The sequence below is a fragment of the Amblyomma americanum genome, chromosome 8, assembly GCF_052857255.1.
Source record: "Amblyomma americanum isolate KBUSLIRL-KWMA chromosome 8, ASM5285725v1, whole genome shotgun sequence".
NCBI lineage: Eukaryota > Metazoa > Arthropoda > Arachnida > Ixodida > Ixodidae > Amblyomma > Amblyomma americanum.
The window spans coordinates 88,286,173-88,358,261 of record NC_135504.1 but is presented as its reverse complement, the minus strand read 5'-3'; the positions used below and the strand labels follow the sequence as shown (position 1 = coordinate 88,358,261).

The following is a 72,089-nucleotide window of genomic DNA, read 5'->3' as shown; positions in this document are numbered from 1 at the left end:
TGAAGTTGTTTCTGAATGTACTCGGCGCGCAAGCATACATGAAGACCTAAAAAGATAACTGTGCCTCATTTGCCATCTCAGGAGACCTTCGAAGAAATTAAACAGCTTCTGGATGCTCATTTCAGCCCAGCTCACTCAGTTATCGCAGAGCGTTGTAAATTTAATCGCCGAATGCAGCAAGAAAATTAATGTGTCAAAGATTTCAACACTGAACTGAAGCATCTTGCGAGAGATTGCGATTTCGGTACGTTTTTAAATGATGCCTTAAGGAAGGTGACTGGTTTGCGTGACGAGGAAACGCAACGGGCTCTTTGCACAGGCTGACGTGACATTCGAGCTGGCATGCAAAACTGTGCTAGAAAAAGAGCTAGCTGCACAACAGGCGAAGCAAATGCTTGAGTTTGACACAAAACCGTGCAACGTCAACGTCATTCAGGGCGAACGTCACCGTTATAAGGAAAAGACATCGAGGATGGTTGCATGGTCAAAACACAAGCGAGAGGAAGAGCAGCGAAGCGCTTGCAGGCATTGCGGAAAGCGTCATGCGGGGAAAAAATGTTGGTATCGGAACCACACCTGCAGAAACTGTAAGGAAAAATGGAATTTGCAAGCCATCTGCGAAGGAGGAGCCAAAGAAAAGGCTGTCAGATATGTCGACGCCACGGAAGACGAATCCGAAGACGAGTTGTCAAACTGTGTTCTACTCGTGCAAAAGTTCAAGGGGCTACAGCGTCGACCTGAAAATTGAAGGAAAGACTTTCGCTGATAAGTGACACCGGTGCAGCGGTCACGATCATACCAGAGCAGTTGTATAAGCACTATTTCTCGCATGTCAGATGTGTAGAATCAAAGGTGTCCTTGCTCACTTACACGGGAGAAAAGCTGAGCCTACTTGGAAAAGCAGGAAAAGCAAACGTCTTAGTCAAACAGGCAGGAAGCGAGATCTCTTTGCCCGTAGTGGTAGTGCAAGGAAACGGAACGCCGATGCCCCCTCTTAAGGGAAGAGACTGGCTGGAAAAACTGCAGATAAACTGGAAAGCAGTATACAGTCCATCCACGAATAGGCCTCTGAAGCAGAGGGTAGAAGCTTCACGGAAGAAGTATCCCAAGGTTTTCAAAACCACCCCAGGTGTCGTCAAAAACTTCCAAGCTCGCATGTTCCTAAAGGAAGGGGATCAACCAGTGTTCTCAAAAGCACGGCCAATACCGTTTGCCATCAAAGAGGAAGTAACAAAGGAGTTGGAAAAGCTCGAACAAGCCGGGATACTGAAGAGGTTCACGAAAAGTAACGGGTAACGCCTCTGGTGGTGGTCGCGGAGAAAGGCGCCGCAGGATTAAGGTTATGCGGCGACTACGAGGTCACGGTTAATCCTGTTCTAAAAACGGACCATTACCCTTTGCCATTGCCGGAAGATTTGTATTCCATGCTCGCGGGAGGTAGTCTTTTGCGTCCTGGATCTATCACAGGCTAATCAGCAAGTGCCGCTTGCTGAGGAAAGCAAAGCGTTGTTAACGGTGAACACTCATCTCGGAATATTTCAGTTTCAGCGCCTTCCGTTCGGCATCTCTAGCGCACCCGCTATCTTTGCCGTTAATGGACGGAGTCTTGAAAGGGATTCCAAAAGTGGGTTGCTATATCGACGACATCATCGTCGTAGGTGATAACATAGACGACTGTCAAGAAACCGTGGAAAAGGTGCTTCAACGAGTGTTAAAGCACCATATCACCGTAAAAGAACAGACATGCGAATTTTTCAAGCAGTCCGTCGTTTATCTTGGACACAAAGTAAGAATAGAGGGCTTTTTTCAACCGCAACAAAGATAAAAGCAATCACGGAAGCAACTCAGCCAAGCAACGTAACTGAAATTCGAGCCTTCTTGGCCCTGCTGAATTTCTGCGCAAAATTCATCAGACTTAGCTACAGTACCTGCACCAATGTACGACCTGCTCAAAAAGGACACGAGTTAGGTGTGGACGGACGCATGTTCAAGATCATTCGTGGAAGCCAAGCAGCGTCTCATCGACAGTCAAGTTCTGACTTTTTACGACGTGAAAAAGCCAATCGGGTTAAGCTGCGACGCGTCGGCTTACGGTCTTGGGGCCGTAATTTTTCACGTCATGCCCGATGGTTCAGAAAGGCCCATCGCATTTGCCTCCAGAACATTAAATGCGGTGGAGCGCAACTATACGCAAGGCTTGAAGGAAGCCCTGGCCCTAATTTTCGGTCTAAGCAAGTTTCATAGATACCTATAGGGAACCTGCGCTGCCAAGGTGGCATTGCAATTGTTCCATTCGGTTACTCCAAAATGTTTTTGTCAGCCGCTTGGGCCGCTGCAAACGCGACAACACATTCTGCGCGATTAGATACCCGCGTTTGGCTGACAGCATTCATTGCCTAGCTTCTCTCGGCGTCGCCCAGATAGCTGACGCACGGCACGTGCGCCTTGAACAGTGCGCGGAGGCTCACGCCAATGAGCGCCTGAAGGTGGCGCGGAAAAGTACTAAGAGTACTACCCAAAACTGCTTGCTCTTCTCGCTAGGCAGTGTGTTGTGGCGCTGCAATCGGCACCGCGAACTTTAGCGCAAGTTTCCCATACGGGCACAAATGCACGCTGTATACAGACCACCAACCGCTGTTGGGGATCTTGTCACCGAAAAAACCAATTCCTTCTTTGGCTGAAGCCACGATTCAGCGTTGGGCTATCACCTTAGCAGCTTATCAGTGCACACTGCGCTACAGAAACGGCAAAAACATGGAAGTTGCCGACGCACTTTCAAGGCTACCACTTCTGGTCAGGCATAAAAGAATGTCTTGCAGTATTTCAGTCAACGCCTGTCACTGCGAGCCAGCTTGCTGCTGCGACTAAAAGGGACCGCTTTCTTTCCAAAGTCGTACAGTTCACCTTATCTGGCTTTCCCATGCACCACGATGATAAATTGCTGCCCTTTTACGTTCATCCAAACGAACTATCGCACGAGCAAGGCTGCGTCACTTGGGGGCAAGCGAGCGATCATTCCGGACGAACTTAGAGAATCAGTATTAACATTGCTGCATGAAGAGCACCCTGGAAAGCAAAAAATGAAAATGCTTGCTAGGTCGTTTGTTTGGTGGCCGTTGATTGACATGAACATTGAAGACACTGTCTGCCAATGTACAGTGCGCCAAACGACCATGCCTGCGAAGGCACCAGAACCATTGCATCCATGGACTTATCCAACTCGTGTTTGGCAGAGAGTCCATGTCCATTTCGCCATGAAGGATGGCTCCAACTTGTTGCTTCTAGTAGACTTACTCAAAGTGGATAGAAGCAAAATGCCTCCGCACTACAACGACGTCAAAAACAATCGACTGCCTCAAGGAGAGCGATATTTGCAGCATATGGCTACCCGTAGGAACTGATCAGCCATAACGAACCTCAGTTTACTGCGCAGTTCTCCGCTTTAAATTCTTCTCTCGGGATTCGACACACGCGTACGCCACCGTACCATGCTTCATCGAATGGGGCATCAGAAAGGCTAGTTCAAACGAAAAAAGCCACTCTACTCAAGCAAGTGCTTCACGATAACCTAACAGGCCAAAACAGAACTCTGCATCAACAACTTAACGACTTGTTGCTTGCTGGCAAGAACGCCCCGAATTCCGTAGTAGGAAGAACGCCGGCTGAGCTGTTCCTGAAATGACAACCTCGAGTGAAGCTTTCACTCTTGAAGCCAAGTTTTGTGCAGGATATGCGAAGCAGTTAAGACAGAGACGCCACCCATCGCAACGAGGGCCGAGGAAGGGACCGGCAGATGGAAGCCGGTGATACAGTTCTCGTCAAGACTACGAGAGGGAAAACCCTGTCACGGGAGGAAGCTGTCGTAGTGCAACGCGTAAGCGACCCCTTGAGCCCCAGCTGGATTTCGGACCCAAAGACATGATTCCATCCGGACGCCGCAAAAGAAGCGCATCCTGAGACCACCCTAAGTGCCCGTATTCAGCGAGACTTTCCATCAACACCCTCGGGAAAAGATTCCCCTGTTGACTCCATGATTAGTGGTCCTACTGCGGACAAGCTTGACGATGCTCGCTCAGATGACGTCACTTCAGCTGAGGAACCGACATCGCAGCCTGAGGCAAGACACTCAGCAGCTCAGCCTTCAAATATCACCGCAGCTTCAGCCATAGCATCACCCAAAGAGGCCGATTTGCGAAGTAATCGCACAAGGCGCCCTCCTGATCGCTATCAAACCTTCAATTATGAGCGCGGAGAGAAACTCGTGTAGCTTTAATTAAGGAGGAACGAATGTACTGTATCGGTCAGGCGGTCTGATAAGATTGGACCAGCAATGACGTGTGCCTGACCGGCATGCAGCGTTAACTATAAAAGCACGCTGCTGCCTCGAATAAGGGGCTTTTTGTGTTGCTGCCAATGGAGCGTCTGTCTGCTGCCTAGAACAGAAAAGGCAAGGGCCTGTGACCTCCGCCACAATTTTTCAAATACTTGGACCGCACTTCTTGACCAAGGAATTGCCGCACGTGTGTGTTCGACGTTGAAGTTCTTTAACTAAGCACACATTGAGATGATGAAAACTTTTTGAAACTAGAGGACGTTTGCCCGGCCTGAGTAGCGGATTGAGTTAGAGCATTGCTCGGCAATTTGGAAAGTGCCCATTACCTGGCCTCTTTTCTTGTCTCAATGCATACTGCCTCATTGTCGTCTGGGCTCACTTTCAAACACACATGAGACCAGTGTAAGTTCATCCCGTTTCAATTGAACAGCATGCGTAAGAGACGTTTGAATCGTGGAAGGTAGACCACGGCCACTAGATTATAACGTGCTCGCACAGTAAAGGCGTCACGGTGGCGCTGTCGCTTTCACGGGTTCACTGGAAGAATTTTTTCGGATACAGTGTACCCAGGCGTCTTTCAGTTCTAAAAGGGGCTTCACATGTCGATTTAAAATAAAAGAATAACACATAACGTCCTTTCAACCAATGTTGGCTTGTTTTCAACCTTGGCTAGTTTCTAGTCAAACACGAGGGCAAGCTGCAATTATTTGGGGCAACCACAGACCAAACCACACTTAATGCTTTGGAGGCATGCTACCCCCTCCCGCGTGATTTCGTCGAGAGATGGATGCGACACTGTGAAGCTTATTCTTTCTTTATTAATTTGGGACGTGAGACATTAATGATGACAAATATGAGCTGATATTGTGGCACATTATTTGTTATTGAATTCAGCTGCACAATTTACCTACAATCCTTGCAATGTGCTCGTGTTCGAGCATTCACAGGACTGTTCATTGTGTTGTCTCTATAATTTATTCCGAAAAAAAAATTGCTGACCATTACGATACTCGGAATTGCGAAATTTGAGCGCACCGCGTTTGACAGCGGCCGCCAGGGACCAACTTCCGCCCGCTTATACAGCATACGCTGCAAACGGCATGACTGATGGTCGGGTGCTATAGCATACGCCGCAGACACATGGCTGCGATAGACGTCGACTCGAGTACCTGTTTCGAAGGCAAGCGAAAAAACATCGAGCAAGAGAGTAGAGGACGAGTCGCTTTCTTCCTTCTCACTATCCGCGCTTTCCCTCGAAAACTCGACTGGAGTCGACGTCTGTCGCATCCATGTAAACAGGGCCATAGTCTTATCCCATCCCTCTCCTCCCCGTTCCTGTTGGCACTTTTCACCCTCTTCTCGTTGTATTTGTTATCATTGTCTTTAGTGTGCCGTGTTCGCTCTCTTTCACTCGCTGCCACGGCTCGTTTTGTCGATTGGTTAAACCGACGGTGATGTCAACGGCGAAGGCACCGCTCAACCCGCAAATGGGCAACATAGAGCTGCGCTGTAATATTTTGCTCATCTCATTCAAGCGGCGCACTAGTAGTTGCATGCAGTGCGCGGTTGCAGTTCATCGTCTGGAAATACAATCACCGTACGCACACGCGCAGCTCCGTATAAAAAACATCAAAAACTTGACAATGTCTTTTTCCCTGTCAAATCGCTTTCTCCTTGTGCGCCTGAGTGTGCGATGATCTCTTTTCTGCCAGTTAGAGAGGAGCCGTTCACACATCTGTTCGCTGCAGTCAAGGCAGAGATGGTGCGAATTGACCACGAGAAAAGGCTCAAAATAATCGGTCTAGCTATTGGAGGGATGAGTCGACAGGATATCGCCAGGTCTGTGGGCTGCAGCAGATGTTCAGTAGAACGCATTGTCTGTGCTGATCGAGATGAGGGCCGCATTGAAGACGCGGCACGAGCAGGGAGGCCTCCTGCCACTACAGCTGCAGAGGATCTGCTGCGAATTGTGGCAGCAGTGAATTGCGGCCCCACGATCACCCTTCAGGAGCTTCGACGAGAGCTAGCTAGCATTGGCAGCGTCTGTCCCAACCATTCGCCGCAGGCTGCACGCAGCAGGGCTTCGTAGTCGTATTGCATGTCAAAGGCCCCGACTCCTTGAGAGGGAAAGAGCAGCCCGCCTTCAGTTTGCGCGACAGCATCAAGCGTAGGGTGTACACCAGTGGAAATCCGTTGTTTTCAGCGACGAGTCGACGTTCGTCACCCGCTGGGATCACTAACAACGGGTGTGGAGAATTGCAAGGAGAAGGTAAAAACACCTTCCTTTAAGAAATAGCAAAACGGCTGTTGAAATGCATCGGCGGAGCTGAATTTATATTCAGCGTGTAATAATATGCAATGACTCCGGATGTCGAATAAGTTCAGTTTTGGGATTCTTGTGTGTATAAGGTGTTGAGAATGCATCTTAAGTGATGTAAGCGTTAGAGAAAATATTCAGATTGAAAGAAATGGTGACTTAAGAGATACAGAAAGAGTGAGCCTGTGCTACCATAGGGAACGTGCCAGATTAGTGAATCTCGACAGGAAGAATACTTGTGATCATTCATGAGTTTGTCTGTTGTTTGCGCTTGAGTCCTGCTCTTCCAAACTCTTTTAACGATTGATTTGTTCTAGATATGAGCCAAGATATACCCAGCAAGTTGCTGTCAGTGGACGATGTGGAATCAGCGTGTGGAGAGATATTGCCCATGGACTTGGACCGCTCCATAGCATTGACGGCACCCCTGACTTCAAATGAATATTTAGACATAATTCAGCTGGTGTTACTGCCACTTGTTCTAGAGGGAACGTTCCCCCTACGGCCTGCATCTTTTTTTTTCATCATGACACGAGCCATGCTCGCACGTAAATGTAAGTAAACCAATTTCTGGATAATTTGTGCTATGGTGTTCCCAGCTGTGATGTATGGATGCGAGAGCTCGACAGTGAAGAAGGCTGACCGCCGAAGAATTGACGCTTTTGAATTGTGGTACTGGCGGAGACTCTTGAGAGTTCCTTGGACTGCCAGGCGATCAGATCAGTCAATATTGGTGACCGTAAACCCTGCTTGCTCATTGGGAGGCCAAACTCCAAAGATAAAGCTCAGCTGCTTTGGTCATCTGATGCGAAGAGAGGAGTCGCTGGAGAAAGCTTTGATGCTGGGAAAGTTTGGGAGATACAGGAGAAGGTGTAGGCAGCGAACGCGATGGCTGGATGGCGTCCTCTAGGCGCTGCAGATGAATCTGTGTGATATTCTAAAAACAGTGGTAGATCGGAAAGCTTGGCGTGAAATACTTTATAGGGTCACGAAGAGTCGGACCCGACTAACTGAAATCCACTGCTGCGCTCTTTGACATCGCCACCGAAGAGAAAAAAACACACAAAAGGATGTGTATACAAGGTGTTTTTTTAGTCTACAGATTTATGCTTTAAATACAGTGAGAGACAGGTTGTTACAATTTCTGCAGCAACACTATGCAACAAGATGGACATTTTGTACGCAATAGAATTCAAATAAACGATATTTATTATAACTAATGAAATGGCAATTTTTTTAGGAGAGAAACTGAAATTGGAAATTTGAAGGTTGTTAGCATGAAACGGGAGCCCCGTCTTCAGGTTTTTATAATCGGCATTGTAGTTTAAGTCAAAACTACGCGTTTTTGAGCCACTAAAGTTGGCTTTCCCGTATTATAATTAATATGTAAATATGTTTCATTAGGGAAATCTTTGTTCCTGCACTTTCATTGGATGCTCTCACCCCCCCCCCCCTCTTTTTTATGCTCGTCCGCTATACTCTGGATGATCTTGGAATCCAGACATTGGAATGGCCACCCAAGGGAGCAGATAATATCGTAGAGAATGTCTGGAGCATGATGAAGCGCCGCATCACGCGGCATACTATTGAGGCCCAAACAAAGGAGGCCCTTCGGGCTGCCATCCATGAAGAGTGGGGGGAACTGAAGAGCGACAGGACCCTCATGTCACGTTTGTACGCCTCGCTGCCAGGACGCATTCAGGACACAGTCGAAGCGCAAGGCGCCTTCACACGTCATAAGTGTCGCCTTTCCTACTGTAGCCTACAGTCAAATGGTTCTATTTTTTCTCTAGTATTTCCTTTATGCTGCAGCACTAACGAAGAGTGATGTTTGTTCCTTTTTGTACTGTCTTTTTCGATTTAGAGAAAGCCTATGACACCACATGGAGGTTTGGCATACTAGTATGCGGGACCTTGGGGATCTAGGAATCCGTGGTAGAATGCTAAAATGCTTGCGGGACTTTTTGACCAACCGTTCATTTCAAGTACGCCTGGGTGCCACTCTTTCTAAGAATTTCATTCAAGAGAACGGCGTGCCTCAGGGGTGCATTTTAAGCACCACGCTTTTTATAGTAAAACTGAATTCCCTAGAAAACATAATCCTAAACTCTATCATGTATTCTGTCTACGTCGACGATCTCCAGATTGCTTGCACATCCTCTAGCGTTACATCGTGTGAGAGGCAAATACAGATTACAGTAAATAAAATAACATGGGCAGACAAAAACGGTTTCAAGTTTTCTACGCAAAAGTCAGTAGCTGTTCTTTTTTCGCTTAGAATAGGACTGCACACTGATCTCTTCCTGTATTTAAATGAAGTCGCACTACCAATTAAAAATCAAGCAAGAGACTATAGCGCAGAGTAGACAGGACACAGAAGAAACGAACAACACGAGCGCTAACTTCCAACAAATTTTATTTCACACATGCAACATATATATACATCAAAGACACGTCATCACCAGTGCTAACAGTACCGTTGCCTCAGAAACAAGAGTTCTTTATCACATAGAAAGATAGAGAGAGTGCTTACACAAGTCTCACCCGAAGCATTTATCCTTTCAGCTTCAATTATTAATCGTGTGGTCACGCCGCTACTTTTTGCTAGCACAGCAGTTTTTTCAAAAATTGGTTTGCACGTTTTAGATGCGCATGAACGAATGTGGTCATCAAGTGATTTCTCTTTCCCGTTCTTGACGCCGCGTGTGTGTTCCATCAATCGCTGATTGAGGCACCTCCCCGTCTGGCCGATGTAATGGCCCCCGCGCGATAACGGTATTTTGTATACGACACCTTCAAAGCATGTCACATACGGCTTCTGATGACGAGTCGTGCATCCACGTGTTCTGCTGTTGTTTGTTTTTCCAATCTTGCACAATGAGGCAAGTTTCTTTGGTGCCGAAAATACGACAGTTGCGTTTGGGCGCTGTCCAATTCTTTTCAGATTGTGAGAAATCTGATGCAAATATGGCAATACATCAAAGCGCTTCCTTTCACCGAGCATCGAGGCCGGTTGGCATCGATCTTCATTCAGTTTTCTTAGAAGCTTCTCGGCAATAGACACCTGAACATCATCGGGGTACCCAGCATCAGTCAGCCTTTTGGTCTGCTCCTTAAAACTTTCATACATCCTGTGCACACATGATTTTCTCAGGGAGTTCTGTAAACACATGTTGACGATGGCTCTTTTTACTAGTTTGGAATGTGCAGAATGATAGGGTAATATATGCTTGTTACTACTAGGCTGGTAGGCCCAGCAAATATGACTAGGATGAAATATGAATTTGAGGTCTAAAAACCTGATAGTCATTTACTGGAAATTCAGTAATTAAAACAAGTGGTTCAAAACAATCCTTCATAATGGATAAAACGCCTACGGTCTTTGACTTAAGTGAGCCGGTCAGTGTTAACAAGGATTAGGAAATCATCAACAAATCTAAAGATTTTCATGACGTCCTTTCCACTAAAGCGACTAATAGCATTCTTGTCATTACCATATCATTCTGTATTACCCTATCATTCTGCACATTCCAAACTAGTAAAAAGAGCCATCGTCAACAGGTGTTTGGAATGGGATGGGATTTGAATTAAACCACCTTACCACCTCCCCTCTCCTCTGTAGATAGCAAAGCGCCATATAACTATGCACGCATGCCGTAATAATGTCTACCATTACATCTACACAAAACTATTCGCGCTTGAAATGTGCCCACTAGCCATGTGTGCTCAGCGATGCTAACAGGTTAACACACAGTGCATGGCATATTCATAAGCACTTATGGTCCGGGAGAAAGATGTTATCTGCTAGGATACGACAGCAGTAAAGCATGCAGAACACTTACAGTCCAAAGAAGGAATTTAAAAAGCCGCTGCGCTAGCTTGTTTGACCTTGTCCGCAGAACCATCCGTGAAAATTTGAGGATGGCGGGCGTACTCTGTTTCGAAATGTTCAAGTACGAGCGAACGCGTTGCTGCCAAAGTAGAGCTGCGCTTTGCACTCACATGGGGAATTGTGACCTTACAGTCGAGGGTCGGAAAACGCCAGGGGGGGGGGGGGGTGTTCAACCGTATCCTTTGCCTTCGTACATTAAGGCCTAAAGAACTAAGAGTATTAAGTGCCAAGTAGGCCTTCGACTCATATCTCTTATATCTCATATAGTTTGAATTCTGCCATTAGAAGGCATTAGACGGTGCTGTGCTACGCATAGAAGATCCCGGGCCGCCGCGGTGGCTGAGTGGTTATGGCGCTCGGCTACTGCCCCGAAAGACGCGGGCTCGATCCCGGACGCGGCGGTAGAATTTCAATGGAGGCGAAATTCTAGATGCCCGTGTACTGTGCGGTATCAGTGCACGTTAAAGAACCCCAGGTGGTCGAAATTCCCGGAGCCTTGTCGGGTTGACTTGGGGAGATAAGTACGTTCTCCCTACTCAATCGCGGCTGACACGGTTCAAAGCCGCCCGGACCCCACCCGATGATCGCGTACGCTACCGAGCGCTCGCCGACCACGGCGGGTCTTGCTCTGAGGGAACAAAGGAACTACACATTGGCTGACCCAAACAGGAATTTATTGCTACAGCAACAATAATGCCAGCTAGCAACAAGATGTTCTAGTGAATGGAGGTCGTCCGACTCACCAGCAAGGTTCCGAGTGAATGTTCGCCCGCGCTAGGGCAAGAGATACTGCGCACCCCTGGACGGGACGAGTATGAGAGCCAGTCTTCCCGCCGCTTGCTCGCCCCGCCATGAAGAGCGGAGCCGCGAGCGACATGTCCGCTCGCGCCGACAATCCAGCCGAAGAGCCCCATGCTCCCTCTCCCTGATGGATAAATGGAAGGTAGGAGCATCCCCTTTGAAACGGGCCAGTGGTTGTTGCCACTATGCTCAGTTTTTTTCCGTTATTTTTGTTTACTCTGCATTAAGTTGTTAATACAATTCGCCATTTCCTTTAAAAAAACGTCTTCCTACACTTTAAAAACTTATGTCACCTCTCTGCTTTTGTACCACCAATCCTCCAATCGCTTTTTGCTAATTTCCACCGCAGATTTATTTACATGACTTGTTATCTCTAAACCCTAAGGCCTCAGGACGAGTGACTGTGCCTGCATCGACATCGGGATGGATACCATCGCATTTTAGGATGAGGTATTCTATTTTTCTACAAATATACCACACACAGTACATGTGTCATCTTCGTTAAAAGTTTTTCTGTAGCTGCGTGTTCTAAGACACCCTGACCAAGCTTCAAAGAGGAGGGCGCTGCCTCTTGAGTTATCATAAAACGTTTCCTTTCTTATCGGTCTTTTCCAGCATCGATATAGTTCTACACTATGCTTCTTTTCCATTGAATCTATCCAATTTTTATCTTCGACGTTTTTAACATGTTGTTTAATGATCTTTATCCTTCCTCGTCTCTGGCAAACTTACTGGCCAGCTTTCTAATCCGTTTCCGCCACTTTGTGTCAACGCTCTTTCTGTACAGGTATTTAAATACCTTAGCTGCCCACCGGTTATCATCCAATTTCCTCAGGTGTTCTTCGTATAGTACTTTACTCTGAGCTTCGAACGTTGCCCAGCCCATGTCCTCCTGTACTGCCTCGTTTGTGGTTTTCCCGTGGGCACCCATTGCTAATCTTCCGACAGTTCTCTGATTTACTTCTAATCGCGACTAAACTTCAGCCCTTAAGCACAGCACCGCATTCCCGAAAGTAAGCCCCGTCACCATTATTCCTCTCCAAATACCTCTGAGGACTTCATACCTGTTGTAACCCGACAATGCCCTATGTTTCATTATCCCGGCATCTCTTCGCCCTTTTGCTATGAGAGACTGTTCGTGCTTTTCCGTGTACATATGCCCGTTGTTTACCCATACCCCGAGATATTTGTATTCGGCCATTCGGGGGTATTTCATGGCCTTGTATTGTAAGCTCTTGATCAGTTGTGCCGTTGAAAACCATCGCACCTGACTTAGTTGCGCTAAAACTGAAACCTAGACTGTCTCCTTCGTCTCCACAGCAATTCACCAAAGTTTGCAAATCTTTCTGGCTATCTGCTAACAGTAAAATATCATCCGCATACATTAAACCCGGTAGTCGTTGCTCAACAACCTTTCCGCCTAATGTGTATGACAGATCATAATCTAGATTGCTTCCTTGTAGCCTTCTTTCCATACTTATTATATAAAGCATGAACAGCAGCGGTGATAGAGGACAGCCAACTTTGCCTCAATCCTTTGTGTATCTGGACAGTTGTGCTCTTAATTCCTTCCCATGTTATTTCAACTTCATTTTCTCGATATATTTCCCGTAGAAAATTAATTACCTCATGACTGACACCTTCACCTTTTAATATGTTCCACAGGAGTTCCCTGTTCACGTTGTCGCATGCACCGCTTATGTCCAAGAAGGCTAAATACAGAGGTCTGTTTTCCGTCTTAGCTATTTCTATGCACTGGGTAAGCACGAACAGACAATCATCTAAGCGCCTACCACTTCTGAACCCGTTCTGAAGTTCTCCGAGTATTCTATTACTTTCTACCCATGACTGCATTTTTATTTTCACCGCCTGCATCGCCAGCCTGTATGTAACTGATGTTATCGTAATCGATCGGAAGGATTTTATGTTCGTCTTATTGCCTTTTTCTTTATAAATCAAATTCATTTTACTCTGTTTCAAGCTGTAAGGAATTTGCTGATTCGTTATGACTGCCTCTAATACTTTTATCAGCGTTTCCTTGCCTCTTGGGCCAAGCTCATTAATTATCTTGATTGGAATTTCGCCGATCCCTGCTGACGTACATCTTGGAATATTTGCTTCCGCCTTTTTTCAGTTAAGATTCGTCAGTTCCACGCTATTTTCTATTGTGCGTTCCTGTGTTGCTCTTTCATTTGGGGTGATTACTCTATCGTCTTTCTTAAATCACTCAGCTATAACTGATGAAATGTAGTTCACAGCGTCATCTCCCTCTAAACATTTTCCTTCGGCATCGTGAATCTGTGCTTGCTTTCTGTGATTCGCTTTTCCCAGCCAGCTTATATGGTTCCATAATTTTCATGGCCCCCCTTTAGTTGCATCGCGAACTTTTAGCCAGCCAGCGATCAGAGGACTTCTTTATTTTAGCCTGGACGAGGACCTGCACTTGCTGTTTCTTTTGTCGATAAGATTCCCATTTTCGGCCTATTTCCTCTTCAAATAACTGCGCCCTCTTTGCTTCTCTGTGTTCCCGTGATGCCAACCGACGTTGTTCGATGGCCTCCCTAATTTCCTTATTCCACCAACTTCGTTGCTTCCTCTTTCCTCTCCAGCGGTTTACTCCTTTTACTTGTTTCATTTTTGTACTAATGAGGAGTTTTAACTTATTATAATCCCTCTTTTCCATGGGATGTGTCTCTGTTGCTTCCTCTATGCACGCCGCTATTTACGCTATATGTTCGTCATTTAATTTTCCGCACTCTGACTCCTCATCATTTCTCTTTTAGGCAGGCCTCCAAACTGTAGACTAATACGCTTATGATCACTACCGAGGCTGCACTCCCCCTCTTCGTCTATTTCCATCATTGCGAGCTTGCTATACATCCCCTGCGAGGTTAAGCAGTAGTCAATGGTCGTTTGCCTGTTACGGGATTCCCACGTGATTTGTCCCTCACACTTAGTTTCTCTATTTACAATAACTAGGTTGTGTCGCTCACAAAATTCTAGCATCAACTTTCCGTTATAATCTGTGTATCCATCCAGATCCTCGATGTGGCCTTTCATGTCCCGCAACAGAATAATACTGGCGCCTTCTCCAAACTGCTTTATATCGTCATTGAGACGCTTAACTAGATCCGTGTTCTTTTGCCTGCATTGTCCCCGCGCCTGCATTTGTCCCCGCGCAGCGACGCTGGCGCCCTCTCTTGCCAGTTAGTGTAACTGACAAGGGAATGCGTTCCTCCTCGAGGTGAGACTCCTGCTGCATGGTGCCTCGCGGGAAAGTAAACACAGGGGGCTGCAGGACAGGTCCCCACATCCCCCAACCTTAAATAGACCCATGCGCCTGAACGTACATGCTATGGATGAGTCTCCTGGGCTTCATGTCCTTGAGGCACGTCTTGCAGCGGCGGGCACGCCGACAGCGTCCGCGCAGACTTCCGCAGTGTTTCAAAGGCGGCGGAAGGTCTCCGCTGGGACGACTCGCATGGCCCGCGGACTACCGTGTCCGCAGGCCCGCAAATAGAAGGCCGGTGGGAAAACTACAGACCACGATTCTGCAGTAGTCGCCAGGGCAGCAGCAGCCGGAGGTGACTTCTGACTGGTCTCGCCACAGCTGCCCCGGATGGATGCTGCGAATAGGATACAGGCCTCTCCGTCGCAGCTGGTGGCAGCGAGGTAATGTGCACCGGACAGCAAGCCTGGGTGGCTCCACCGGATCTGAAAAATTGCCGAAACGCTCTCGGTGTGCCTTTAACGTAGGTAACAGGAGGGGAAACGGCATCCACAAGGGTCTCGGGGCACAATGCCTAACTGGCTAGCAAAACGTGTCGGGCGGCTTAGCAAACGTAAAGTTCGAGTGAACAAAGCCCTTTCTTGAGTTGAACGAGACTGCTCAATTCGTGCGAGGTTACAGCGGGCGGGCATCAAGTGCGCCCCCTCTCAACAACACGGTCCGGTGGTCGTCTCTCTTCGGACGTGGTGCAGGCAGCTCCGAAAAGCCTCAGGCCTAATTACCACCGTGAACACAACGAAGACCCCAAACGGGTTAAGTGCGCGCAGCCGCGATGAGATTTCTGCTTTGTGGGGTGGTCCTACCCCGCTCACTGCACAAAGCAGATTCTGAGCGGTTGGCGCCCACCGTATCGAACGGTGTCGGAGCGTCCTCTGCCGAGCTGCAATACCAGCGAGCTCGTAGCGGCACCCGTGGCCCCAGGCCACCCGGCTCCTTTATCCGCGACACCCAGAGTGGAGAAAGAGACAGTAGAGAAAATATATACAGAAACTCGGACCAACCACGCGCCACGCAGCTTCTGTAATCACTCGCTTCGGGCTCGGCAACTCCTCGGGCGCTAGGCCTTGCGCTCCCTCGATGCGCACCGATTGATTCTCGCGAAGAAACTCAAGAGAAAAATGTGCTGAGCATGTCGAAAAGTTCAAACATGTTGCAGCGCAATACACCTCGCACTCAAAAAAGGATGCCGCAGGTCCTAGCGATCAAAATTCACTCTAGGCCTAGCACTTGTCAAGTCTGGACAAAGAGCGTCCCTCGAACCGAACCGACAGTCATGTAATGTTTCTACAGGGGGTCCCACGTTGGGCGCCAGATGTGGGGTTGACTTGGGGAGATAAGTACGTTCTCCTCACTCAATCGCGGCTGACACGGTTCAAAGCCGTCCGGACCCCAACCCGTGATCGCATACGCTATCGAGCGCTCGCCGACCACGGCGGGCCTTGCTCTGAGGGAGGGAACAAAGGAATGACACATTGGCTGACACAAAGAGGAATTTATTGCTACAGCAACAATAACGCCAGCTAGCAACAAGGTATGCTAATGAATTGAGGTCGTCTGACTCAGCAGCAAGGTTCTGAGCGAATGTTTGCCCGCGCTAGGGCAAGGGATACTCCGCACCCCTGGACGGGACGAGTATGGGAGCCAGTACTTCAATTTATACCGGCATCGATCTTGTAACTTTTTTACGATTTGAATCATGGCCTAATACGGTGACCTAACAGAGAAATATTAATTATTTCATTGGTACTGCGCTTAAAAGTGTAGCACTTACAAGTAATGTGGTCGCATATGGGGTACAAAAAGTGTTGAAAACCAAAAAATCGCTATGAAAAGTTTTGCAGCTGCTGAAAGCACAGCACATAGTCTCAACTCTTCAAAAGGGCTACAGACTATTGCTGAATCTGCAGATGTGGCAACAGAAGTGTCCAAAACCTCTGATGTTCAAGAGGATGCACCTCCCAGCTTGTTCAGTGAAGTTGACGTACTGAGGCGCCAACTTAACTTGGAAAGAAAAAAACATGTAAGAGCGGAAACGAAGTGTGACGCCCTGAGAAGTTCATTTAGTGGACTGCTTACAGAAGATCAGCTCCGTGTCCTGCAAAAGGGAACAATAAGGGGGTCACCATGGACACAGAAGACAATTCAGTAGTCTCTCAAAGTCAGACTTGCCTGTGGTGGAAGAGGATATGAGTACCTGAGAGGTAATGGCTGCCCGCTCCCTACTGAACGCACACTTCAGAAAGATATTGAAGACATCAAGTTTACCCCAGGTAAGCAGCATGTTTGCAGCCGCGTAATAAAATTTCCCAAATTGCCGATGCGACTCTGGACTAGCTAGTTACTTCACTGATGATCACATAGCAGGCATAGCTACTTATATTGGGCGGCCGCAGAAGGCTTGCGCTGATCTTTTTAGAAATGATTTTTAAAGGCTCTGATAGTGACAAGGGAGGTTGTTTGAAAGAACTTGGCTGAAGCTTGTACTTTTGAATTTCAAATAAAAATAGCAGTGATCATTCCAGCATGCATGTTTGCTAGCAAAGATACACTGTAACTATGCTTTCTACAATACCCTTGGGCTAATGTTAAAGCTATCAAACATAATAAAAGGTTCTTTTCTTGACATTCTAGGTATTCTTAAGGAAATGTTTCTTGCTTTGGCATCAAAAGTGGCAACATTCAACTCTGAAGAGCGTGATGCACTCCTAATATTGGACGCAATCTAACTGACACCTGGTTTGGACTCTGATATTAAAACACGCTCTGTCATCGGTAAGGCTTCATCAAAAACAAATGCGGTCTGCTGTTTACATATCAGTCAGTGTAGTTCTGTTGCAGCTAAAACCAATGCAGTAATGAGCACTGGCGTGTGATACTTACCTTAGCAGTGTAGAAACAGAAATGAAATGGAACAAATTTTTGAACTGCGCTAATTTCAATATCTAAAGGTTAATGACTAAATGTGTGTGCATAGGGACACACAGAACGCCATTAAAGCATCCCTGAGATACTTTATATTTGTGTAGTATTAGATGAAACCTGTTATGCCGCATAAACTAAATTATCAAAGTGGTGTCCAACTTGACTCACTTAAGCTTGGCGTATGACAGGCTTAGATGCACATGTGCTACTAAACCCAACACAGCAACATTTGTTTTGATTCTATTTTTGATGCTTTCCTGTGCTAATAATGCACACTGCATGATTACTTTATAATGTATACTATACAGCTCTGCACTGCTATGCCTCAAATAAGCATTCTTGAAATATTCTTCAGGCCGCCCTGCTCTCCCTTCCTCGGGCCCAAGTGCAGAGCCTGTACTGGCGACAAATGCTTTGGTTTTCATGCTGGGTGGAATTGCATCAAGATAGAAGCAGACCGTCGCGTATCATTTCACAGGTAAGTAGCAGTTGGAAGTTAAAGCTTTAAGTGAATTTCTGGATGTAAAGATGGGAACAACATAATGTTTTCATTTTTTCATATGTGCATAACTGCAGAGACTGTTTGGCCAATTACTAAGGAATTGCGTGCCGGTGATGTCTAACATAAAGCGGCACCGTTTCTCCCACAATCTTTACTGAACTGCCCACTTTTTCCTGGATGGTAACGAGCTAATGCACAGGGGACGCTTACAGAAAGTGCAGTTGGTGTTGGTTAAGACCACCTAGTGTCACAGGCAGTGACAACCAACAGAATAAAGCCGAAATGAGTTGTCCGTACTGTATAGACTCCTACATAGGTACATGAAGTGATGTCTCGCACAACGAAAGCAGCATCCTTGGCATGACTACTGGTGACATGCTGTCATCGCTGGTACTTAGTTTCCTTGCTTGCTAAATCTCCTAAGTGGCTGATGAGTGAAAAAAGGCAGCATGAAAAATGAAGCAAGGCTTCAAGAAAGTGGTTATCGACTTGGCCTTGAGCCCTGCCATGTTGCCTGTGTGCCACCCAAGTGTGGATCGGGTGAGAGGCACCATTAATAGCAGCATAATGCAATAAATGCAGCATCAGTATGCATATCCCTATGAGTGAAATGTGCAAAAACAAATGAACGGTTTCAGCATTTTATTTTCATTTCAGCTGAATCCTTTGATGCAGCCAAGGTACTGGACTTGATATTTGAAATCATCAGGCGCTGTGAAAGCATCAGTGGACTACATTACATCAGACATGGGTGGAGGAAATCAAGCCATCTGGAGGCTGTGTGGAATCATGGCCACAAAGTAAGGTCGTCCAAGGACCATTTGCCCCATTCATGTGGAAACGACCGCAGCCTTCATTTCCTTGCGGACGCACCCCACCTGCTGAAGAACTTGCGCGGGCACCTGATTCGGCAACAAAAATTCCTGCTAGACGACGACACGGTGCAGAAGAGCAAGTTCCCGCCCAATGAGGTAATTTGCTGTATAACAGTCTCACATCGTCTTTTATTGCTGTTCACCACATAGCGTTCACAACGGATTTTAATTATTTGAAAAATGTTGTGACGTTTGCATTTGCAATGAAGATTGTTTACTTCCATGTGATTCCTGTATAGGATTCAGTTGAAATAATTACAAATATGGTCTTACAGTTGTATTTATTCATATAACTCAAGAGTCCCTTTGTGAGGGCATTACATGAGAGGCAAGTACCCGGAAACACATAATATGCTACATTTGCCTACACATGTAGAATGACAATGATCATTTTCTTCTTCTGCAGGTCTCCATAAAGTATCTAGAACAGCTATGCGAGATTGACGAGAAGCATAACCTGAAGCTTGCTCCACGCCTCAAGGTAAAGCATTTAAATCCCAGCCATTATGAAAAAATGAATGTAGGCACAGCATATGCTATATTTAACCATGCAGCAGCATCTGCCCTGAGGCTTCTGGTCGAGCAGGGCAAAATGAACGAAGATGCCCTCACGACAGCATGGTTCTTGGACCAGGTGTTTAAGTGGTTTTCCCTCATGACATCTGGAACGCCAACCATGGCGTTGAGTGACCTCGGCCCTGAAAAGAGAAAGGAAGTTGTGACCTTCCTGACTAACTTCATGGAGGTATTCAGGAACCTCGGCATCATTGACAAAGGAGAGACGAATGCACCATGAAAGCCTGTCCAGGTCGGCATTATTATAACGACTACAACTGCCTGAACCTACGCGAACTGTATGTGCAAAGCAAGAATCTGAAGTTTCTGGTGTTGAGTCGCCTGTGCCAAGACGCACTCGAGAACCTAGTTAGCACGATAAGAGTTAAGTCGCCCGTGTACAGGGCACGGGAATTCAAGTATACCTTAAGAGTCATTGTCCTGGCAAAATTCTTCAAGCCAAGCAGGCATGTCTCTTACGACATTAATGACTCTGTTCAGCTAAGAGAGTTTCTTTCCTCCCGACCTGACTTGGCTGAAGAATTAGATAATATAAATGTTCCAGAGGAAGTAGGAGACATTGAGCCTGAAGAACAGCAGCCTCTATAGTATGTTGCTGGTTATGTGGCATGCAACATCATGAAAAAGCACAAGCTCTGTGAGAGCTGCCGATCTTTATTGGCTCAGCCGGCAAAGAATGAAAACAAGTTTTTGGCAGTCAAGAACTACGTTCCAGGCAAGTAATCTCTTTGCACACCCTCCGAAAGTGTTATGCACCTCATTGAGAGTGCGGAGACATACTTCAGGGAGAATAAAGAGTCTCTTGTCATGGGAAAAGCCAACGTTGATCAAGTCAGAACCCTCATTGCAGCCGTGGAGCCCACGTTCACTGTTTTTCCGCCATGTCACAATGTTGCAGATAAAGTTGTGCGTGAATTTTTGTTGTGTAGGCTGCGCTTTGCACTGCATGCAAAAATGAAATGCTGCAAAGGAAAGCAGCACAGAACTCTAAGTGCAGATCAAAAAGTGTTGGCATGCTTGCAGCTGTTTCAACTGTGAAGTGAACTGCAACTTTGAAAATGGTCTAGCTCTTCAAGCATAAATTCTGCGTCCATATCAGTATGTTGTTGCACTATACTAATAATTGATAGTGGGGTACCATTATTCTACGTTTTCTATTTCCCGGGCTGAAAAGGCTGACGTGTTTTTGTAATATGGGCTTGGTACACTGTCTTTATTACCCTTAAATGACTATAAACACCACATTTTTGCTTGCATGTTTTCTTGTTTCAAACGATGCGTTAGACATTCGTATACATGGAGTAGCCTGTGGTATTTGTGTACAACCGCTAAATAATATATAGTTGAATTTCTTCTTGACGCTATTCCGGTTTCACGAAACGACAGCTGTGACGTCAAGTTGATTTTTTGGTTACGTTATCCACTAGAAAACTAATAAAATCGTTGACAGGTCATTTTTTGTCATTCCTGGTCTTGGAAGAGGCTGGATTAAATGTCGCAGTGAATTAAAACTACACATCTGCTATTATATTAATTTTTAGTGGATCACGTGGCCAAAACTATAACTTGACATCACAGTCGTTGTTCGGTCTATGAAACCGAAACAGCATGAGAGAATAAATTAAATTATACATTATTTATCGATTGTAGGCAAATACCGCCCCATAACCCATGTATTCTAATGTCTAGTGCATCGTTTGACAGAACACGCAATAAAATTAGGTGTTTATAGTCCTCTAACAACAGCGGCCATGTGTGTTTAGTGTGAAATGTGTTTTGAATTTGGTCACATATGATGTTACATGCTGAGTTCAGCCTCCAGAGTCAGGCAAAGAAGAAATTATTCAAGTTTGCAATATTTATTAATTTATTGCTGGATTACTTATTTTTGACTCCTGGCTGATCCCTGCAAGGTGGTTCTGCTGTTTTTAAACCTTACCAAGTCTTTGTTAGGGGAGTCGGATGGCACAGATATTGAATGCCTGTGGCTCTATCTCTAGTCTCTGTTGCTGCACTATGTGGGAAAAAATTCCTGCAGGAGTTTTGTGAGCTTAACCCAGTTTGTCCTTTTCATTTTTGCTGTTATTTTTTTATAGGAGTTGTATGCTTAGTACACAATTTTTAAAATTTATTCAAGCAGTTTGATGCGTTTGAAATGTTCTTGGATTGCATTGTTTAGACGAGTTGTAAGCACACAGTCATATTTGTGTGGTAGTTGATGCTGCATATAAGGCTATCCTGGCAAAATGCCGAGTGTATTTGACCAGCGGTTCTGGTCCGTGCTTAGGACGAGAGTAGTTGCTCACTCTGCTAATTATGGCTTGTATGTACGGCTTTGCAGCTTAAAAAAAAGCTATTTTCTGTATTTTGAAGAAGGTTGAAATCAAACTTTGCTGTGATTTTGAAGAGATAATGTGCAATCGTTGTTTTCTGGTGTTCATGCCCTTGAAGATTCATTGTCACATGTACAAAATTCATTTTGTTTTTGGCCGCATGTGCCAAGCGTCTTGCTGTTTTGAGAGTTGGTTCTTTTTTTAATAATTGGTTTTTGGGGGAAAGGAAATGGCGCAGTATCTGTTTCATATATCGTTGGACACCTGAACCGCGCCGTAAGGGAAGGGTAATGGAGGGAGTGAAAGAAGAAAGGAAGAGAGAGGTGCCGTAGTGGAGGGCTCCGGAATAATTTCGACCACCTGGGGATCTTTAACGTGCACTGACATCGCACAGCACACGGGCGCCTTAGCGTTTTTCCTCCATAAAAACGCCGCCGCCGCGGTCGGGTTCAAAACCGGGAACTCCGGATCAGTAGTCGAGCGCCCTTAACCACTGAGCCACCGCGGCGGTTCTTTTAAAAGGTGTTTTGAGTACTAGGTAGCTGTTATTTTTATATTGTACAGCAAACTCCACTTGCTGTTCAAGATGACTGCCGGGGTGATAGGTGTTTCTAGTCTAGCATTTACTGTTTGCAGTGCTTATACTCTGTTTATTTACACTTGTTGGTGTCAGACTCCAGTGTGTTCCGTAGGTGAAACAAACGTGTTTGCTTGTGGAGGTGAGGTCAGTGATGTGTACTTTTTGAATGAGTGTTTGCTTGGAATATGCGGATGAAGAGGAACTGGCTCACATGCATATTTGGTAGGAAACAAGGCTTGTGAGGAAGGTTCCGGTCCAAGTCACCAGCGCCCACTTTTGTGAGTTGTAAGAGGGTTGCTTTTGTTGTGTAATGCTGCGCCTTCCCATTGGTGCCAGATGAGGACCTCCATGTGCTCCGATGGCTACCTATGTGTCTGTCGGTGCTATTAAGCTGCAGAGTAATCCAGAGTAGTTGATTTATGACAAAGTCGACGATTTCATAGCTCAAACTGTATCTGCTGATCCCATGAGGTTTTTGACAGCTTTTCACAGATAGCAAAGCATCCTCTGCAGTGCCATCAAAATTGAATGTATGAAAGAAATGCTGTTGTTGCCACTATTACTACTCTTTATTCTTTAGTCCATGATTACCCCGCTTAGCCCGAGGGCGCTACAGCAGGGGCATTCGCTTCACCTCACTGCCATTCTGGTTATTGGCGCTGCAACTGAAACTAGTTTTCCAGCAGAGTAATTACAGATCGTGATACGTTCCAAGCAACACAAGCATTGAAGCATAGTTAAAGCTATCTTTATAAATCCGAGTGAAGAAATCATAAAATTCATTAGGCTTCAGAACTAGTAGCTTCCATACATGATGGATGCTGCAGGTAGTTTATCGTCGGAAGGAGCAAAACTAAGCCATTCTTAATTTCTACTTCAGGTGTACCTCCACTTCCAAGTTTCTTCAGCATAAACATGTTTGGCTTATATGCCATAAGGAGAAAAAAAAGCATTGATAATGCTCATTTACGGGCACTTTGTTTTTAGGTGACAAAGTGTCTTTGTCGGCCCATTTTGGAAGTTTGCATGGTGTGCCTACTTCATGATACCATTTGACACAGAGGCTTCACTCAGAAACACAGGATAATGAAGGAAGGACGGGATGAGCTCTAATTGACAACAGCATCTAGCAAAGCAATGTATGCGGCCAGCCACAACAATTAAACAGCAATGGTGAATGTTTTGTGACTACATGAGAAAATTTGTATCACAGCAATAACCATCAAAAGCAAAGAAGGTGAAATCTTCATACCTGTAGCGAAATTAAAAACAGGAATAAAGCCTCACTTTAAAACGTCAAATAAAACCTATATTATCTAGAATTAAGCAACCTAAGAGCTCTTTGAAGAAAATCAACAGCAGATCTATCATTGACATGCGTCCTTTCTCAACCTGTGAATGAGAGGCGCCTCAAGAATCTCCCAAGCTAACTTCACTTCACTTCACTTCACTTTATTACCTTAAAGACCCCACTTTGGGGGTGTTACATAAGGGGTGGGAGTACAAATATAGGTTGAATATGATTGCTTACATGACATTTATGAAATGCATATTTAATTTGTTCACAAAACTTGATTGGCAGGTGATGGCATCAACGTCGTGGGGAAGGCCATTCCAGTCTTTAGCAGTGCGAAGAAAAAAGGATGCGGAAAAAGTGACGGTGCGGGTGTGTTGGCATGACATTTGCAGTGGATGGCCGGTGCGATGAGATATGCGAGCGGACTGTGTGATGTAGGGTGGTTGTCCGAGGGAACTGTAAAAAAACTTATGGAACAGACTAAGAGAAGCAATGCGACGACGATGGGCAAGAGTTGATAAACCTGATTGTCGTTTAAGTGACGATACACTGATGTCGTATGAATAGGCAGAATGAATGAACCTCGTGGCGCGATTTTGGACAGATTCTAGTGAACTGATGAGATATGCTTGTTGCGGGCTCCAGATAGCAGATGCGTATTCTAGTTTTGGTCGAATGAGTGATTGGTAGGCGAGAAGTTTAATACTTTGAGGGGCGTGCCGTAGATGACGTTTCAAAAAACCCAATGACCGGTTAGCTGATGCGACGATGTTTGTTACATGAGAGCGCCAGGAGAGATCCTGGCACAAGGTGACACCTAGGTACTTGTATGAGTATACAGATTCTAGTGGAACGTTAGCAACGGAGTAAGGAAAAATATGGGGGTTACGCCGGCGGTGAAAAGATACGAGTTTACATTTATTAGGATTAAGCGACATTAGCCAGTCATCGCACCAGGCATGCACTGTGTCAATGTCGTTTTGCAGCTGTGATTGGTCAAAGGTGTTGAAAATCGTGTGGTAAATAACGCGGTCGTCTGCAAACAGACGAACATTGCAAACCAGGTTTGAGGGTAAGTCGTTTATGTAGATTAAGAATAGGAGGGGAGCAAGTACAGAACCTTGGGGTACGCCTGATGTTACTGGAAGAGGGTTGGAATTCTGGCTGTTAGCGAGAACAAACTGGGAGCGCTTAGAAAGGAATTCTTCGATCCACAATAAGACGTTAGGATGCAGTTTTAGCATGGTTAGTTTTAGCAGTAAACGCCTGTGGGGAACTTTATCAAATGCTTTAGCAAAGTCTAGAAAAAGAGCGTCAGTTTGTAAATTTAAGTCGAGGTTAGAGTGAACGTCATGAAGAAAGACGGCCAGTTGAGTTTCACATGACAAACCCTTGCGAAACCCGTGTTGTGAGGGATGAAAGAAGTTGATAGCGTCAAGAAAGTCCATGATTTGAGAATAGATGACGTGTTCCATGATTTTGCAAGGTATGCTGGTTAATGATATCGGACGGTAATTTAAAGGAGAATCTTTGTTACCAGACTTAAAGACGGGAATGACCTTTCCCACTTTCCAGTCATCCGGAATGGAACCTGTAGAAAGCGACTGTGAAAACAATAACAATAAGTACATTGCAGAAATATTATTAGTGTTGCGCAGTATTTTGGAGTTAATTTCGTCGACGCCGGCCGATGATGAAGTTTTAAGGTGTTCAATGAGCGAGGTAATGCCGGCTTCAGAAAACGCGATAGCAGGCATGCTGGACTCTATATTGACGGCGAAAGTTGCAGTTGGTGGGTGAATTTCATTAGTGAACACAGATGAAAAGGTGTTATTAAAAATGTCAGCGCACTCAATGTCACTACCCGGCACTACCCGGCAAAGGCACTACCCGTTATCATTCCTTTAACTATTTTGCAGAGGTCCATCGCTCACCTTGGCTTCGCGGATTGCTCGCGTGGTGCACGCGGCTCAAAAACCTCGAGGACGCCAGCGTACCATTGATTAATGCAGTTTTGAAGGGAACAAGTGATTGACTTAAATGAGCTTGTCTCAGACTGGCTGACGAAACGGTACCCAATTCTGTTCAGGCGTGTAGGAGTTAGGCGGTGTTTTTTTTCCCCCGGGTGGGGGGAGGGGGGGGGGGGGGCTCGGAAAAAGATTTCGCAGCGGCAAAATTTAAGCGGAGAGCTGTAGTGCTCTTGACAGAGAGAGCGGTTAACGCTGCCCATAACTGGCCAGTTGTTTTAACCCATGTGATATGATAGTCGGCACAGTGTTCGAAGACGCAATCTAGCCCTTTCTTACAAAATGCCGCGGGATCACAGAATGATTGGAGAATTCTCAGGATTTCGAAACCATTAATATCACCACCTGAAGGGAAGTTGCGGAAACGGAGGAGCGTCTTGACCTCCCGGGAACACAATCATCATCGTCCTTAATTACTGACTTCTGGTATTCCTGTTTTCCCGCACAATAATTGTCTTCGGTTGCTGGCCGTAATGTACAGTATTTAATAGATATTCTGGCAACTTTTAATTTGGTAGCGCTATATCAGACTTCCCCGGCTCATAAAGACACACTATTAGCATCATCATTATGATCATCGCCATCATCCTGAGGGTAAACGGCATGTGTCGCTGCATGATCGTTGCAGTATGTCATACATGAGAACTGATGCGTTTACCTGCTGGACAATCCGGATGTCATTAATGTGGACCGTGTTGCGGGCACTCTTTGTAATGCGTCATGCAAAAGCGGATAGGAGCGGGGTGGATGGGGTCCTGGTATGACGTTACATTGCAACGTTGTCACGTGACTAGATGTGACGTCATATTACATCATCACGTGAATAGCTTTCCTGTCATATTACTTCGTTTTCATGTGGCCTGGTATCACGTCACACTCGTGTGGTGTCGCCACTAGTTATATTAATTAGTCCTAGCGTTACTAATTACTTTTTAGCATTAATTATCTGACGTCATAATCGTCGCGTGACCTCACAATTTGAGGTTGAGGTGAGGTTGAGTGAGGTTGGCAGTGTCCTCAAAAAAATTAAGGTCAGGAGACCTCAGCCTCAACTGATGAGGTTGAGGTTTAGTGAGGTCGGCCCATTTTTTTTAGGTGGAGGTGAGGTCGAGATTATTGTGGTCAAATGCCCCCGGTGGCGTCAACACACCGACGCTGACTTTCTGTCGCGCTTTCCGCTTCCGACAACCATACTGCGATGGCGACAACTTCGACGAGTGCCTCTCTTCTGTTTCACCCACGTTTCCTGATCCTAACCAGTTCAAGACTGAACAATGCAAGGACACGAAGTTAACAGCGGTCTTCGACGCCGGCAGTCATTCCCTTGCTACCCGTTTCTGTATTCGCGCCGGTTTACTTTACAAGAAGAATGTCACGCCTGGCGGTGCACGGTTCCTTCTCGTCGTGCCGGAAAGCCTTCGCATCCCTCCTCTTCAGCGTATCACTACGATCACGAGTTGCCCGGATCCTTCACCGCACAGAACTTTTTTACTGGTCCAAAATGCGTCGAACGATTCAATAATACGTAGTCAGCTGTGTACAGTGCCAGTGTTTAAAGCTCCCTACGTCGTGTTCGCCAGGCCAGCTGCGCCCGGTCACATCTTCGACCGCGCCATTTGAGCAAGCGGGCATAAACCTGTTAGGCCTTTTTTCCCAGTCTGCAAAACGGTAACCGCTGGGTTACAGTGTGTGTTGACCACCTAACACGATAACGTGAAACAGCCGCCATACCATGCGCCACTGCTTCCGATGTATCTCTATTACTCCTACGCTTTCTCATTCTCCGACATGGCCCTCCTCGCGTTCTTATGAATGGTCGTGGGCGCCCGTTTATTGCGGATGTTGTCCAAGGACTTCATCGCTGCGAATGCAATTTTCGTCACTCGACACCGTATCATCCACAAACTAATTGCCTCGTCGAACGCTCAAACCGCACACTCACCACTATGCTGTCAATGTTCGTCGATTCTGACCATAAGAACTGGGATGATATGCTCCCTTTTATTACGCATGCGTACAACGCTGTACAACATGAAACAACTGGCTACAGCCCATTTTACCTCGAGTACACTCGTGTTCCCCGCCGCTGCATCGACACCATCCTTCCTTTCTCTATCCTCCGCATTTTGGACTCACAGCAGCGCTCTAAACACCTCAACGACATCCTCCGTCAGCCCATATGCTATGATCATGTCCTGCTGGTGTGGTTGTGGACGCCGCTCCACAAGCGTAGTTTGTGTTTGAAGCTCCTGTCCCGCCACACTGGCAATCTTATTGTGATCGTGCGCATCACTGATTTGAACTACGTCGTCTAGCGCCTTACTGACAGTGGCCGATGTTCACAAAAGACCCAGGTGGTGCATATTGCCCGGCTCAAACGATTCAGCCCTCAGGACCCTGCTTAGCTCGCCGTGGGAGGCTTGGTCTGCGGAGGGAGAAGTGTAACTTTCTTCGTTTCGACGACGAAGCGGGGGAAATGGGAAGCGTAGAGGAAAAAGAAACTGTTCAGCCTGGCCAGGTTGAGCTCTCCGCCCAGCCACAAAACGTCTTAAATAGACACCCCAGACATGCCCAGTGCCTACTGAGTATGTAGTAATATTATCATCAGCAGTAGCACACACCGCCCTCTGGAAGTAGAAAAAACTGCCTATCGCCATAGTAGACGAGAAGGAGGACGTCCGCAGAAGTAAACAAGAACAACAGAGAATTCAGAGAATTCAGTTTTTGCAAAATCTTCTCGCTCAATTAGGGCTGGCGTTTACCCTTTCCGTCCTCCGCTCTTTCGGTGCAACCTTCAGAGGGCATGCAATTAATCAGGTGTGTCAGCTTTTTCAGAAGTATGTTACAGAAACCGGCAGAATTTAGTGTTAACTTCTCGATGCCATTTCTTTTCTGTCAAACTTATTTTCTTTCTTATTAATTCTTTAAAATTTAGTCTTTTAGCCCACATCGCTTTGCTGCCTCAATTTTTATTCCGATTTCGTCAAGATCTCTCAAAATTCGTAATTTTCTTTTTCTCTCAGATTCCTCTATATTTATGAGCCGCTTGAGATAAACCTGGATGAGTTTTTTCCTGTTTGGATCTGCACCAAACCCTGGCCAATCCCCCACCGTGGGTATGCGCCAACGTAATGACGAAAAAACAACAATAACTTGGCCAATCTCAACCGGTGAATAGCCACCCGATTCTTGGCCGATCCCCCATTTTCGGTATGTGCCATCTTTTGATAGGCTCACAACAACTTGGCCAATCTCCTCATGCGGGCATGCGCCATGTTTTGAGAGGATGAAGAAGAAGTAGAAGTAATACAGGCCTCGCAGTCGCAGTTCACAGCAGCATGGCTTGGGCCCGCATCGCCGTCACCTTATGCCTTCTGTTTGCCGGATGGTGCGCGGTGGACAAGGCGAGGTCAAGCGCGCTGCTCCAAATTCCCTGGTCCCTGGGAGTTCTCAACATTTCGAACATGTCCGGCGTCAGCTCTTCGATTCAGATGCTCAGCAGATCCAACTCTAGCTCAACGGACAACGGTGTGAGGTTCTCAGACCTCGGGAATACTTCGCTGGAGATCAGCACTAAATCCCTGATGATGAAAACAAATGCGTATAGCCAGGACTCAAGCAGTGCAAGCCGCGGCAATACACTGGCCGGTAAGTGTAGCCTGTTCTGATTACTATATCGGACGACTTGTTAATTCCTAACTGTGGATAGCATTATGCCATTGCGAACTTATCGGTGCATTTCTCTTGTGTATTTAACGTACAAGCTGGTGCCTTAAGAACCTTTAATACACATAGAAAGCGTACACCTGTGTACTATCCTGTAGAAAGTTTAGTGTCTGTTACTATGCCACCCATTCTATTCTCAGAGTGTTTTGTCTGCTGAGGTAATTTATTAAACACAACCTCCTATAGTCTCTGCTTAGATATGTATAAAGCCAACAGTCACTAAAACCGATAAAAGGATAGGGTAGTTCCTTTTTCGGGTCGTTCCTTTCTTATTTACTTTAATTTGTGGTGTTGATAAAAGGAAAATTAGTAATGTAATCAGTTTTTACCTCAAATTTAGCTGATTGGAAATGTGATGAAGAAACAGCAGCATGCCACCTGTGAAATTCGAACCCACCACCTCCGCATGTCACAATGGGGTCCTCTAACAACTGAGCTATGACGGCGGCTTTCCAATCTTCCACTTATGTCACTGCTTAGGTCGCTGTAGTCTCGTGGTTTACATCTAAAAAGGTTACCTCTCTCGCGTGAGGCGTAAAATAGTTCTTAAGCGCAGGAAGGCGCCATATATAGGTATTTTGATTATGATTTCTGATAAGTTTGTGCACCTGCGAGTCCCATCAACTTTCTCGGAACAGTATTAGCTGGCACTCGCCAATGTTTCTTACTCTGCACTGTCATATGCATAGACGAGTACCCATGGTAAAACGCGCCTGGAGAATGGGACCATCACATAATGGAAACTATGCTGTGATAGAGTCGTAAAACGATACCGAGAGCAATAGTATACCAAAGCGACCTGTGGTTACTCCGTCACCATACTTGCCCTAATACTTTATCTCTCCTACCTCAGGAGTCCCATAAACCTGTAGTGTAGTATGAGTAGTTCTATTCAAAATTTTCCAATACATGGTTAACTGGAATTACTAAGTTTTATAAAGAAGCATGCTTAAATATGTCCATATGCAACTTTTCCATCGAGCCTTCAATTTAACTGCTATTTCCAGGTTACGCTAAGGTAGGGGCAACTACTACCGAGACGTGCGAAGCACTAGAGTGCCGCACGCTCTCCTGATGGCCACTAGGGACATTCACTGCCAAAAATGACTACAGACGAACTCTTTTAAAGGAAACCCATAGTTACGAGATATTAGAGTTGAGCTGCGCTATGCGCTTCGACTATGTGTGCGACCAACAAATATTCCTCTTTTTTTTCGCAGAACGAAGAGCCTGCGCGAAGAGCCTGTGCGAGTGCGTCTGGGGAGCAGCTGTGGATTTCCTGAAGGTCCTCCATTTTCACAAAACCGATTGTACAGCAGTGCGGCAAATCGCTCGATTCTGGGATCTGGGCTACGCTGGGACGTGGCTTGTGCTGCTTACGCCGTTCCTGCTGAGCATTGTTTTTGCCAAGTAAGGCTTAGATTTGTGGTGGTTTAACGGCTCAAAGCGACTCTGGCTATGAGGAACGCCGCAGTAAAGGGCTGCGGAAGATAAGATGTCCTACATCATTTATGCAGTAGCAGGAGAACACCCTTAGCGGAAAAACGTATCTGGTGGTGCGCTGGCGTGTGTAACCTCAGAGGAGATGGGGCTAAGTGGAGAGATAGAAAGGGCAAGAAGGAAAAGAAGGGGAAGGAGAGAGATACATAAGCAGAGAGAAAATGGAGAGAGGGCGAGTCGTCGGCAGGCGATCGGGTGGAGAGGCAAACCGCGGTCACCAGTCAGAGCCGAGGAGCAAGGAGAGTGGAGTGGAGGTACAGCATGGCACACTGTGATTACTAGACTGGATATGGTGAGTAGAGAGGGTCACGGAGTGTAATTGGTGACTGATGTACTGGGTCACGCCAGGCACCACCGTCAATAGTAACACTCTGTTGCCTGAATTGCACTGGTCGTCCGTGACGTCTTTGTGTCGAACCTGAAGCGTTGTTATCCAACGTATAGGTGACTACTTTTGAAGAAAAGAGGACGAAAAAAAACTTGATTCAACAAGAAGGAGTTGCTTGAGCTAATGGGTGGGGTCGTTATTCTGGGGCTCGATTCGCTTGAACTGCTCTTAGAACCTGTTGGATGAGAGCCCGTTGGTACTGCAGGTTATCGCTGCTCAGAAGAGCCTGCCATCGCTTAAAAGACGTGTTTAGCGTCTGTAGATTGTTTCGTTTGCCCCCATATTCGCACAAAATTGGGGCAGAGCAGTGCCAGACTTGTGCTAGGGACATGTGTAGGCGTATAGTCTTGGGTGTATGAGCTGTCGTGTACGGATGTTTGCAAAGTTGTTGGTCTGCGTCTGCCGCCAAGAGACCGTATCGGGGTCTCAAATTCTCTATGACGTAGAGGGAAGTGTCTGCGCTCTATACGAAGCAACTCGAGACAATCGTTACACGTGGAGGATAGAGGCGTGAAAGTTGAGATAGAATGCCAAGGAAAACATGGGCACTGAAAAAAAAGTAGAGAAAAGGAGCGCTCCTCTTAGAGGGTCCTTTTCACTGCGTTAAATTTCACCTTCATAGTGTTGGAAACTTGGTGAGGGTGCAGCGGACCCTCCCACTAGCTGTACATGGCAATATGAAGTTTCAGGGTATTTCCGCAAGCATCTGGCATAATTGATTATTTTATTTATTTATTTGTAGACACTGCAATCGTCTATACATTTATCAATCCATTTAAATATATGGTATTTATTTATATATCTATCCATTTACTGCAATTATCTCTTTATGATTCCTTAAGCTCTGAGATCGTCGTTAGCTTCCCCCAGCATGAAAATGCATGTTCCTGTACGGCCTTTAGCACCCATGTGGTAGATTTGTTATATTCTCTTCCGCACACTGAAACGACTCTGAAATTGCACTGGCCAATGACGGATGGACAATTTAGAAGTGCTCGCGGCATTTCTGTTGCCAGGTTTACTAAATTTCCTTCTTTTTATGTGAAGTCTACGTTCGTTGAATGCAAAGGTGAACTTTATGCCCGAGATTTCATTTGACGTGAACCCTACGTTCTTTGAATGGGAAGGAAAATTTCATACCCAGAAAGCATATATGTCAATTGGCTTTAGGATGGCACCAATGCTAAGTGATATTTTTGTGTTTTGTTGACTGTGGCAAAATAACTTATGTGGTGTAACACCGCGCACCTTCCGATAGGTTGACACTTAGATCTTCGTTGAAAGAAGCAACCTCTCCAGAAAAATCATTTCTGTGCTACAAGTTTTCAAAGAAAACACATTCTGTCTGCAGTTTAGCGCTGATGTTACGGCTGATGACTAGCTACGAATTTAGATTTGTGCATGAAAGTGGAGGAAAGACATATCTGTTCGAAGTATCTACTAAGGGCGGTCAAATCGCTGCTGAACTACAATTCGTTCTGTTCTAAAACTGTAAAAACCGAATTTTTTTTTCCATCTTTCAAGTCAGCGTTGTCAAAATCCTGTCACTATACGATAAACCAAAGCTTCAGCAAACAATCTAATAGAATCAGGGATGGCCGATATCCGGATCATGTTCTCATATTGGGTTGCAATAAAATAGAAAAATACTTAAAACATCGGCTTCGATGTCAAGGTCAGGCAAAAAGAAAGGTTAATACCCTTAGTTAAACAGCCTTTCGCACGACATTGAAAATATCGACAAGAAGTGTGGTAAATGTGCCTTCTGAGCACCAAAGAAACTGGAGAAGACGGTTGTACAAAAAAAGGAGGCCGGAGGCTGAAAAACGAATAGAATGTCAAGAAACTTCTGTGGTTCAGCACGAGACAATGTTTGTGCCATGCTCTGATGGTGTTATATATAGTCCAGGGTTTGGTGCTCGTACTGGCCCCTTAATCACACAGCGCGCTGCATGGAAGGACGGTGGCTTAAGTAGGATTCAGGGTACTCTTTATAAAATTCGTCTTCCTTGCACTCAGGTATACATTGGCCACATGGAGCGATATATTGTTACATGTTTGAAAGAACACGAAAATTCTTTAGCTTTAACTGGGTCCACTAACCCAGCTCACCATTATCAAGGGTGCATATCTAGCTTGCCGTCGTTTCACCATTGTTATATATTGTCTAAAATATTCCGCGGCACAGGCAATCTGGGGTTAAGGCGGGCGCCAGTCACGTGAAGGAATAATCGGCACCAGTATCCAGTGAAGCGTTCATGCCGGCTCCATCAGTTGTTACGCACAAATCGGGGGTAGCGCGTCTTATGCTGTCTCTACTCGCTCGCAGAGAAATAGCGTAGCTTCGCGATGGCGCAGGAGGAAGGCTCTTCACATTTCCCGACGTCGCCTGTCTTCCTCCAGAGGACGCTGGAATTAGTTTTGCCGGCGCGGACTGGGAGAACGGTGACCGGTGTAGCCGGCTGTTTAACGAGGACTTGCAGATCGGTAGCGCATCAGCGATAGGGATCGAGCAGTACGGTGGTTGGACATGATGTGATTCTGGCGTGCCGACAGGTGAGATGCGACCTCAAGCGATGATTCGCCGTTCCGAGGCCAGGGGTCACCCGGCGCAAAAGCACGCAGGGCCACGCGGCGTTATGGGCACACCATGTAGAGGTGACTGGCCTCGCCACAGGGATAGCATGGGGGCCGCACGATCCGGGGCACGCCTGCAGTTTCTCCCTGACGAGAGGCCGGATGAGCTCGCGTAAAATGGTCGAGTCTCTCCCGAGATGCATAGAGAAAGCATCGGGCCGAAAGGTGTTGACGTCGCGATTCTATTGGCGGGCTCGCTGTTCCAGCGTCTTCGCCATAGCTATTGTGAACAATTCTTTCCTGTATCATACGAATCAATACTAAATGACCCTACTAAGCTAAATGTGAACAGTTACTCAGGAAAGCGGTCAAATAAATGATGATTGAATAGGAGTCTGCCCCTGCACAAGGAAACCGTGAGATATGGTGCAGCGTTTGTTCGGTGCGCACTCTAATTAAAAGACGCGACCGATGAGTTTTTTGAAACTTGCTCTTTGCAGCCCGTACTAACAGCGAGGGCAAGTGTGTGCAAAACGGAGTCATGAAAATTCTGGAGTTTGTATTTGCAGTTAACAGTGGCATTCCTGCTTCTGAATATGATATGCGGGCAATTAAACTGGACTGCAAATATATATTCTATCTTCATTTTTCTATTTTAATTACAGCTTTGAAAACACAAAGTGCCTGAAGCGTATAGGTCCTGCCTTGAAAAACGTCTTCCAAATCTGGCCTAAATATTTTTTATTCTGTAGCTCTCACGCCAGGGACAGCAGACGTGTTCGTCCTAAAAGTTTATGGTTTAGAAGGAGTGTGGAGATGGAACTTAAAATACATGTAGCTTCCAAGAAGTCACATTGTTCGCGTTATCCTGCTCTCATCTTGTCGAGAGTCTTAAAATCTTGTTTTATTTTATTTTTATTTTACCACCACAATCTACATGGCGACAGGGTTCCCATAGTAAAAGCAGCCTCTTGGACCGCTTGACTTGGCCATGTACACCCAACTGCGAACTTTGGCAACAAAGCGGCGGCACACTTTCAAATTACAATGCAATGCAATACAATTACAATACAATGTTGTGAATCATCGCGACAGGTACTTCTCCTAAGGAAAAGAAAATGACAAAGAAAGCCATGAAGAGTATAATACAGTCAATTTGTTTCACAAATTCAATGCAGTGTCTGTAAACATAAAAAAAATATTGTAAAAGCTTTCTTTGTGAGGTGGTTTTTTGGTCAATGTATATGAGACAAAGATCATTTAGTACACGCGGTAATATGTTTTCAAGTGCTTGGCATGCATATGTCGTTCTGTATGTTTTAATATGCCACTGATAGACGTTTCTCGTGTTGTGTACTTTATAGCTTACTTCAATTTGGAGAGTTCATGAACGAAGGACGTGTGATTTATAATTTCATGCTTCAGAGTGTGGCTTAAGCGAAAGGTGTACAGTTTAGTTACCGGAAGTATTTTATATTTAGAAAATGTTCTTGCGAATGGAATGTTCTAGGAACATTTTCAATTATTCTCAGAAACTTTTCCTGCAATACGAGTAGCTTATTGATGTTTTCTTGCAACGTTTTTCCCCACACTAAATTTCTGTAACTTAGGCGAGAACTAACGAGACCATGCTCCACTTAACTTGCAATAGGTAAACATGAACTGACGAATGGAGGTGAACAGCACTGCTATCCCCAGCAGTTACATGGACCAAAAAATTTTATCTTACAAACGATCAGGGAAAGGCGATGTGCAACAGGTGTCCCTCGGCTGTATTTGAACTAGCCGATCTTACTGCCTAACATCGCGTACATTTGCTATTAAAACGATTTCTTATTTTCTGCTGAAGGAGGAGGAGAAGAACGTTAATGGAACAGGAGAGTATTTTCTGCTGGGTCTCTTCGAATATCGTCTGTTCATGTGTTAAAGCGCATTTTTTTATTTTTAACCGTGCAGTCTTACTATATGCCAACAATTTCCCTCATAAACTTCCTCTGTTTGAAAAATGCGCTTGTTCTGAATTTCGTGCCATGTGGCGCTCTCGTGAAAGCTTCTGCTCCCGATACGCAACTGCGTGATGGATCCAGCCTTTTTGTTTTTTTCTTTGTTTTCTAAGCATCTTCACAGTTAAAACCGTTAAGTTTGTTTTATATGAAACAGCGAAGCTATTAGAAGAGACGCTGGCAACGAGCAATGCTCCAGAAGGAAATCCACTTTTCGGGAGCAATTCCATCTCTTCTTCATGGTGAATAACTAGAACACGGTAGAGAGCTGACCGCGCTTCTTGCACGAGGTCGCATGACGTAGGCCATTCACGTAGACAGATATCTCGGGAACCTATTCATGTTCACCTTTGAGTCCTGGACGGGCCGCGATTCGATGTCCTATGCTGCACGCCCAGCAAGCTGGCTCACTCAAAGCCGACAGTGTGGCTTAAGCGTTCGCTGTGTAGGGCGAAACGGAGTTCTGTCAGTGGCTTTCACTTCCAAACGAGGCTATAATCTTTGTGTAAATCGATTAGCAACAAGAAGACATGATGTGGCGGAAACGCGAATGTCTGGTTATTGCGCTGTCGAGACCGCGAGAGCACCCTTCGTTGTTTTCACTCACTTCACAACAGACTCGTAAAATGAGTAAAGATTTTCCCTGTTTTTTGCTTACAGCAGGCGATTTCTAGATTTTAGACTTTTTCAACATCTACCGCGCTGAGTAAGCGTGATACGAACCAGGACACCACGCCGTTGCTACTACACCTACAGTTCCTTGTCGAATGGGTGGCTCAGTGTTTGGGGCGATCGGCTACTGAACCGGAGCACCCGGGTTCGAGCCCGATCGCAGCGGCCGCGGTTCGATGGAAGTGAAACGCAAAGTGCGCTCTTGTGCTGTGCGACGGAAGTGCACGTTAAAGGTACCGTGGTGATCGAAATTATTCCGGAGCCCACTACTACGGCACTTCTTTCATCCTTTCTTCTTTCACTTTCCCTTATGATGCCTACCGTACGTGAGACAGATGCATCACCTTTCTTTTTAATAAAAAAAGCGATTGTTTTATTAAAATGACAATTTTTATTCAGATGGTACTATGGAGGTGCCAAGCGCAAGAAAGCTGTGAGCGTGACTGAAAGTCCTCGGAGGACCCGAGGGCAACGAGGAACAACAACTCGGAGGAGGAGCCGATCACCACCGGGGAGAAGAGTGGAGCGGAGGACGTCCTTGAGCATCTCGAAGCTCGTCCGCGGGAGACACCACGCACCACGCTGCGATGACGACTGCGGGCTACGTAAAAACGGTGACTGTCCCCATTTGGTTACAGAGCGCATAACTAAATGTACTAAAAGCACAAGATTGGGTTTTCGGTGCGCGCTAATCAGTTTACCCCAAAGAAGCGGGCATTCGTGCCTAACAATGCCAGAAGCAATCCTACGAATGTTTTGTAGTAAACAAACGAGATGACTGCTACTGCATGCACTGCGGATGCATCAACAAGCTGGCCTCCCCCGGATCTTTTCGACTATTGGACGCCACCAGTGGTTTTTGGCCGGACTTCCCACGTTAGCTGGCAACCTGCGTCTACATCTACCGCTTCCGCTATCAATCATGGCATCAGTCTACATAAGGATTCCTCGGCAACCACTTCACTGGGGCACAACACAGCTGCAGGAATGGCGCACTCACCTTTTATAATGTTTCAGGTGGCCGTGCTGACGATTGTGCCCGTGGCTGCGTGCCCGGCAGCTTGAATGACTGCTACTGCATGCACTACGGATGCATCAACAAGCTGGCCTCCCCCGGATCTTTTCGACTATTGGACGCCACCAGTGGTTTTTGGCCGGACTTCCCACGTTAGCTGGCAACCTGCGTCTACATCTACTGCTTCTGCTATCAATCGTGGCCTCAGTCTACATAAGGATTCCTCGGCAACCACTTCACTGGGGCACAACACCGCTGCAGGAATGGCGCACTCACCTTTAATAATGTTTCAGGTGGCCGTGCTGACGATTGTGCCCGTGGCTGCGTGCCCGGCAGCTTGAATGACTGCTACTGCATGCACTGCGGATGTATCAACAAGCTGGCCTCCCCCGGATCTTTTCGACTATTGGACGCCACCAGTGGTTTTTGGCCGGACTTCCCACGTTAGCTGGCAACCTGCGTCTACATCTACCGCTTCCGCTATCAATCATGGCATCAGTCTACATAAGGATTCCTCGGCAACCACTTCACTGGGGCACAACACCGCTGCAGGAATGGCGCACTCACCTTTAATAATGTTTCAGGTGGCCGTGCTGACGATTGTGCCCGTGGCTGCGTGCCCGGCAGCTTGAATGACTGCTACTGCATGCACTGCGGATGCATCAACAAGCTGGCCTCCCCCGGATCTTTTCGACTATTGGACGCCACCAGGGGTTTTTGGCCGGACTTCTCACGTTAGCTGGCAACCTGTGTCTACATCTACCGCTTCCGCTATCATCCATGGCCTCAGTCTACATAAGGATTCCTCGGCAACCACTTCACTGGGGCACAACACCGCAGCAGGAATGGCGCACTCACCTTTTATAATGTTTTAGGTGGCCGTGCTGACGATTGTGCCCGTGGCTGCGTGCCCAACAGCTTCAATGACTGCTACTGCATGCACTGCGGATGCATCAACAAGCTGGCCTCCCCCGGATCTTTTCGACTATTGGACGCCACCAGTGGTTTTTGGCCGGACTTCTCACGTTAGCTGGCAACCTGTGTCTACATCTACCGCTTCCGCTATCATCCATGGCCTCAGTCTACATAAGGATTCCTCGGCAACCACTTCACTGGGGCACAACACCGCAGCAGGTATGGCGCACTCACCTTTAATAATGTTTCAGGTGGCCGTGCTGACGATTGTGCCCGTGGCTGCGTGCCCGGCAGCTTCAATGACTGCTACTGCATGCACTGCGGATGCATCAACAAGCTGGCCTCCCCCGGATCTTTTCGACTATTGGACGCCACCAGTGGTTTTTGGCCGGACTTCTCACGTTAGCTGGCAACCTGTGTCTACATCTACCGCTTCCGCTATCATCCATGGCCTCAGTCTACATAAGGATTCCTCGGCAACCACTTCACTGGGGCACAACACCGCAGCAGGAATGGCGCACTCACCTTTTATAATGTTTTAGGTGGCCGTGCTGACGATTGTGCCCGTGGCTGCGTGCCCGACAGCTTCAATGACTGCTACTGCATGCACTGCGGATGCATCAACAAGCTGGCCTCCCCCGGATCTTTTCGACTATTGGACGCCACCAGTGGTTTTTGGCCGGACTTCTCACGTTAGCTGGCAACCTGTGTCTACATCTACCGCTTCCGCTATCATCCATGGCCTCAGTCTACATAAGGATTCCTCGGCAACCACTTCACTGGGGCACAACACCGCAGCAGGAATGGCGCACTCACCTTTAATAATGTTTCAGGTGGCCGTGCTGACGATTGTGCCCGTGGCTGCGTGTCCGGCAGCTTGAATGACTGCTACTGCATGCACTGCGGATGCATCAACAAGCTGGCCTCCCCCGGATCTTTTCGACTATTGGACGCCACCAGTGGTTTTTGGCCGGACTTCCCACGTTAGCTGGCAACCTGCGTCTACATCTACTGCTTCTGCTATCAATCGTGGCCTCAGTCTACATAAGGATTCCTCGGCAACCACTTCACTGGGGCACAACACCGCTGCAGGAATGGCGCACTCACCTTTAATAATGTTTCAGGTGGCCGTGCTGACGATTGTGCCCGTGGCTGCGTGCCCGGCAGCTTGAATGACTGCTACTGCATGCACTGTGGATGCATCAACAAGCTGGCCTCCCCCGGATCTTTTCGACTATTGGACGCCACCAGTGGTTTTTGGCCGGACTTCTCACGTTAGCTGGCAAGCTGTGTCTACATCTACCGCTTCCGCTATCAATCATGGCCTCAGTCTACATAAGGATTCCTCGGCAACCACTTCACTGGGGCACAACACCGCTGCAGGAATGGCGCACTCACCTTAAATAATGTTTCAGGTTAGATACGTTGATTGTTTTTCCGTTCGGAGTAGCAACCATTGCCTATTCGTGGTGTTGTGCCCCACTGAGCTCTCTAACTTGTGTTAGCGTTGTAGCAGCTGTGCAGCAATGTGTGTTAAAATAATGGCTCTGCTTCTATCTGGTGATGTCGAGACAATTCCAGGACCTTCTGCCGAAGAATTGTTAACTACTGTTTTGGAAACCGTAACAAGGATTGAAAGCGGGCAGGCAGATATGCGTAGTGATTTACACGCACTTAAGCACTGGCAAGCATCTGTCAACGAGGAACTGCAACAGCTATCTTCAAGAATACGTGTTCTTGAGGTTGACACATCATCGCTGAAAAAAAAACAAAGTACATTGCCACTCCGCTCGCCTGAAGCTATTAATTCAATATCTGAGCAAATTAAGACTATTGGATCAAGATGCGATGACACGGAAAATCGGCTAAGGCGATGTAATCTCCTCTTTTTTGGCATCCCCGACGATTCCAATGAAACATGGTCCGCGTCAGAAGGCAGAGTCATTGATATTTGTTCAAAAGAGCTTGGCGTTACAATCGAATCTTCGCAACTCGACCGTGCGCATCGTCTTGGCAAATACCAAGTGGGTAAATGTAGACCGATTATTACTAAATTCACCTTCTTCAAGGATAAGCAAAGAGTAATAGAAAAAGGTTATAAGTTCAAAAATACAAATTTTGCTGTGCGCGAAGACTTTTCATTGCAAACACGAGTAGCCAGAAGAAAGTTAATAGAATTTGCGAAGTCCAAAAATGTGCCGTTCAAACTAGCCGTGGATAAACTGCGCATAGAAAATACCGTGTTCACTTACTGCGCTGACACTGACAGTGTTATTCAATCATCTAGATAGCAGTTTCAAAGGCCGGCAGTCTCATCTGATTGTGATCCACCTGATCCAAGTGTTCATAATGATGTAGCACAGATTTCGGTATCGTTCACGAATATGCGCAGTTTACTCCCAAAACGTGTCGAAGTTTGCTCGCATCTGGAAAACAGCAATTGTGATATTCTACTAGTCACAGAAACATGGCTCCACTCCGATATCACTGATGACGAAGTCCTACAACCATCAGTTGACTACAGCATCTATCGTAAAGACAGGGACGGAAGAAGGGGCGGTGGGGTATTGATAGCCGTAAAAAAAGACATTTCTGCCTTTCTCCTTGAAGTTTCAAGCCCACTTGAAATAACCTGGGTCTGCATTCCATCTTCGTATTCAAAGAACGTATTTGGAATATGTTATCGACCACCAGACAGTACAGAAACGTTCACGTCTTATTTGTATGAAAATCTTTGCGAAATTACTACGAAATTTCCTAAAGCTAACATATTCTTATTTGGCGATTTTAATTACCCAGAAATTGACTGGGCTAACCTAACGTCACCCTGCCAACACTCCAGCGACTTCGTAGCGCTTGCACTAGATTTTTCTCTAGTGCAAATGATTCAGAAACCCACCCGTGGCAATAATGTTCTTGACCTCGTTTTCACATCCATCCCTGAAACAGTTGCATCAGTTTCTTTGATGCCTGGCTTTAGTGATCATCTACTCGTTAACCTCACAATAGAACTACCCTTATACAAACGCACTACGACACCTAAGCGCATATTTAATTATAGGAAGGCTGATTTCACTGCCATCAACATAGGTTTGGAGAATTTCCACAGCTCGTTCTTACGTAATTTTGTTTCCCGATCTGTTGAGGAAAACTGGAAGCTCTTTAAGGAAACACTAATGCAGCTTACACATGCTCGTATTCCACTAATTCACTTCCGGGTAATAGTTCAAAACCATGGTATCACAGGACGCTACGCTCATTAAAAAATAAAAAGAAACGCCTGTTCAGAATTGCTAAGCGGCAAGGAACCGCAGTGGCGTGGTTAAAACATAAAGAGTCCGAAAAAGATTATTGCTGTAACATTCGTAGCGCTAAGCACAAATCCTTTTCACATGACCTCCAATCCATGATGCAAAATAACCCTAAAAAATTCTGGGCAGTGATTTCCCCTCGAAAAGACTCGAGCCGAATTTCACTCCTAGACAATACCGGAGCACCTATTTCAGAAGAATCCTCAGATGCTTTTAATAACTTTTTTATCTCAATGTTTACACGCGAGGATTACTCTACCATTCCCGCAATCGCAGACGTAAACTACAGGTATATGGCACCAATAAAGAATGATGCCTCTGGCATCTCATTCCTAATTAAGAAACTAAAAATCTCTACCTCAGCCGGCGTTGATGGTATATATAATAAAATTTTGAAGCATACATCCACATATACAGCACCCATTCTATCACGCATTTTTGAGCAATCCTTATCCACAGGGGAACTGTCATGTGACTGGAAAATCGGGAAAATCATTCCTATCTTTAAGTCGGGCGATAAAAGTAAGATAAGTAATTACCGACCCATATCATTAACAAGCATTCCATGTAAATTACGAGAGCATGTGATAGCATCAAATATTATGCAGCGCTTAGAAACTAACAATTTCTTCTATCCGAAGCAACACGGTTTTAGGAAAGGGCTTTCCTGTGAGACTCAACTAATCGAATTCACTAACGAGCTATTCACATACATAGACAATGGTTTCCAGATTGATAGTATCTTTATTGACTTTGCCAAAGCCTTTGATCGCGTTCCACTCTCTAGCTTAATAGCCAAATTATCATCATTACATTTAGACAGCCTTACAATATCGTGGATAAGGAATTTCCTCACATTCCGCAAACAGTTTACGTTTACTGACAATCATTCTTCTTCCTTGGCCGATGTCTCATCCGGTGTACCTCAAGGTAGCGTGTTGGGTCCGCTATTGTTTCTCATCTGCATAAATGATTTGCCATCCAACATAACATCAGCAATCAGATTATTTGCTGACGATTGCGTAGTTTATCGCCAAATTAAGGCAACCGACGACCACATCGCTCTTCAAAAAGATCTAGATAAGATTTCAAACTGGTGCACGCTATGGCAAATATCACTAAATACAGAAAAATGCAAATTATTGACTGTCAGCCGCAAGAAAACTAACTCTCTTTACACTTATTCGCTTAATAACAGTGCTGTCACTGTCACCCCCTTGTACAAATATCTCGGTATTCATATTACAGCAAACTTACCATGGAAGGCGCATATAAAACATGTTACAGCAAAAGCATCTAGCACACTTGGTTACCTAAAACGAAACATACGTGAAGCCCCTTCAGCCACTCGTGAAATAGCGTACAGAACCTTTGTTCGTCCTCAGCTCGAATTCGCTTCCGCCATCTGGTCGCCACATCAGGAATATTTAATAAATTCTCTCGAATCTGTTCAAAACCGTGCCGCGCGTTTCATCGCGAAAGATTACAGTAGGCATTCTAGCGTAACTGCTATAAAGAAATCACTATCACTCCCATCTCTTGAATCTAGAAGGACGATAGCTCTGATTTGCTTACTGCACAAAATCAGTCACAGTGAACACGCAACTACATTACCCCTTTCCCGCCCATTTCGCACATCTCGCCGCTTATATAACGCACACAGTTTCACACGTGTTTTTGGCCACACAAATGCATTTAACAAATCTACATTGCCTCTGGCAATAGCAGCTTGGAACGATCTTCCAAGCCACATTGTTGAAATTAATAATCTAGACACGTTTAGAGAAACATTAAAAAAATTGATTCCGTAGTGATGTGCGCACGTTTCATTTGCACCCTGCGACTTGGCTGTCATTCTCTATCCTTGCAAGCAGTTTATAAATATACATGCGTTTGCAGTTCTTTGCAGGAATTCGATGAGCCATGCGCGTTTCTGATCGTCCAGAGTGTTGTTGTTCTTCTTCGTTTGCTTGATGTTGTTCGGCGTCTTTCGATTCAATCTTCTGTTTCTTTTGATTCTTTGATTTGTTGTTAGCTATGTTTTTTTTGCTCCTGTTTTCGCTATATGTTGTTTGTCTTACCCCCCTCACTCAATACTCCAGTTGGAGCCTGTGAGGTATGTGTATAAATAAATAAATAAACAGGCCGAAAGTTTGACTAAACCTGGAGACTCAAGTGAACGGCCTTCTTTCTGGAAGATATTTTCTTACTTTTCAGAAAAAAATAAAATTTAAGCTGATTTCAACGCACAAACTAAATGAAATCACAGATGCAATGCTAACCGCTCAACCGCCGCGCCAGGCTCACCATTGGCAATTTTCCGCATCCCGCGGAGCCGCAACATCGTCCTGTTCTGTTCACGCATCACACGTTCGCCGCGTCGCCATCACCCTTGATTTCAGCACCGCAACCGATCGCAGTCATTGTGCTCAACTGAGCACACTAACCATTATTGCGAAACACGGAGGCGCTTTTTATTTCATTTACAAACACAATTCTCGTAATTACATTATCGCAATGATTGCGCTGCTGAAACAATAGATGATCTGTCTCGTGTGTTACCACATGTTAGTGCTTGTCGGAGCTTAATGTCCTAATTTCTAACAAACTGAAATAAGCGGCATTTCTCAAAGACAGTCTATCGTCCGCTGGGTGCTGTCATTCTTCTGTAACCAACCGCAGGAGTAAGCAATGAACATAGAAGTGTTTAATAGTATTCAACAAGCACCTATTTTGGTGCTTCTTGGCACAGGCCTACCTTCTCAATGTTGCTGAAGTTGACATCTCAGTGCTAGAGGCCAGTATTTAGGGCTTATTAAATTGTAAATTCAAGCTCATACTGGATCTCCAGTAATCATTTATAACACGGTAAGAGAAGTTCTCTCCGATATAAAATGTTCGTACATTCACACTTTGATTTTCCTCATTTTTCGAGCTTTAGGAGCATTAACATTTCAAACAGTGGCCTGCGCAGTTTGGAAACCCGAATCTTTTGAAAAGATTATCAGAAAGAGTTAGCCGTTGTTGACTCAGCTGATCTCACCGGCACGGATGAGCGATGCTGATGCTGATCAGCCAGTGATGTCTTACGGTCTTACGGAACCGACACTAAATTTTTCTCAGCGATCGGTGATAATTTACCAGTACCTTGAGACCTCTTGCTCCCAACGCTGCCAGACAAGGTGAAATTTGCTTCGTAGAAATGTAGGTCCAATGTCATGCTTTAATCTAGTAAACCCTGCGAGCTCCTTCATAAAAAACGAGACCTAATAACTGCGATAAGGTGCCCGCGGAGAACAGGGTTTCTTGAGGGCAGTGGGCTTTGCTCTTCAGTGGCTGTAAGGGGTTCTGGTGATCATTTAAGATAAAAGATACGTTCAACTTAGCCGCGCAAGCGACCCAGTATGGAAGCCATGCGTATTTAGCCCCTGATGGGTTATGTCGGCGTTTCATACAGCTACAGATGGTGGTGAAAATTAGAAACAGTAGAGTTGGAGGCTTTAGAAGCCAGTGCAAAGCGGAGCCGCCGACTTCAGGTGCCGCTCTTTCTCATACATATTCAGCGTCTCCTCTCTCAAGCCACATGCCGAATCATACAAGCTTGTACCCCGTCGCCATATTTCTAGCCTTTATGCTTTACAGCGATAGCTATTACGCACCCGTCCCTGGTTTTCGCGTCATAGCCGTCCGCCGTCTTCGACGTCGGCGTAACCAGTGGGGGCTAGCGCAGCTACCAGTTGCGCCGGTCATCCTGGGTCGAATACCCCTACGGGTGGCTCTGTCTAAAACAGCCGCTTGCGAGCGCAGTGGTGCATCACGTGACCACTACACCAGTTCGCCAGCAAAACACCCCCAAAACTAAACGCCCAAACAGCTATCGCTGAACCCCGCGTTCCACAGTCGTAACCGTCCTATTAGTTTATCAAATTTAATCATCCTCAGCTTACACAGCAAACATACGTTCCAGTACTACTATATTTAAATTCTTTTTCCTCGAAGCACCAAGCGACTGGAATGGCCTTTCCCGTGAATTGCAGCTTTAACTGCCCACCAACCTCCCTAGACGATGTCATATCACACCTTCAGTCATTCAATCATAACAAAAGTATGTCAAATTTATTGTAATGACCCGCCCCCTTCCCCCCCGTAATAGCACCAAAATAGGAATCTTTATGGAAATGAAAATGCGGTTAAGTGAATTTAAGGGTAGTACTGACGCGAAGACTTGCGCCAACACGTATATTTTGTGCTCGTGTATTTATATGTATATAGCATACGAGTTTTTCAGGGAAGCCGGCCACAAGTTTTTAAAAATGGGGTTTTTGAGGTATGAAGATTTTTTGGGCATAGTAATACTAGCGTCGGCGGACGTCAGGAACAGGCGAATCATGCTAATGAAGTGGTTTACTAAATTCTTCTAGTTAACTTTTTAAATATTATCTCTAGGGACCTAATTGATATTACGAATTTGTAGCCAGTCGTCAGTAACAGCTATATTAGTTTTATTACTATTATTTGTGACGCTCAATTTTCCACAAGTCATAAAAGTTGTTTTACTAAGTAAGGTATGGAACGTTACAAAAAGCATGCAGTCCGGTTATGTGCAAAACGTCGCATAAATTTCGAGCCTAAATGTTTTTCGTCAACGATTAGTGGCAATTTGAGTCAGTAGTGAAAGATAGGCTTGTCTTTTACTAATGACTCGAATTTTCAGGAATTGTTTGACGAAGGCCTGTATTTCGAAGAACACGAGCGCACACCAGCGAATTTCCTGGGCATGTTCACAGTAGGTGATGCATAGTGGGATAGGAAGGGGGTGCTTTATAGTGAGAGAATTTTTCCGGCGCAGGAATCTTCTCACTTCGCCACTGCTGGAAAACTGCAGGCTTAAAGGCTATGCTCCAACCAGAAGCCGCCCCAGAGCGACCTCAACCACTCGAGGTAGATTGGGCGGAAAGGGGTAGGTACACGGGGGAATGAGAGCACGTGTACGCTGCCTGAGGGAGGCCGATATTAACTGCGTCAAAAGTGGATCTGGTGGCAGAGAAGTGAGACGAGTTTGTGGCATGTCTCTTGTATCAGGAAGCACGACAGCTGCGATGTTATGGACATCTGTGCTATCTTGAACCCAGCGGATGAGTGTTGACACTGGGCAGGATTGGAAGGCAGCATCTATTGTCTGAGAAACCTGAACTGCACCACAGGCTTTGTTTAGATGTTTCAGAGGTCCTTGATAATGAGTAAATATGTGCACTTAGTTATATGAAGGGAGGGAGCTATATCTGCTATGGCATTTCGAATCACATGCAGTTTAAAGGCAAGAGATGAGGAAGTGTCAGTACAATAGGTTTGGCGGCTGTTGATCTCAGAGCCTGTGTTGGGCTTGTAAAAGCGGTTGATCTCTATTATAGTGTTATGGCTACATCTGTGTAAAGGATACAGCCAAAAAGTTTTCTACAAGGAGCTGGAGGTAACGGGGGCGAGAGCTCTTGACTTCTTATGGCGAGCAGGCTTTTTCGAAGTAATGTGACAGTAGTGCCACGGAGGCGCTTGAGGCTCGAACATGGGACTAAGGGAAACTTTCCGTGCTCTGTTGAATTTGTCGCTTGGTCATTAATTCTATCAGTTTGTTGAGCTGCGTATACTCCTACAGCAGCCAAACAAGGGTTGCTCGAGGTAGGCCAGTAAAGACGCCTATGGCTTCGTGGTTGAGCGCTTGAAGTGTGGCCCATGGTCATTTTGTAAGTTGTTGAAACAGCCTGGTATAGGTGTCAAGGTTGAAAAACAGCACGAACAAGCCGCACGCTGAACCTGACCGGGCACTTCCAGAACGATTGGGTATTTTCGGGATGAGGCCAAGTGTGCTTATGGCACCGTTGCGCATAAACCACGGCTGACAACCAAGCCGTGCCCTTTCCTGAAGCATGAACGTGCATGGCCAAAACATTGGCACGTTACACTTGAGGAAGGGGTGCATTGGCAATAGTTGGTACGAGCTGAGTGACTTTGAAAATCCGGCGGCCAGTTTTATTCCCCACATGGACAAAGCAGGTTTTGGAGAGGTTGAGCGAGAGGCCAGTGTTGACGGGATATTTGTGAAGACAGGCAAATTTGCAGGGAGTCTTGCTGGATTTTAGGTGAGCTGTTTGTAGGCCAGAGAATGATGTCATCTGCTTATGCTAGAACTTGGACTTTAGGAACGTTGGAGAGACTGCGTAAGAGAGTAATGAATGCGATGTTAGCTGAGTTGGAGGGGGGGGGGGGAGGCTAAACCTGAGCCCTGGGGTACTGTGCGGTACTTTGGACTGTGCGGACAGGATGGCAGTGAGAGGAGCAACGTATTACATCATTGGCAAAGTGGTAAAGGCCATCATCGGATCTGTGTCCTGATACGAAGCCAATTTGGGAAGAAAAGTATTTCTGTTCATGGCCGAGCAGCCAGGAGAGTCAAGTGGCAAGCAGTTTTCATATAGTTTACAAATAGTTGCGGTAACAAAAATCGGGTGTGCGTGATTTGCCGGGCTTTAGAATCGGCTCTACCACTGTGTGTTTCCAATCTCATGGCATTTTACTGCACTTCAAGACTTCGTTTAAAATTGTGAGAAGTGAAGTCAATGGTTGGCAGTACAGATTCCCGAATAGGGCATAAGGTACACCATCATGGTCAGGTTCAGTGCAAGGCCGGATGTCCTCAATGGTAGCTGTAAGCTCAGCCATTGTGAACGGGCATGTGCTCTGCCTATGTTTTGGACTGAGTGGAACAGTTTCGGGCTGCAGTCATAATTCTGAAAAAAACTGAAGAGCTGCTTGCGAAGTGAAGTCATCTGAATGCTCTCGGCGTAGTCCTTGACGTATGTTTTGCGTTTCATGGATTGAAATACAGGCCATAGGTGGCGGTTCCCGACAGTACTACTGAGGTGAGAACACAACTCTGGCTCGCGCCATTCGAAAACAGCGCGCTGGCGGGAGGTCGTAAAGCGACATCGATCAAATATCGGCACTCCGTGACGCATGTACCCCGGGACAGTCTCAGCCCCGCCCATACTGCAGTGCTCCTCGCAAGTTCTGCTCTAGCGCAGGCGGAGCAGACAATGTCACGTTTTATGTGCGTCACGGGGTGTCGTGGTTTGGTCGATGTCGCCAGTCTAATCAGCTGCTTTGTTCCCTTCTATGAAATCGGGAGTCTCCGTAAAAACCAGCCTTTCAATGATTCCAGTGAATCCACGGAATTCGAGCAGTTGAACTGCTTTCAGTGAAACAAAGACCATAATATATTTTTCTCCCAATGTTCGGGCTCTAATCGTCCAGCAGCTTAATGAAAGGCAAAGTTTAAAATCTTTATACTGTCGATAATGTAATATTCTGTAGTAGAGAGGAGCAGAAATAAAAGAACAAACCACATACGATGAAGCACACGGCATAATAACGTCACAGCGACAGCGGTAAAGAATATACATGTTATCTAGATCAGTTATTACCTTCTAAATATCTACTCTCCAAACAGCACAAATATTTCCTGTTCCTTCTGCCCGTAAAATGCTGCAGATCGGCTCCAGAGAGAGGCTGTTGCGGCCGTGGTGATCCAAAGGTGGGTGCACGGCGAGTTCAAGCAGCGCCGTGTAGAAGGCGCGCCCTCTTACAACGTGTCCCCTTCACAGTCAACGTTCGATGCCAGAGGCTTCATAGACCGGGACGATGGCGCCTTCGTCACAGCGATGCTCGAAGATGCTAACATAAGCGCCGACTTCCCTGGGCCTTCTATTGTTGCTTCTTCTATGGATGATGCCTTTGCCGATGGCCGAGTATTAAACGACCAAGTTTCCGGAGGGGTCGCCGAAATGCAGGAGGTTCCAAGATCCCCGATGGGGTCTACGGAGGGTACCGATGCCTCTGCTGTAGTATCAAGCGACCAAGTTTCGGGAGGTGTCGCCGAGATGCAGGAGGTTGCAAGATCCCCGATGGGGTCTACGGAGGGTGTCGATGCCTATGGCAGAGTATTAAGCGACCAATTTTCGGGAGGTGTCGCCGAGATGCAGGAGGTTCCAAGATCCCCGCTGGGATCTACGGAGGGTGCCGATGCCTCTGGCCGAGTATTAAGCGACCACTGTTCGGGAAGGGTCGCCGAGATGCGGGAGGCTCCAAGATGCCCGGTGGTTTCGACACTGACTTCGGCACAGCTTTCCGCGTCTCTCCTGCGGTTGCCCGCATATAGTGGCCGAGCCATCGAAAGCGGCAATCGTCAGTCCCCACTCGATAATAAGTAATTCGCCGAACTAGTACGTTTTCTCGTGAATAAATAGCCTGTTGAATCCCACTACACCCCAAATATAAAGGCGGGAATGAGATGTACGAGTTTTTCGACCATAAAGAATCTTTTTGGTCGAAATTACGACATAAATAGAGGTGTTCTTTAATATTTGTATGAAAATTCAACGCAAGTGAATAAATACTGTTCTCATATACCCGAGCTTATACAACTGCAAATTTCGCACAGGTTTGTTTTTATTAGGTTTCAACTTTGAGAGGTTTTCTTTTTCTGGTGGGCACTGTTCAATGTTATCCTACCGAATGGCGCCCTATGCAACAATGCAAAATGCGTGTACAGCTGGTAGTATCTCGTTGGTAATCCTGTTGGCTCTAGGTCGTTAGCGGTAGTAGATAAGCAGATAAAAATAATTTTTGGTTCTGCCAAAATCGGTTGGAACATCAAAATTATCAAATTTGACACCTCTTGGAGGTCTAAAGGTTTAAGCTTAGCGGCCTCCATGCCAGGCGTAAGCAGTATCTATCTGAATACCTATTGAGAATAGTTAAGCGTTACTAAAGGTATGTAATAACCATGTCTCTTGAACTTTCATTTTGGCCGCCTGTGCTTCAGCAAAATTGTTAGTTGCATACAATTGGCAGTATTTTTGTCCTAAACACAATTCTCTTGAACTACTTTTTCCGTGACTATTTGTACAATCGATAATTCAATGCTGTTTCAGCGCTCGCATATAAGAAGAATCACTAATTTAACCAAAACCCGTACGTAGACGATCAAGGAAGCATGCTAAATGTGCAACCCTTATCGGGCTCTAGGGTACTAAAGCAACTCTCAATTTTCGATATCCACCTGCGCACGAGAGCGGCAAGTGCTTAGCACTACGGAAGCTGCGATAGTGTAAATTAACGAAATGTTTAGGAACGCCCGTTACAGGAAGCTTCGATAGATGGTACAAGCTACATCAGAAACGGACCGAAGCCACTGCCGTAGGGCCGTCGCAGGCTACAAGTTGCGCGTCCGTGCCGTAGTTGCCGTGACAGTCAAAACGATGGCAGTGCACCGGTTGCTCGGCTAAAGCGGTGCTGAGCGCGGGCCTGATATAAATATATAGACCGTTTACAGACAGCGTGCAGTTCTTCCCTTTGATACCAGATGGCACCACAGGCGCGCACGGAAGACTGCGCCATTACGGGCCTCTTAAGTCGCCGGCGATCATGCCTCGACGTAGTAATGGAAATATCGCGGTTGGCTGCCGAAGTGTTCTTTCTGCGAATATGGGGAACAGCAGAGGAAATGCATGCTGTGTTGTGGATTGCAAGAGTTGCGACAGAGAGTTCAAGGTGCGGGATGCGATTGTTTGAGACCTTCACGGAACCGAACTGCACAAGGACGTACTGCCCCTGTTAGCGTCCGTTCGCCATGCACCCCTTCCGAGCGGGCGAACGCAACAAACACGTTCGCCGGCGCTAGATGGCCAATATAGGAGGCTTCGATCCTGTAAAATCTGCGAGGGTAAGCCACAACATATCCGCGTGAACAAGTTGCTCCGCCACCGAAACCGTCGCTTCGTGCTTTCAGATGCTGTGTAGTTGCGTCTGCGTGTAGATCCGATTGCTCGTAAGTTATGGTGTGCGGCCATTATAAGAACCGGCGCGCCTGAGGCCGAAATTGAAACGGAAAAGAAAGATGAATTACGCTTCTACATATCGCTACTGCATACAGATTGTGCAGAGCACAGCCGTGCGAGCGGACAACGCTTACCGTAAGTCTGTGTATTACATGCAGTCTTGGTGTTACTGTTGAACTTCGCTCCAAGTAGAGCGGTTTCGTGGATCATATTCGGAATAAAGCATTTGCGTTACGGCTGCTGGGCTGGCTGGCTGTTACTTCGCTGCTCATGCGAGACAGTCACTAAAAGTTACTCCACAGGTCAGCGCTCAGAGTAAAACTGATTACTTACCGCCAGCGAGACCCCGAGCATCACGTCCGCATATCGAGCGTGGAGCGTACCACAATTTTATATGTGAGGCTGACATAATTGCGAACTTCGTGTGGTGTAAACGCGTTGCCGTGAGCGCGTTATAAGAATTATGTCGCGGAATCATTGGAAACAATTGCACGCCAGCTCGTGAAGGCTGCTTGGTGCATGGTACTGGTACCATGATAGTTAACATTTTCTGTCTATTTATTTTTGTCGCCTTTTTGTGTTTATCCTGCAGAAAGTATTTTAGGTTTCTTAAGCACCGTTAACAGGTTGTAAAAAATGCGTACGATGTGCATATAAGCCTTTTAGAGCGGTGTCTGCATGAATGCACACAATACAACGACCTTCACTGCCCCTGGAGCATTAAACCTTGCCACGGATCCAAAGACAAGCATTCAGGCGATCCATCCGTTGGCTCGAATAGGCGGAGAGCTGAACGGCGCTCCGCGATATGCAGCCCGATAAAGTTTTCAGGATTTAAGTTAACAAATTTGGGTTCTCACATGTCCTTCGAATCTTTGGACAAACCATAGTGTCGTCTTCCCACTCCTTTATAACCGTATCACCCGAAACACTGCCTGTTGGAACCGAACCATCAGGCGCAGCAGCCGTCGCGACGAGGCGCGAACCGAGCAGTCAGAGGCGTGTAATGGCGGCATGATCACGTGGTCAAAGATATCAGCCCCCGTGATACGCCGCTGTAAAACGTCAATATTTCCTGAAATACTCCAGCACCATGTATAACAAATATTTATTCGCTACTTAATTTGACACGAGCCACAAGTTATTGGAAAGCAGAAGTGTAGGATAGTGCTCTGTACAGGTGATGTTTGATCTCCTAACCGCTAGAATTGCCGGCGGAGTGCGAAGAGAGATTAGCGAGTTATAGGCAGTGTGGCACAGGTACAGACACTGCACCTCCGCAGCCTTCTCTCCACTGCCGAGGAAAGACTCACTTAACTCAGAGCAATTGTGTATAATTGTTGTCGTTGTCCGTCGTCCGCCAGCGCGGCCTTTCTAAGGAACAAAAAAGTCGGCGGAGAACTGAAATTTATGGCGCCAAAATACAGAGAGATGCGCGCATCGTCGATCAACCTCCGGTAACGAATTCGTCCAGTTAAGAGAAGCTGCTCCAGGCCTACAGGTAGCGGCAGCATGATTGCCTTCTCTCAAACGAACGGTACCCGCTCTTCCAGCAGAGAAACGCCGCTTTGATGCCAACAGACGAGATTTTGTGAAAACTATTAAGAACACGATGAAAACGATTGGTCCCTCGAGTTGTATGACTAGTGACTTTCCACCGGATTGGTTTCAGTCTTAAATTGTTCTCTCTCTTTTGCCAACATCTTAGTTGTCTTAACCGAGTTTTCTCTATTCTGTTAAGTTAGTGGAGCTTAGAATCTACCTGGCTTCTTTGTAAGCAATTTGTGCGCATAGTCCGTTCCTGTGCTTGAAGGCGTTTAGTATATAGTATACAAGAAAAACATCTTTTTGATTTTGTAATGCCGCACTGCTGCACATTTAGAATCTCTAAATCGCACTTGGAATTGTGTTGCTGTTCTTTTTTATCGTTTTCTTTTTTTTTGAACCTAGGACAAGCAGCACTCAACAGATTTACAGTCCAGGTTGGGTGCATGTTCCCTTGAAGTTATACTTTCAAATTCTTGTGAACCAAAATCGCCGTTTACAATGTTGCGACACGAACTGGAGGCGAAGCAGAAAGTAGGCGTTCTATGCCAGTCAGAGAAAGCAAGTACATCGACGAGCATGACCATTATGCTTACTACAGGGCGCACAAAAAACAGCCAAATTTGTCATAGCCAATTTCTGACACAGGTTATTTCAAAAAAATGCGTTGAATATCAGTTTTTAGACCATCCTTTAATCGCTATGAACAACAATATATACGCAAAGAGTTTTTCTTTACTTATGCATCATTGTGTGCACATTTTTCGCCACAATTTAAGCGCGCATCAAAATAACGTTCGCGACCTCTCATATCACCTTCGCTTATAGCACATGTAGGCGAAGAGGAACAAAAGAAGAGAGAAAATTTTTAGCAATCTTCAAAGGACACAATAACAGAAGCGAAGTCTGCGAAAGAGTGTCTAAATTTGAAATGGAAAGAAGTTCTGCAAGCAGCAGCAGCGGCCAGCGCAAGGCCCAAGTGCTGCACGCCGCGTCGACTGGCCAAACCCTCATTATCGCTGAGGGTCTCTGCTTGCTGTCAACATGCCAATGCTTTACTACCGAGGAACATATACTTCAAGTTATAAATTATAACTGCAGGCACAAGCACACAGCAGGAGAACTGCATCTGCGGCTGCCGACTGCGCGTTGCAGACGTAGCACGGAGAGCACCTCCGTTCTCCGCCCCGATTAACCCGCCACTCGGCCCATTTAGTGTAGTGCATTGTATCACGTTGATGCGTGTTATGATTTCTAAGAGCGTTACCGTTACACCACCTCACACACTCTTATGTTAAAGGCACGTATCACGTCACTTACGTATGGTTTACTGTTGCAACATGTCTCCCAAAGACGTACGTGAAAGCCCAAGTTCTTGTTTTTACTCCGGCGCTGTGATGCATTTGACTGCAGCAGAATGCAGATTATTCTGGTATGCCTTGGGGTATATAATTTTTGTAGCGAGAGCTACATTACGGTACCATTTCGAGCATTCAGCGTGGCGGCGCCCCACCTTGTTGCGGCGCCGCTCCGCTGTTATGTAGTTGGTCACGTGGTGTGGAGCAGCTGCCGGCGGCGCGGCGCCATGCCTGATCACGTGGTTCATCACGTGACCAAGTTCTACTCAGCCAGCTGTAGCTATCGCGTCACTCTAGGTTTAACCAGAGCTAAACCACCGCCAAATTTTGCATCTCGCCCTACTGGTTTTGATAACGTGGGTAAGATCCGAGCTGTGGAAGCTGCATTTGGATGGGTGCAAAAGAGTCCTCCACTCATAGTTCTGCACACTCACTCCAAGTGCACTTATTTCGCTTCACTGCGAGTGCGAGTGAGTGGATGTGGCTGAGTGGTCATAAGTGCGACTACTTGTAAGCGAGTGGCTGTGAGTGTGAGCGAGTAGACTGTGGGCCACAGCGTGAGTCGTATATTTTCTCTTCCCTTCTACTTAGGATGAGAATTATGTACGTTGGCGGTTATGCTTCGTGACTTAGACTATGCCGTTGTCTAGCATAGCTAAATCATAGGATCACGGAACGCACTTTGCAGCGATAGCTACATTACGCTAGGATTTAGAGCCTTTAGCGTGGCGACGCTGCCCTCCTGTTGCTGCGCCGCCACACTGTCACGTGGCTGGTCACGTAGTGCGGGGCAGCTGTCCTCTCGGCCAGCTGTTCCTCTCGGCCAGCTGTAGCTATTGCGTCACTCCAGGTTTGACCGAAGCTAAACCACCGCCAATTTTTTTTTTCTGTTGTGGGCGTCAAACGTTGCGGTGCTTGGTTTGGGAGTCATCATAACATGTCACGGCACTATAGGCAAGGCAAAAATAAATGGTCTGAATGATTCAGCCACTAGCGCTTATATTTGATATCCAACATTTGTAATCATGTTGCTTTTGGACGTCAGTGTAAGTGAGCAGATGTGAGCATGAGTGGTGATGAATGTAAGTAAGTGGATGTAAATGTGAATGGATGAGAGTGAGAATAGTGAGCCACTCCTTATGACGCTGAGCTCTGCCTCCGCTACAGTGCCTATTTCCCTGTTACGTCTTTCAGTCCCTTCTGCATTCATTTCCCCACGGCATATGTCCGCGAATAGTGAGACAAACAGCGTTCCTTTCCTTTCCAGATAGACAGTTGTTTATCACCGCCCAATTAAACTGTCGAGCTCGCACAGAGTGGTAACCATAGCTTGTCCCTCATTTAACAGACGTTGGACAGAAAGGCAAGAAGTCTTATTGGGTTCAGAAGTCAGATTATGAGTGTTGGTTAGTACTGTCATAAGAAAGGTTGAACATTGATTGCTGCATAATCCCATTATTTCCTGTTTTTCAGATGGACTGTGGAGGTCCCTCAGCAGGGCGACCACCACAACATTTATTAGAGGGCTGCCGGAGAGGAGACAGCAGCAGAGCGGCGGCGATAGCGCCCGGCCCTGGCCAAAGTCTGAAGCGTTCTCTACAGCGTGTGCTTGGGACAGTTCGTCCTTTTTGGCATCACGCGCACTGCCAGCCGTGCGGGTCGCTACAGCACCCCCCCCCCCCCAGACAGTCAGTCGGTACATGGAGGAGCAGGTATCTGATGCACAAAGCGGTGGTAACAAGATTCCGGCCAAGTCGTCAAAGAATCGTGCAGGCCGTAGGGGGCCGAATGTGCGGCTCAGGCGGGCGACCCTTACTGTGGCGCTGCGGCCTGGTTTTCGGAGGGTGTCGAGGGATGCGTAGTCGCAGCTGAGGGCAGCTAGACGTGCTTCGGGCCGTGATATTCTCGTAACTGCTGCTGAGTGGAGCGGCCCGGTACCTAGGCAGGCGGCTACGGAAAAGCGCAGCGAGGTGCGATGGAGGGGAATGGCTGAGGTGGACTGCATGTGGCTCCTGGGATATGCGCACAGCCAGCCGTGATTAGCTTGAACACAGCGGGCGGGCCAACGAGTGGTGCCCTTGCCACTGGCGCCGAGCCGTTCATAGAGATGACGCCGGTGATGCAGCGCAAATCGGAGGCAGCCGCGGCACCGGTTTAGCAACAGGGGGCATGCCCGCGAGCCTGGTCAGTCGAGGCAAGTTGTTAGACGGCGGCTGATTAAGCTGCAGTGTGTGTGTAACCGGAATCTGCTGAGGACGACAGGTTGTGCGCGGTGGGCTCCCGTCGAATTTGCGTTTGACGGTGGCCGAGCCAGTGATGTCAGGCGTGTTTGAAGAATCTAACACCGGTAGGGGCAAGAAGAACCCACATCAGAGGCCTGGTTTGGCAGGAAGACGGGCGCTGGCACCGGTTCAGTGTCCTTAATTGTCAGGCAAAATAGGGCGGGTGACAATCGCCGTGCTTGGCACTGCTGTCATCGATTTGGCCTTCTCATCCTGTGTCGTATGACTTTTACTGCATTTCGAACCTTTGGAGGGGCTGGGAGTGTGACAAGCAGGCTTGGACTTTGCCGATACTTTTTTAGCATCAGCTGGCCGTGGCATTGACGTCACTGCAGAGGATTTTTGAGCTGTTGGCTGCTGTGACGAGGCAGACGGGGATGCCGAAAACTGCTACACGCATGATGCTGCTGAGCGCGCCTTGCCTTGAGGAGGTGGAGGCTGCAACGTCAGTGAAGGGCGGTGTATTGAGCTGGTGTAGAGCCTACCTCGTGTCTCGTGAAGAGGTAGGGGATGCTCGGCAAAAGTGGCTCGGAGGCGGCCAGGGACTGCCGAGGCGGGCAGAGTTCTGACGAAGGCTGCGTGGGCGAGAGTGAGGTTGAGGCTGGGCCAGCTGCTGGCGGCGGCGAAAGCGGGTCTGCAGCGTCGTAGAGCGGCAGCGGGCACTAGGAAACGCCCAAGTCCACCAGAATGGCAGCGGGCAGCTCGTCGTAGGGCCGGCCGCCCAAGGCAAGGCAGGCGAGTCAGCGCAGCAGGTCGGGCGGGAGGACATCGCAGAAGACTGCGTGTTTGAACGGCTGGATGATGATGCCGTTCAGGTACAGCGCAGCCTCGAATTGAGCGAACCACCCGCCGACGCCTTGAGGCCGGAATGCCGGAAACGGCGGGTCGAAGTCTGGGTCCCACCAGCCCGGCATCCAGGAACGCAGCTGCAGGAGAAGCTGCGGCGCGACGGGTCACCACAATGTGGAGGTCGCCCAGGAGGGCGACCGCTGCCACATTTATTGGAGGGCCGCTGGAGAGGAGACAGCAGCGGAACGGCGGCGATGGCGTACGGCCCTGTCCGAGGTTGGTTGGCCTCAAATAATGCCGGCACATACCCGCTATGGGGAAGTGGCCAAGACAATGGCGGTTAATTGCTGCGAACAGGACCGCTTTGACGAGAAAAGTAGTAGTAATAGTATATAGGTCCCAAGCGTTCTATCCAGCGTGTGATTGAGGCACTTCGTCCATTTCGGCATCAGGCGCACTGCCAGCCGCGCAGGTCGCTACGTGGTCAACATACAAACATCCGGTCGAAGTCGTCGAGAGGGCAGACAATGCCAAGCACTCTCCAGAGATCAGTAGTGCCCATAATGTGTGCTACTTGCTGAAGTCTAAAGCATGCGGTTTGAAGAAAGCGGGAGCGGACGCATATAACTACCTCCATAGTGTGTGGTTCGGACAGGTTCTGACTTGCACAGTCGATGAGAAGCTCATGAACTTAAAGGCGGAGGTGCGGCCACCGCAGTCTGTGAACAACAAGCCCTGGACAGCATGGGCCTACGTGTGGCAAACCAGTCAAGTTATAACGGGTGCCTGTTCATTTATGGCTGGCCAAGCTGGTGTCTGTAGCCACATTGACACTCTACTCTGGAAAGTAGAAATGGGTGTAAAATTGGGACTGAATGGATCCAGATGTACTGACCAACCAGCCCTCTGGCACAGAGTCGTGAAGCGGAATTTAGAGCCGGCTCTACTCAATGACATGAATTTCAAGCTGAAAAAATTTGACTGTCGACAAACATGCAAAAAACAACCAAGACCAACAAGGCGGATCCGCCACTTCAGCACGGGCGAGGAGCTAACGGAGCTTTAAAAAGCCCGGACCCAGGCCTGTTCAGCATTCCTGGCAAGCACACAACATTGCACGAAAATTCTGAATTAGCATTAAGTCATATCATGCGTTTTGAACTACGGCTGGAACCTTAACTACTTTAGTATAGATCCATATAGCGCAGCTGTAAGTTATACAGCAGCAAAAAGCTTGTGCAGGGTTCGTTTCATGTTGACACTCAGTGTTTTGCAGGTCGCATGCGTTAATCCATTAATGCTTACCCTCTCGTGAAAATCACTGTGAGCGATACATTGAATTCCACTTTTATTCATAATGGCTTCATGGTTTGTGTAACTTGCAATATAGCAGCATATGCCAATGCATCGATTATTTTGCACTCTGCAGGCACTCTTCTACACAGATGCGAAGAAATAACTGCGCAAACGAGACAGGACGGCAAAGAGGCAAAGACGCGCAAAAGAGCAGACTAAAAAATTTATTACGTGAAGGACTTTGCTGCATATGCGCGGTTCTTTCTTCGCATGTATACTGAACCAACAGGCCCGATAACTTCTACTCTTCTCCCCAGCACGCTGAATGCTGTGCACTGCACCAATCCTGCAGAGTAGCCTGTCTCAGACGAGCCTCGTTAAGTACACAGCTATCGTTAACAACTTCCCAACCGGTGCAACGATTGTAAGTCACTTTATGAAGAGGCTGTGGTGCTGTCTCCTAAAGCACGTGCAGCCCTTGAGGTTGCCACCAAAGAGCAAGGCTGCACGCTCTGACAGGTGGCAATGTCTTTGCGTATAACTTCCTCTAATGCGAAAAGGGTCTCGAAAATAGAAAACACTGAGCCTTTAAATGATGCTCTTGAACCTGCGAGCCCGAGTTTTATGAGAAATGATGCCGCAGAATACAGGCTCAATCATGAGGCAATCGCAAAGGCGGAATCTAAAAGTCATAGAGAAAAAACACCACAAAAAGACGAGATGAGCAAGGAGCAGACACACACACGAGTGCTGACTAGCAACTGACTGCGTTCAGTGCGTCAGCGCATAAATGCAGACAGATAAATTCGCGGAAGCAGGGAAGAAGGGAAAGCATCAACGCCAAGCAAAAGTCCTATCTGGTCATCATTAATTTAGATACGCCAACTAGTGGCGAGGCAATGATATCAAAGGTTTGCTTGCACATGAAGCCCCTTTGGGCGCAATGAGAAGGACTGTGTAGGTTTCCCTCGTACATTGCTCGGAGTCTATCAGCTTCGCAGTCAGGAGTCGCAGGAGTGAATACGGTGCGTTGCTCGAAGTTTAATGTCCAGCAGTCTCAGACTGCCAGTCTTTGCTAGAGGGAGGAAAATATAATGTCAGATATGCGGATGGTGAAGCTGTGGTTTGTCGGAATGGCGAAAATGGCTATTATAGTCACGTTAAATTCACTCTGTTTTGTTCTGAGAAAACAAACTTACATTTTTATGTGTTGCCCACTCCAAGTTACGTGGTTGTCAATGTTTTATATAATGCAGAGTATGTCGGGAACAGATCTACAGGGCCAAGAATTTTTATTTTCGATAGTTACTATCTTATGTTGAAGTACTGCACTCAAAGGGATAATTGTTTCTCGCTAAAACATATTCAGATAAATTTTAATGTGTTGCTACCATTCTTCCTTACTGAACCTCATCATAGCCAAGCTGTTTCTAATAAAACAATGGATATCAGAAAAAATGTCTGCTTTCTTTGAAGATCCCATTCAGTAATAATGAATTATTGGGAAAGGAAATGCGCAGTATTTGTAGCAGTACTGGAGAACACCTGAACTGCACCTTGGAGAAAGGGACGGAAATAGAGAAAAAGGCACAGTAGTAGAGCGCTCGGGACAAACAGCAGTTACACTGTCCCTGCTCTACATGGTGACAAGCAGTCATAACTATCATGCGAAGTAATGTACAGCTCCAACACAGCAATGGCTGTAATAAGGTAATTAAAGGGTGCATTCTGCTCTGGTTAACAAAATTCAACTGAAAAACTGCAATGTAGAAAGGTTTTTTGCGCCACATGCGCTTGTGTTCACGTCTCATAAGCACGCAGCGCAGTAAAGGGTTTTCAAAACGTCGAAATTGCATTCAGTCATTTGTCGTATATTGTGCCAAATCCCGTTTCACACTGTATGACGAACTTAGCTATTCAGGTAGCTTCTTAATAAGAGAACCCTTCATGTTGTAGGGAGCAGCACAAATGAATACAATGTCTTCAGCATACACTTTTTTGACCTTATAGGGACAGCTTGCTTGAGGATCCTGTAGGTCCTTATACGGTTTGTTTCCTTCTCCACATGTACGCGAACTGAGGCAATGCGCCTAGTTGTGGTGACCTCCTCTGTGACAGTTGTTTCCTGAAAAATGAAAACGAGCAAATGTAGACATTTTGGCAATGTGGGATAAGCATCAAACATTTTTTCATGCACATGCATGCTATCAGAAGCACTTGAACAGCGCTGTGATGTACCTGTTGTGAAATCAGGCACGTTCATTCTGATCTATTGGAGCTGCCGATGTGGTTCCAATTTGAAGTCACTGTCAGCCGTTATCTGTTCGGATCGTGCAAAGTGTTCTTGTACCCCACATGTTCTAACAATAAATTTGTCTGAAGCCCTCCCGCCATATGTGTTAGGAACAAACATGATGTGTCTATGCGGAGGAATGACTGTTAGAAATTTGTCCATGTTGGCCGCCTTGTAGGCACTATAACTCTGTTCTCTTGTCTTAAATTTTTTCGGTCTTTCAAGGACAGCTTCTGTACAGTCAAATATGCCTGTCGTGCGTGTACATCCACATTTTGGGTACATTGGCCCGCAGCCTTGTTCTCAGCGACCATACGACAACATCCTCCATGGTTTTTCTTAGGCTACCGAGAACGTCTGCAAAGTGAGAGGGGCAGTTGCAACTCACATGTCAAATATCCTTGCGAGGTCACCATTCAGGAGACCTCGCCTCAGTCACATCAATGTCAGCAGCAGCTGTTCTTGAATTTTGTATGTCCTTCTCTCTTTTTTGAACGCCTTTTGAAAACAGGTACCAACATTTCGGATGCTGACACTGGTATGTCTGTGTAAAAAACAATATTATCATATCTTAGGTTGCAAAATGCTACTCTCATTGAAAAGCCGGGCGACGGCATGGATTGCTGGCATTGGTGTGATAAGCCATGGCTCACACCATGTTGACTCTGCTTTCATCACCACCTGCAAGAAATGAATTTAAGCTACAGTCCACAGACACAGGACGCTGTTACAGAGGTACACATTATGAAGCCTTGCACGAATGCTTACATCTCGTTTGCAGCTGGAAGTAATGCTGTTCAATGGGCATTCATTGCGACAACTATTCTGTGGTTGGACGAATGTGGCAGCGAATGTGGAATTGAAATAGATGCCAACTTCACTGCGTGCAGTGGTTTGTTGAGAAATTGACAGTCGGGCAAGGTTTGATTTGACTTTGCGATATGTTGCAAGGATTCACATGAATGCTTATATCTGCGCCGGTGCCGGAAGTGGGACATCTGTGGTCCCTCCTCCTCCTGCTCCTGCTGTTGGATAAAAAACGTAGAGAATTTAGGTATAAATTTGGGGTTAAATTGCGTTATAATGCATCACATTCACTTTTGATTGAGAAATACAGTCGAGTGAGGTTTGATTTCATTTTGCGACATGTTGCAAGGATTCACATAAATGCTTGCATCTCCATCGTTGTTGGAAGCGTGACAAGGTTCTGTGCTCCCTCAGCATTGGTCCTTCGGCTGCTGGTTAAATGAAGCAGTGAAATAAGATTGAAATTTTGGTGTTAAATGGAGCTGCATTACGTCATCTTCACTTTCTGCTGATGATGTGGCCAGTGCAACTTCTTTGTATGCAGTGCCCTGTTGAGAAATGGACAGTCGAGCGCGCTTGTATAGCACTTTGTGACATGTTGCCAAGATTCACATGATGACTCCGTCATTGCCATGGCTAGAGGCGAGAAAAATTTTGTGACTGCACTGTTGGGGTCCTTCTGTTGGTGAAAAAAGCGGCAACGTGCTTAGGTTTAAGTCCCGGAGCTTTTGACGGTTAAGATTATCACCTACATGAGGCTCAATACGTACATGGGAACTAGTCGATACGTCTGCACTGTGCACAGTAACCTGCAGAGAGAGAAAACCTTACCTATACATAGCACATACATGGCTTCACACGCACACACACAGACGCACAAAAACTACACAAACGTATTTTCATGGCTATAGGCCAAGCTTATCCAGTCTTAAAGGAAGAATTGTAATATTCCAGGAGTAGAATACGGGAGCTGCGGGGCAGCTTTTCGACTGCGTCATAGGCCTTTTCATCGTGAGCAGGAAAAGTGCACCTGTTTAATACCTTGATAGCTGTGGATAGCTCTTAAATTGTGAAAGGCGGGTCCAACGTCGGCACTGCCGCCTGTGGAATGCCTGATTGACCAATTGAGGAAAGTGTCGAAGGCCCTCATCCTGCTGACAGTACTAACAGTAATCTGCTGTATTCTTCTGAGACTTCTTTTGGGGATTTTAGTTCATGCGTACAGTGCAGTGAGTGAAGGGGTGAAGCTGTTAGAGTGGCGTACGCATGGCTGTAACGATCTGCGCCAAATTTTTGTTACTGATTGGCGCACATCCAGCGTTGATCAAGACTCACGCCATCCTTGCCGCTTGAGTTTATCCAGATAGCGCCATTGTGACGTTGTGCCCGTCGCCAGGCACGAAGGTCTTCAGTGTATTTGCTGCGTAAGGCTTTCCTTTCCGCTAGCCTGCGAAAAGCGCACAGCATTTGAAGTACCTCATCAATTAAATGTTGTCTCGCATTTTTAGCTGTAATTGTTGTATTTTCTCTGATGCAGTGAGCCATTGTCGATACAAAATCCTCATTCCGGGTTGCGGCAGTAATTCCTCTGCTTGCAGCATCCTTGTAGGCATCGCAGTGTTTAGATTTTATAAGGAATTTCTTTGGCGCCGTCTGCGCGCGGACAGTAGATATGAGGACTACGTAATGGTCACTTCCACGTGCTTCCAAATCGGTGCACCAAGTCAAGTTGTGGGCAAATGAACTTGTTACAAAGGTGACGTCGATACTGTTGTCAGTCGTCAGGCCTCGGAGGTAGGTTATTCTGCCATCATTTAGCGGTTCAATGAAATGTGTTTACAGATGTTCTTCAAGCTTGGCTCCGATAGGGCACATGTATGTGAGCTGCACCAAATATCATTCTGTGCAGTGAAGTCTACGCAGATCATAAGCGGAGATGGTGTCCTTGTCAAGTTTTGAAGCCTCGAAGCGTCGAATGGCTTGCCTGACTCAAGATATACTCCAATGAGAGCGTACACTTCTCTGCAAATTAGCGTTACGGAGTACACGTATTCGCTGTCACTGTGAGGCGAGACATTAACCAAGGAGGCCGGTATATGCTTGCGAAAGCTTATCACCAATCTGCTGACGTCATCTGGTCGCTGTGAATGGTGAAAGTGGTATCCAAACAGTGGAAAATTTTCCTCTAAGCGCGATTCAGAGATGACTGTGAAAGGGAAGTGCTACGCTCGCACGAGCTGCCGGAAATCGGAGGATTTCGAGCGTAGACCGCGAGCGTTTCGATGGAAAATGGTGCATGTGCGAAAGACGTTGTGGATGGTCAGCTGTGGTGAAGCTATCGCTGTTGAAGCCATGATTATTGATGTCTGTTATTACGCCCCCGCGGAGCGTAGGAGGCCGACACCAACGGCTCCATTGCATGGACAGCTTTTACTTCTGGAAGAGCTCTTGATTATGGGTTGGCGCGCACAAGAGCTTTGATGGCTGCTAACAGCATCGGAATCAGTAGGCATGTGATGCCTTGTTGAATGCTTAGGTTATGCTGCATTTCGGTGGTTGTCCTGTCTGGTTGCGGCGCCTTAGGCTGAGGGCGAAAGTGGACGTTTGTCGGGGCTTGTGTCGAATGCTACGACAGCATTGGAGGAAGCGGTGTACCGGCGGGCTTGTAACGTTTCTTTTTTTTTTTTGCTGCTGATGCTGCTGCATATGAGTTTCCCGCGCTCTTGTCTCGTTGCGTTGATGCATCTTGGTTAAGGTCTGGCGTATTCGTGAAAACCATCTCACGATTAGGCGATGGTTCATATCGACTGGACGGTTTACCTTTTACTTGCTCCATACTGCACGCAAGTGTATCTTTTCAAAGCACCCTCTGTATGAAGCAGCCTGCGGGCCACTGCAGTTTGCGCACTTAGGTTACGTTCTGGATGTGCACCCCTTTTTCGAGTGGGGGCCAGCACAGACTCTGCAGCGAACAGGCTCTGTGCAATGCCTCGAGAGATGGCCATGCCTCTGACATTTGTAGCATTGTGTTGCTGCCTAAACATATTCAGTTACAGGGTAACTGCAGAATCCAAGTATTACTCTTTTAGGCAATGGTGAATCCATGGCTACTTGCAAGATAACTGATCTATGACGTACCTCTTCGATCTTGTCATCGTCTTCAGGAACGTTAGCGGTGAGCCTTCTGCTGAGATTACGCCTTAGTCGCGAAGGTAATCCTATAGATGTTCGTTTGAGTACGTGATTGAAACATCTTGAATTTTTTCATAATTAGCCATGTATGAGTAAGGTACGCGGGCCTCCGGAGCTACTCCAGACAGTTTAGCGACTGCGAGTTCGCGGATGGCAGCTTGTATTGTTGAAACTGTAGCCATGAGGCTCCCATCTTTGTTAATTTGATGGCTGGTAACTTTTTCTTGAGCCGACGTCACAACCGCCGTCGCTACGACGTAGGGGTGCACTTTCTATAAGCTTCCTCCTTCCGTGGTAGGCCTAAAAACCACAGGAACACCAGCAGCTCTTCTTTTTTTATAGGACACTGCCGTGAAGGATGCCTGGTCTATTTCCTCTGTATTATCGCCCAAGGGCTCGCAGGTTGCTTGTTCTTCTGCAGTCTCTTATTGCTGGGCCTTGGTCTGAGGCCGGAGCTACAGTGGCCACCGGAGCAGTGGTTGCCACTGCCTCGATGAGTGCACCGCGGAACAAATCCGGCTGAGAAATTCCACGTCGGCGCGGTGCGCGCCGACCGCCCAGAGGTTCGCGTGACGTGCTTCTGCCGGTGAGCGGGTAGCCCCATGTCGTCGCATGGCGTATACACAAACCACAAACTAAGAGTACTCAGACTGAGAAAAAACACTGAAAATTAGGGACTGGGCTCAGGTTGTTGTTGTTGTTGTTAGCCTATCAAAAGATGGCACATACCCACACTGGGGGATCGGCCAAGAATCGGGTGGCTATCCTGTCCTCTAATCGTCGTCTTCCTCGTCACTCCAAGCGAACTAAATAAAACTTGTACGAAGCATAATCAACCCTTAATTAAGAGCAGAGTGCGATAGCATCGTGTCCAACGATCCTGAGTTGTGCAGATGTGGCGTGCCCGGTCCGCGAAATGACTGGGGCTCGATTCCGCTTAATCACGTTTTTTCTTTTGAAGTGAAACTATTTTTCTTCTATGCCACCGCCCTCGCGGCCAATGGTGGTTTTTCTTCTATGACACGGCCGACACCAGCTTTTCTTGAGAACGGGAACCCTAAGGCGGTCGCATAATCATTCGTAATCCACCTTGCACTCGCGGCGTAATCGGCGGGGTGGTTTCGGTGGGACAGCTGTAATGTAATCGCCTTAAAACAAGTAAAGTAAATAAACTCCGCATGCTAGCACCACGGCTCATGAGCAGGTCGCCCTCTCTTGTATTACGAGCTACCGGGGCATGCCAGCCACAGCGGCCGGCGTCTCTAAGCATTTAGGAACTCGAGCAGAAGGGTTTTATTTATTTCTTCATTATTCATTCATTTACTTACTTACAGGTGCCGCTGTCTCTAATGAGAGACATCGCAGGAGCGGTTACAAATGCGAATACATAGAACAGGGTATTGGGGCGTAATACGAAAATACTGGTTAACTCTTCACGAGGCAAACTAGGCAAGGAACCGTGCAGTTTGTTCCAGATTTCAGCCGTCATGCGAAAACAAAAATAACTTAAAGCAGTCAAAAAAAGCAGGAAAAGGCACAAGGCTCAAGAGGTCAGTGCGTCGTGTTCTACGCGAGGAATGAGCGATGACTGTGGTAGGGGCTACATTGGGTGGCAGCTGGTGGGCGATCCTGTGCAACGTGACAACCCGGCCGCGCACACGCGTGTACTTTAATGGCTGGGGCGATAATTCTTTAGCACTTTATAGTACTATTACAGCCGTATAACGTATACGCTACAGTACCGCCCTTCACTGCAGCCCATACATTAAGTGTGCGTTCAGAGCTTCTGGCCCCTTTACGAGAAAAAGTGGGAGAATTAGTGACGAGAGCTTCAGAAGACAACACCTCTTGAAAATTTAACGTGGGGCACTATGTGAAGCCTCAGCAGTTCATTACAGTCTGAGGAAATTCGTGTTATAATCAAAACGTTTGAAGGGAAATATCGCAGTAGTAATCTATTCCACTGCTGTATCTGCTCAGTTACTTTTCTAGGGCTGTAGCTGACCCCTGTAATCACTTACAATCGGTGACGTATTGTCTGTAACCTCTACTATACTGCGCCTTAATGACTCCTCTCTAGATGACGTTTTAATGCGATATCTTTAGAAGGGCCATGAATACGAAAGCGGTTCGGTGTCGGCGGCGTCGGCTTTTGTATGAAACCTCCACCTGCCCGCCGTAGAAGGTGGTTTTTAAGGGGTATTTGCCTCCCTCTATCCACCACCCGACGACCGTCCCCCCATGTGCCTTTACATTTGTAGGGAAGGAGGCAGGTTCCGGACTAAGAACAACTCAAGCAAAATTTAAATGACTTAGAATAACTGAGCAAAAATGAATAAAAGAAGTAATTACGGATAGAATTAAGTATAGAATCACAATCAGAATATAATCAGAATTGGAACGTAACTAGAATTGGTGTAGAGTTGCAATTGGACAAGATTAATGAGTGAAATAGAATGGTATCGGGATTATATTCACTGGCGAGTGAAAGAATAATGACATCACGTTTGTTGTGCATCGCTCCAGGTGATAGCCCTTAAATATTTTTTGACGCGACTGATGGTGATCGATGGATAGATGGATGGAAGTTAGGAGCGCCCCTTTGAAACGTTGTGATGGCGGTTGCCATGCTCATTTTTGTCCTTTATTTTTGTTTAACTGTGCTGTAAGTGAAGAAAATTCGCCATTTTCTTTAAAATACGTCTTCCTACACTCCTACTGTTCCTAGACATCGTTTTCTTCAAGGCCACCTACCGGCCTCTATGGACACGTGCCACCGCTGATCAGCACGGGAGAGGAGGAAGAAGAAGGACGCTCACCGAAGGGGCAACACAGGCGAGGCCGGACAGAAAGGTCGTTCACAACAGCGATGATTTGGATCCGCACCGTCGGCGCCATTTGCGGTTTCTTCGTAGCATGGTACGCGGTGGAGAAGGCGATGCCTGGCACTCTGCCTCGCATTTCTCTCTGCTCGCAAGGGCTCAACGTTTCGACCGTGCCGAGCGCCAACCGGTCCATTCAGGTGGTGAATGCGTCCTCAGAACAGGGCGACACTGCCCATAGGAGCAGCGCCCAAGCCCCGGAGCTGGAAGGCAACGGACATAGGCACGTCTCAAGCAATGCAAGCCACAGCACCCTGGCCCGTAAGCGCGTGGTTTTTAGCCACTGTGTTCTGCGTGACAACTGTAGTTTCGTGCTTAACATTAGTTCAGAGCGTTGTCAACTCGGAATGGAGCGTACGCTGTTTCGCGGCTTTGAACACGAAATGGAGCTTCAAATGCTGTGGACAATGCAGAACAAGCACATCAGCTGCGTGCTATTTCAGGCATCATGTGTGTTGGGTTTTGTGGCACATAGGCATCTAAGGCCTTCATGCGTCAGGCATCATATGTTTCTCGTACGTATGTATGTATGCATCTATGAGTTAATTGCAGAGATATGGAAGAGACCATTGTCCTGCAATGTGCGTAATCAGGCTGATGATGACGATGTTTCTCTAGGTTTCTAGGCCTGATCGTTGTTCCAGAGTGATATCGTTAATTAATGTACTTCCGTGGAGGCTGAAATAACGAAATATCAAGACACAATTCCAAGAATAAAATTTTCTATGAGGGAGGGGGCAGAGGGCTTCTGTAAACGGAAAGAATGTGTAAAAAAAATCTCTGTCGGCGCCTAAGTCGAGATAACCTCGAGCATTCCATTAAACAGCGTGCGCATACATTTTCAAAACCGTATCTAATACGTATATTGTGCCTTTGCCTGCAAATAAAATGAAACAATGTAGATGAAAACCGAATCGGACACCAATTGAAGTTTTAGGAATATTACCTACATGTGTGAATATTCGCGCAACACGAATAATCGTCAGAAAAGGCTAAGTACCAACGGCTGCGCTGCGGTAGGCCGCTACACTTTATTGATTTATCTCTACAAGTGTAAAATGACGAAACAGTGACCTAATATAGGGAAAACGACGAAACATTGATTTAATATAGGGGGAACGAAAGGCGTTCACTATATTTACTTTGTGACCACGATTTCGTACTTTTGGTAAAAACCATCGTTTTGCTAGTGATGACAGCAGCCGTCATACAAGCGCCCCATTTTAATAGGTTGGAGGCGGTAGAATCGTACCTGTGAGCCATTGGCGCTCATATCGGGCATGAAGGCATCAAGACCCCTGCTAGCCTTGCGGCGTCGCTCAATGTTACAGCAGAAGTATGGCGTTTACGAATTCTGCCTCCTGAAGTCATGCGCTGTGGCACCGAGCATTGCTTTCTGTGCAGACCGGTCGCGCCAAGCACACTGTGAGGCGTCAGTGTAGTACCAGTTTGTTCAATGTAACTAATGCATACTTTACTCGAATCTCAAACGAATTACTCAAAAACTGGTCGTAAACTTTATAGAATAATCCCCTTGTTTCGAAATTTTGAACAAGCGCTGTTAATTGGTTCCGCGAGCCTAATAGGAGTATAAACGATTCGCTGCTCGAAAATTTTGGGGGTTCGCATACATTCCCCTTAATAGTTGCCCAAGAACCAGAAAATACACGCTGAGGGCAGAGAAGTGGGAATTGTAACGTGCCTTCTTCCTATGGTTGCCTGGTAGGTGAGCGTGTAATCAGGACGGAATCCAATCTTTGTGCGCCCCTGTAAGCCGTCGTTAAATGTTTCATGGACGAATCGAATCGCGTCGTTTCAGGAAAGCTACTTACAGAGGTCGGCGTACTGCTGTAGGCATCTTTGTGCTTCGGAGCTTGTGCTGGGGCGTGTGGATATAATTTGGCGAAATAATACACGTGATTTTTCAAACACGATTGTTTTATTGCAGATTGGTTTCTCAACGTACGCAGTTCCGAGATTAAAAAGTCGACCGTCCTGAGAAGCATACGCTGAGCCCGGATGGCCTAGAAGCTAACTTAGAGACAAAGCATCACCAAGTGCAGTCAACCAATATTGAAAGCTGCATAAAGAAATTGCAAACCTACTTACACACCGCTGACAGAATGAGTGAAGTTCGAACGACGGGTGGTGAAGACATCACAGTGCGCGTGCGTTCCGATAAACCTTACGCGCATTCTACCTTAGATCAAGGTTTTCATAGTACCTGCGTAGTGCGGCCATCCAGCCTTATTTCAATATTCCCGCAACATACTTGATTGGTACCAATTTCTTTTTTCGCTGTTGTACTAAAGCGTTCTTAAGGATGGCCACACATTTTCTCAAATGTGCCTGAGTAGAAAGCACGCTTACGCGTATCTCTGGCCTGCAGAGCAAATTCCACTGTCGATCCTGTTAACCTCAGCAGTTTTGCTTACTGAGCTGACAGAGTCCGAAGCGTCCTAACACCACGGTCTCTCCTCGCTCGTAGGTTCTACCGACAGCGGCGGTAAAGGACGGAGTCCTTAAACTCGAGCTTTTCATATGCAGATAACTTTTGGGCTAGGCAATGCGCGGGGGGTGCTGTAAAGGAAGCGCAATATGACTTCCACCTCTTTATTTGGCAGGACGCCTGTGGTCGCACTCGAAGAGCCTGTACGAGTGCGTCTGCAGAGCTGTGGACTTCCTTACCATCCGCCGTTTGCCCGAAATCAACAGTACAGCACTGGAGCCGATCACGCGGTTCTGGGAGCTGGGCTACGTTAGGACTGGGCTTGCGGTGATGGCTTCGGTCGTGCTGACTACCGTTGCAGTCAAGTAAGCTTCCCTCCATCTCTGTTGTAGACTCCCTCTTGTAGAATATTTCTCGTATAATTTGGGCCAGAGAATGACTGCACAGCAGGAATAAACCAACGAATCCAAAGGGCTATAACCGTGCTCATTAGGTGCGTTTTCACCGAGCAGCTGACCAGTTGTGAATATGCAGAGCCCTTGGATTGGAAAGTCACTGTGCTTGGCAGGTGCTTTTTCAATGAGCTTAGTATTTTATGGAAGCAACTAGGCTTCGTTTGAGTTTGGTGCGTTGTAGACTCTACGCAGAGTGAGTACACATATCCGTTAAAAATCGATTATCGTGAAATTCTAACGTATTTTAGTGGCTACTAAGGGCGCACTTTTTTTTAATCGGATATACTATAATTGAGCACTAACGGCATTAGAAATCCCAAGTCGGTTTTCAGTCTTCAAACAAGGCTACAAAACGCAAAATACCCCTACATGAACGCCTTGCCTTGGATAACTCCCTTTACGATACTTTAAATCTATTCAACGTATTTTCTTCTGTACCTCGCACCCGAAGGACTAGTAAATATGTTTTCCTAACGATTTTGGACATTCACCCTAGGCTGAAGAAAAAATTGGCTGTGGTTTCGCTCTGGTTAAACCTGGAGTAACGCGAGAGCTGCATCTGACCGCGTGGAACTTCCTCGGTCGAATTGCGAAGCCAGTCTTTAGCCGCTGCGTTTCGCTGGGCGTTCCTTCTCCATCTTCGTCCCTGGACGTGGATTCACTCTCTTCCCCTCTCCACCTCCCCCTCGGTTTCGCTTGCGCGCCGCGCCGCACCACCGGCAGCAACAGCTGCTCCGTACCACGTGACCAACCACGTGACCAGCCACGGCACCATCGCGGAGCTCAAGGGGCGCCACGCTGAAAGCTCGAAGCGAAAGCGCAGTATACCTCTCGCTACAAAAGCTTCCCATGATGCCAGGTATCTATAAATCGCTATTCTTATGGTTTTCTATCAGTTGTGTTCTCCGACTGGTACCGAAAAAAATTTGTATATTAACTACATGGTAAATAACTGAAACCATAGGATCAAAAAACACTGCAATCTTTCTCTGGTGAT

General features: G+C 46.7%; 2 protein-coding genes across 4 annotated transcripts in view; both read left to right on the top strand.

The window, feature by feature from the left end:
* The first annotated feature begins 29,042 nt into the window (after positions 1-29,042).
* On the top strand, positions 29,043-50,146 carry LOC144100520 (uncharacterized). Of its 3 annotated transcripts, none has more exons than XM_077633453.1 (5): positions 29,043-29,392; positions 30,691-30,880; positions 37,010-37,224; positions 49,397-49,439; positions 49,510-49,677. In XM_077633453.1, exons 1-5 carry the CDS (start codon positions 29,083-29,085, stop codon positions 49,535-49,537), a joined length of 786 nt encoding a protein of 261 aa, XP_077489579.1. In that variant the 5' UTR covers positions 29,043-29,082; the 3' UTR covers positions 49,538-49,677. The 3 variants fall into 3 exon arrangements, with proteins under 3 accessions (XP_077489579.1, XP_077489578.1, XP_077489577.1); XM_077633452.1 differs by adding an exon at positions 46,701-46,792 and having other exon boundaries at positions 49,397-49,677; XM_077633451.1 differs by having other exon boundaries at positions 49,397-50,146.
* Positions 50,147-68,111: 17,965 nt separating this feature from the next.
* The window catches only part of LOC144100519 (uncharacterized), a 7,038-nt gene continuing 3,060 nt past the window's right edge, over positions 68,112-72,089 (top strand). Inside the window, exons 1-2 of the mRNA XM_077633450.1 lie at positions 68,112-68,449; positions 70,813-71,002. Coding sequence (XP_077489576.1) covers positions 68,176-68,449; positions 70,813-71,002 — 464 coding nt within the window. The 5' untranslated portion in view covers positions 68,112-68,175. The remainder of the gene's footprint in view (positions 68,450-70,812; positions 71,003-72,089) is intronic.

What these genes read in the sequence shown, in the direction of transcription:
- LOC144100520 (XM_077633451.1), top strand. Translation starts at nt 29,083, where the DNA reads ATGGCTTGGGCCCGCATCGCCGTCACCTTATGCCTTCTGTTTGCCGGA. An exon ending in CTGAGCATTGTTTTTGCCAA is followed by an intron (nt 30,881 to 37,009) that starts GTAAGGCTTAGA and finishes ATTTTTATTCAG; the next exon opens with ATGGTACTATGGAGGTGCCA. An exon ending in CTGCGGGCTACGTAAAAACG is followed by an intron (nt 37,225 to 49,396) that starts GTGACTGTCCCC and finishes AAAATGCTGCAG; the next exon opens with ATCGGCTCCAGAGAGAGGCT.